This window comes from Lytechinus pictus, chromosome 11, assembly GCF_037042905.1.
Source record: "Lytechinus pictus isolate F3 Inbred chromosome 11, Lp3.0, whole genome shotgun sequence".
In the NCBI taxonomy this organism is placed as follows: Eukaryota; Metazoa; Echinodermata; class Echinoidea; order Temnopleuroida; family Toxopneustidae; genus Lytechinus; species Lytechinus pictus.
In genome coordinates, this window is record NC_087255.1 from 29,539,580 (window position 1) to 29,611,668 (window position 72,089).

The following is a 72,089-nucleotide window of genomic DNA, read 5'->3' on the forward strand; positions in this document are numbered from 1 at the left end:
GATTTAAAATATCCCGTTTTTACGATAATAGACAAAATTCAATGTGCTCGAGTTTGAAGTTTGTTTGGCGAGATAGGTATCCTGTTCAGGGTCAGAAAAGGGGTTAATATCAAATCAGCTGGCGCTACGCGCTCGCAATATTTGATTAGTGAGGTATGTATCCTCTCCATCGATCACACGTACATAAGTCCTTAAAATGTTGGTGTTTTTCAAGTCAATATACATAGGCCGATCCAGGGGGCAAAGTTTTTGCCCCCCCCCCCCCATGGTGGCGCAAAAAAAAGGAAAGAAAAAGAAAAAAAAAGACGAAGAGAAAAAGGAAAATCTTTTAGAATAGGAATTATACCTTAAATGAGTCCTTCTTAAGTCAGTATATAAAAAAATTGAGCTCGCGCTTCACGCTCGCATCACTGTTTAGTTATAAACGCATCCCGACCTCACAGGTTTTTTTTATGCGAACGAGAAGCACAAGCTGAAAATATTTTATATTCTAATCTAACAATTGAAAATGTCCTTTTCATTTCATCATTAAAAAAAATTTCAGCTAGCGCTTTGCGCTCGCATTCATTTCTTAAAGGACAAGTCCACCCCTCAAATAAAATTTGATTTGAATAAAAAGAAAAAAATCAAACAAGCATTATGCTGAAAATTTCATCAAAATCAGATGTAAAATAAGAAAATTATGACATTTTAAAATTTACATTTTTCACAAAACAGTGATATGCACAACTCAGTGACATGCAAATGAGACAGTCGATGATGTCCCTCACTCACTAATTCCTTTGTTTCTTATTGTTAGAATTATACAATATTTCATTTTTTAAAGATTTTACAATATGGACCAACTTGATTAAACCATTTAGTATTAAACAGTGCTTATTGCTCATGTTCAGGGAGAAATTAATCGTTGTTTCACACGACAACGGAGAAAAATGGAATATTTCATATACTAAAATACAAAAAGAAGTAGTGAGTGAGTGATGTCATCAGTCTCCTCATTTGCATACCGACAAGGATGTGAATATAACTGGTTTGTGAAATTAAGCGAAACATTAAAATGTTCTAGGCCTACCTATTATCTTTGTGTATTTCATATAAGATTCTCAAAATATTCCATTTCAGGTGTCTCGATTGTCATGAGCTAGCGCTGTGCGCTCGCATTTTGATTGGTGAGTTCTGTATACCTATACAGTGGCGTAACTACCAGGGGGCATGGGGGGCAAGTGCCCCCCCCCCCCCCAAAAAAAAAAAAAAAAAAAAAAAAAAACGGGGAAAAGGAGAAAAAGAGGGAGAAAGGAAGAGAAACGTAATGGGGAAAGAAGAAATTATTGTTTATTATAATGTTATATTATATCATAATTATGTTACATAAGAAGCATGTTTTCATGACTGTATGAAACAGTTTGCTCAGGGCCTGTCTTCATTGTTCCTGGTGCTCGCATAGACTGTTTAACGAGATGTATAATCCTGTTGTACTAAAACCTCCCGTTTTCAAATCAATATACACCAAATATATTTCCTCGCAATTCGAGTTATCATTGTTTTATGTAGTGACATTTGCTTCTTTTTCATGACTACTTAAAGTGATTGCCCAATTTTAAGGTCTTAATATAAAACATTTCCTGTCCGTGCTAACGTTCGCATTAGTTGATTGGCGAGATTGGCGAGATGTCTGCTCTTCATGAATTCCTAAAATCAGTCCTTAAAATGTCAATTTTTCTGATCTGAATATCCGCGCTCGCATCATTTGGTTAGTGAAATACGTAAGGACTTAGTGAATTCCTACAAACAAGCCTTAGAATGCCCCTCTTCAGGTATGAATTTCATAAATTTTCGCGCTCGCAGTATTTGATTAGTGAGATGCGTATGATAATCATGATTACAATGACTACAAAAAGTGCTTCATGTGTTTAGATGTAATTCTAACAAAATCAGCAAAGGATGCCACTATCATTAGATGACTATGCTGAGATATTTATACTCTTAATGGATACCTTGAATATAGTCCTTAAAATGTCCCTGTTTGGGGTCAATATATACAAAAATTTCAGCTCGCGATTCGCGCTCGCATTGTTTGTTTAGCGAGACAGGTACGTATCACGATTACAAAAAAATTGCTTATAATGTCCCTTTTAGGTCTGAATATCAAAAATTTTCAGCTCGCGCTTCGCGCTCGCATTATTTAATCAGTGAGATACTTACCCGTTTAATGGCATTGCATGTCCTTAAAATTTCTTTATTAGGTCAGCATACCTGGCAACTGAGCGCGCTCCCTAAGTGACACCAAATTTGTGGTGGTGCCCCCCCCCCCATGCCGTGACCCACGGTACGCTACTCTACCTATATATTCTATAACAAACTACTTGAATTCCCCCCCATTTAAAATTTTCGGATCGCGATTTGCGCTCGCATTATTTGCTATAAATGTATCAACCCATGAATGCTGTTCATGATTACAACAAATATAAAATATCCAGTTTTTCAGGCCTCATGCACTGTCAACAAATTTCACGCACTCAATAGGCTTATTAGATTAATAAATATGAATTTTTTTTTTTATGAATTCATAACTAAATTGTCCCTTTTTCAGAAAAAAATATCGACAAGTTTTAGGAAGAGGAATAGAAGATAGGCATCATTTTTATATAATGACAAAATGTCCTTAGGTCTAAAATATATCGATCCTAGTTTAAAATAATAATAAAATATCGCGCTCGCATCATTTATTAAGTGCTTTCCACATCCACTTCACAATTCCCCTATATACACAGTGCTTTAAATATTGCTTAAATTGACCCATTTCATATCGGAATTTCAAATATATTATTTCCAGCTCGCAATCCGCGCTCGCATTTTTGATTTTCATGGTGAAAAATGAAATGTATTCAGAATGCCCAGATTCTGTCTAACTCTAAAACACGTGCACGCATGTTTATTGAGAAAGCATCTTGATCTTATTAAAAACGTGCTAAAATTATCCAGTTTCAGATCAGAATATCAAAAATTTTCTGCTCGCGCTTTGCGCTCGCATTATTGATGTGGGAAGATACCAAAAACTACCCATCATTTTTCATGAGTGACAAAATATGAATCGAGTGTCCCGTTGGGGGTTTGAAATCTAATTTTTTGGTTGGAATATCAAAAATTGTTCAGCTCGAGCTTCGCGCTCGCATTATTTAATCGTTGAAATATGTATCGTCTTAATGGCTAACTGCAAAACTTCCTTAACAGGTCCCTTTTCGACCAGGCCAGAACGCACATTAAAAATTTCTGCTCGCGCTTCGCGCTCGTAGTAATTATCTAGTTACATGCGCATCTTGTTCATGTTCACAAACATTGCCCAGAATGTTCAATTTTCGGGTCAAAATACACGAAATTTAATAATTTTTTTATCTCGCATAGGGCTTATGAGATTATTGCACATTAATGTTGTTTATAAAGTAAAGCTAGGAAATGACTGTTAGGACATGGGCGTTTTGCCCCCCCCCCCCTCCCCCAAAAAAAATCACGACCAAGAAAAACAAGAGAGAAAAGGAAAGGGATTATGGTGAAATATAATATTATTTTTCAAATATTATGTCAAATATATCGCGCTTCGCGTCATCATTATTTATTTAGGCCTTGTGAGATACCTCAATTTGTTTTTAAGAATAAAATTTCGGAATTTCTTTAACTTCTACCCCCCCCCCATTTTATTTTTATTTTTTTATCTTGGTGCCCTCTACAAAAGTTCAACAAGCCCCCCCCCCCCCCCCCGTGCAACCCTGCTGAATAAATCACAGCTTCGCCACTGATGAGGAGATTGAGTCGATTGCTTCGAGATTGCATTATTCCCAAGAGGTTATCATTGATATTATTGAAGGCTATTCTAAACTACGAGTAAAGAAACTACAGCTCCCGTTCACACAATATTCTAGTAGGGCCTACTCTTGTTGGGAAGTTAAACCAAATTGAGACCCCCCAAAATCGCGCTCCCATTGATATTACATTATATATTCATGGATTTTTTTTTCAAGAACACATTAAAAAAGTGGTCTTTAATTGCCTTTTTTTTTAATGTGATTATGTAATAAGATAATTCAAAATACATTTAAGGCATTTAAGTTACATTTAAGTTAGCCTGGCCGGGAGGGAGGGGCGCCATTTTTCGAAAAGTACACATGGGCGCCAAAAATCAGGTCAAATTTGGGCCCCCTCCCCACGAAATCTTGGATCCGCGCCTGCCGTTTTATACGTTCATGACTAGATCTGCTCAAAGTGCATGTCATTGTGACATCACTGCCTTTAACTCAATATCTTTGTGCGAATGGATTCACATGCAGTTTACTTTCAGATTCTCTTCAGATTCTTGTTTAAATATGAGTTGAATTTGCATTGTGTGCCAGAGCTATGACAGCCAACGTAATAACATTGCTCTGTTTTATGCGTCATATTCTCATTTCATTGTCATGGCATTGCAAGTCATATAACTTATTTTATCTTTAACATGTTTAATCTGTAAGGTAAACATTCAAAATGAAAGGCGTTAGTTAGTCTGCACTTCAGAATTGAATTTGTAATTATTTCCGGTGCAAAAGTGGTCGCCCTCTTTTAAATTTACTGGATTTTTAACAGTTATTTGAGTCCTGGTATTTAGAGAAATCATTATTCTCCACTCATTTAAAAAAATTCTTTCTCGATATACATTTTTTTTTCTTCATTCAAATTCTTCAACAGAAAGTTACCATAATATGAAGTATTAGAATAATCATTAATCTCAAGACATATTCTATATTAACTTAACAAAAAACCCAGTGGATTTGCCTGTAGGACTAAAAGGTTTAAAAAAAAACAAGTTCCGAGGGGGAAATAAAATGATTATGATGTTAAGAAGGCAAATTCCCTTTTGCAAGCAATGAACATAACCTTTCTTGAACACACTCACACGCACACATAAGTCATTAACTTTTTTCCACTTTTTAACTACAAAAATACTTTCTACAGTACAAACTACCTACTCTATTCGCTACAATTTAAACAAAAAACAGAGAGGGGGATTCCCTTTAATACACTGTAAAACGCTGTCTAGAATTTCAAGCACGTTGTTTAAGAACTACTGTTTAAAATTTTTAAACAACTGTTTAAACTTGTCAAACAATTGTTTAAACTGTTCAAATAAGTTGTTTAAAAAGTTCAAACAATTACAAAAAAATAAACAACTTTTTAGAGTGACAAGCCAAAACAACGTGATATCTCACAAAATAAAGCAGTCATACAAAAATCGTAATGAAATACATCGAATGGACAAGATTTTACTCTCTGAAATTGAACACACAATGCAACATATCATCGCACACCGACCCCAACCCACTCCTCCCCCCCAACAACAACAAAAAAACACCCACTGGCCTACAAATATATTTTTCTGCTGCTTATACATGCTAGAGGTGTTAGCTTGTCATTAGAGAAACTTTTCTTTGCGTTGACTTCTTTTCTAAATCTGTTTTCCGACTATCGAACCTATATAAAACAAATACCAAGTTACTTCTACAGTGTTCAGAGAATGAGGTAGTAAATAATATCAAATCAATACTCACATTTAGATACACACATGCAGGAAATAAAAAAAGAGTCAATAGAAAGTTAGACAAGAAGGATTTGGTGTTGACATGGCACATCATCCGTACGCGACGATGCAAAAAGTGAAATAACTGGATATCAACATCGGTTGCCTGCATGTACACTATAAAAGAAACTCGGCGACAACTGTTTTGAAACCAATATAATTTCACTGTCTATTGTGTCCATGCTTGAAAAACCTAGGATCATTGCACGATGATAGAGGTAAATACAAAAGGCGACAAATTCATAGTACGATGACAGGTACTCTGGGGCCGATTGCACGAAGGGATCTTTCCAAGGACCGTATTTTGTGTCGGACATCTTTTATGATAAGCTGTAAGCGGGATATTTCTGAAATGTATGATAAACCAATACAATTCGTAAGCTAGCATTTAAATCAATTCGTATACGATTTCATGATATATCACATCATTTTATAAACAAAGATTTTTGTTTACTTTAACGGATGAATAAAATATGTTTGCAGGTAATTTATTTAAAATGCGTTTCACAGGGCGCATCATAATAATTGGGCGACACGAAAGACGGTTCTTGCAAAGACCCTATCGTGCAATCGGTCCCATGTACAGATAGTACACTCGATTCGCATGACTGACCAAACGCACCCCCAATGCAGTTTTCCCTTTCATGGTAAACATTACACGGGACAATTTATGCTTCCACTTTCCGAAATGATTTTCGCGCATTTAGTTCCTCTTTTTATTCATAAGGGTGTTTCCGTAAATAAGGGACTCAATGGCAAAATACCACCTTCAGTGACTTCATCAAACCATAATTAAGAAAGTACAAACCTGATGTCATTTTTAGCTATAATTTTCCAAGTTAAATTGCAATGATAGGATTGAAATATAATTTTCCATAGGAAAAGAATGCATACTTGATGGGGGAAAAGGTAAAATGGTTCATGTTTAGGCAGAAATGTGTGACATTTATTCTTATATATTGTGAACATGCTAGTCTACAGCCTTGAATTTGAGTAGAATAGATTATACAGTCTCATAAATTATACACAAAAAGCTGATTTTGAAAATAAAAATCTGAAATCATTATTGAGATGATTATTAGTTGGCATTAGTGAATCTATGTTTTCACCGTGTATTTGCTATCCCCAAAATCAGTTACACAGGAAACGTTGACCATTTAGTGTAGAATCTATATTACCCTTTCAAAGTGTGAGATTTTAATTCTTTGATAGCCTTTACATAGTTTTTAATATTCCTAAAGAATAATTATAAAAAAATATTATGACATAGTCGTTATTATATTTTGCAGCTGACTTTGATACCCCAAAATGCTACCTAATGACTGTGACATAACAATGCTTCCATTTTATGTTATCATAAGTTATTTCCTAAAAATTATTTTTAATTTATATCTTAATATTAGTTTCTATACATACATTATTAAATAAAAGTGACCACTTCAAAGCACACTTTGAAAAAAAGAAAGAATAAACATATGGCGTCCCCATTTACATGTAAAACACTAAACGTTTTTTTTTTATCAGCATTACATTCTAAAAGGGATTTTTTGTTTTTGTATTGAGAAGTTTTTATTTGTCAAAAACTTCAATTCATGTACAAAATAAAATACATCAAACAGTCATCTCTTTACAAATTAATAGATACATTGAAAACTTATTTACATTTTCTCTTATTTTCCTTGAGCAGTGCTACAATAAAACCTAATAAACTCAACGTAATCAAATCTTTTTTCTAGTGTCAAATATTCACATCATAAAAAAGAGATTTTTTTCCAAATACACAAAAATAAATCATAAATAAAACCGAGTCGAATTGAAGCCATTAACAAATATTTCCATTAAAAAACCCCATCACCTCGACCTCATTACACATAATATTTCATATCCTAACCACATATATAATATCGGCCCCGCGGACCCTACCTACCACCCTCCCGACCTCCTTTTTTTTGGGTTGAGTATCTTAATCGATTGCTGAATTGCATTATGTTTACTCCCATTTTGCAGGGACTTTCTCAATAAGACAATTTCTAATAGTAATTTTCAACAAAAAGATGATTATCTGAATTTTGGGGGGCCAAAATAAGCGTGTCACCAAGTGGATTCCTTATTTACGGAAATACTCACAAACATAAAGTGTGGAATTCTGAAAGCCATGAAACCTGGGTTAACTTATACCGCACTTTTATATTGATAACTGTTTAACTTAATACTATTTTCAAGATCCACAAGATAAAGTTGGTGACCTGTTGCGTAGGCCTACAGCTAGTATACCTCAAAACCCATATGAAGATAGATTTTTAAGACTTCCGAAGTAAACAAGTGAATAAAAAGCTGCGCTTTGACATAACTAGGCTTAATTGTCATGATTGTGGGTAGGTCCTGACATCTTATTTTGTCAGACAATATTTATTTAAAACCGATCATGGTTCGTTTGAAGTTACATACAAAAGAATCCAGCGCATGGTTGGTCCTTATATTAATTCCAAACAAGTATATCCACGTTTTTTTTAATGAGGCGGACGCTATACCACTGAGCCATAAAAAAATTAATATTCTCATACGCTCACCGTGAAAAGTAGGCATTACAGTTATATTGCTATTACTTCGAGTGCAAAATATTTAGCGATTGTAAGAGATAAAACTCTTGTCATTACACCTTTGTGTGCTTTTTCAATCTAACACCCCCATTTAATGTCATTTATGTGTCCATTTTGAATTCACAATACAGTTGTTTTTCTCGTTTCTTATTTGTCTGATCCACAAGACTTATATTTGTCACAATGCCAGTCCCAGTTTTCTTGCTAGACTTTATCTATGCATTTGTAATAAACCAAAATTGTTTTGAACTTTGAATATGATTATTGGTCGCTCTATATATCAAAAGTGATCGGTGCTTTCAAGATGTTTAACATTATCATTCGGTGATGAATTAGATCTGGGCCCAGTTGCATACAAGTTTATATTATGGTAACTTCCCCCCCCCCGGGGGGGGGAGGGGTTGGGGGAGGGCAGTCAAATGTATTGCTGTACACATGAGTGATCAAATTATTTCCAAACACCCGCTAAACGAGTTTTTCTCAGTGTGCAAATAACCCTAAACAAGTTTTTCGTGGGCTTTATTTACACATTTTGGCCCCTCAACAAGTTGTCGCCAAAATATGACCCCGGGGAAGAAGCCTGGGAAAAAACATAACCTAAACGCGTTTGGCTAGTCTTTAAAAAAAACTTTGGAAAAAAACATAACCTAAATACATTTGACCCCACGATTGACCATTGACATGAATGACCAGTCTTTAAAACCACCCCTTTTTGTGAAAATCGGTGTTTTTGATACCCTTGAGTGTACGCGCGGCCCACGTCCAAAACTGAAAAAAACACCACTTTAAACGCGTTTTTTTTTTTTTTTTTGGTCACGCATGTGTACAGCAATATATTTGACTGCCCCACGGGACTTTGCCATCTCCAATGGTAACTGCCATGGCAACGATGCTCATCAACCAGTCACAATCAAGGATTCCATGCAATCAAGTTACCACTGCATGGCAAAGTTATGCAACGGGGCCCTGGGACATATTTCATGTGATATTGACAACTTTGTAATTGTAATTACCATGGAAACTTTGATTTGATTTGATTTAGCCTTACATGGGAGTTACCACAATACCAATTTGTCACACCAGCCCATACCACGACCCGTTTATAAAAACGTCCCGTTTACTTATAGAAAAATAAAAACATTGCTTGCGGGGAAAGTTTGTCCAGATATCGATTCCTTTTAACTGTTCTGACACAATCCTCGTCATGGTCCAATATGCCCACAATCCTGGATATGCCCTTGGAAGAGGCAAAAGATTATTCCTCATCCATATCAAGTGTATGCCGCGCAAATGCGAGCTCGGTTGTCCGTTTTTATAATGGTTGGTTGACGTTATGATAAAAAATGGTTTTAATTGACTTGATGATTGACATGAGTATACGGTAATCTATGGTTACTCAATTAAGGACACGAGGTAGGTGTAAACAGGTAAGCGGGGGATGCGTACAAAATAAGTGGTGTGCTAAGCAGGGGTTTGATGCGTCAAATATTTGCCATTAAAAATGCTCGAGCAAAATAAAAAAAAACTCACAAAAAATTGCAATTTTTTCTTTTATACAATAGGTGACCCCAAATCATTCGGAGTAGCCAAAATGATGATGATGATGATAATAATGACGATAATGATAATAATGACAATAACAATAAGAGTACTAGTAGTAGAGCCTAATAAAAATAATTACTATTATTTTAAGAATAATATTTTGACATAGTGTAGTAGGTTTCACAGTACACCATGTATCTTTCTTGGGCAAGTGTTGGTCCTCAAAAGGACCATCCAATATTCTGACAAGTAGGAAAATCAATTTTTTTAAATGTAATTTTATTTTTTGTTCCAGGGACACTCTGCTCCCTCCTGAGATACGCTAGGCACGAGATCTGTGCTAGAAAGAGGATGGTATCAATCAAACAACTGGCCCAGAATGAATAAGAGTCGTCAAGGTCATGGAATAAAACCTCATAGATTTCTTTTACACTATTGTTTGATTAAAAATTGAATGAAAGATTGAAGCTACCACACATTTTGATGGAAAATGGTAGGCCTATATTTCAAACCTTGTAATAGAATGACTTACTATTAACGTGATTAATAGCTATATATTTCATAGATTATTTAACCTGATTTACTAAGAAGATTAAAATTGCATTTTGATGATACCTTGGTAATTATCGTTCTGGTCAAATTTCGATTTAAGCGTGTGAGTTTAGAAAAATTGGGCAATTTCCAGTCATTCGGAATGTCTTTTGCATAATAAACCTCTCATTTCGTTTCCACACTGACCATTTCACAAACAGGCGGCGCCGTAATATTTTGACAGCAAGAGGTACAAGACGTTCTAAATATGTTATTTTTTTCAATTGAATAACAGAATTATCATAATAATTTGTGCATCTCCTTTTGATATTCTTGCTTCTATGTCTTCCCTTTTCTTCCTTGCATGTTATATTTTCTATAATCTGTCAATTTTACATAGTTGAAAAAATCATAGGGGGATGCCCCTTCACCTATTTTTTATTCCGCCACTGATTCCACTCTGTCATCGCAATTAATACGAAAATATCCTACACATCCGCGTACTATTTCATCTCATTACACAAGATTGATGAGAAAAAAGCACACATCAGTCAATCTGTCAGAAAAAGCAGCGATATTATTGGCTTAATCATTACCGCAGCTGAAATCAGTTAATGGAATGATTATGTCCAAATGAATAGCCCCGATCCTCAGAAAAGGACATTGAAGGGCTAATTTAGCCGAGATTCAAGTAACGTCGAACACAGCCATATTGCATATAGCAGTCCGACTTCCGCTGACAAGAACTACAATTTGTATTTTTTAATATTTGGTAAGATTTTCTCTTTACGTATTTTCATTGTATGTTTGTATTATTATCTAAACTCAATGCAATAAATAAAGCATGGAAACCAAACATACTGGCAATGCAAGCATAATTTCATGTAAAATTTACATTCAATTTAGAATTGGTAGTATGTTAGCTTATCCTATACACGGAAATAATAATAGTTTGAAGTGTTTTTATGTCATTTTATCCTATTTTATAGCATCGACCAATTACCATGGCTACCGAAGGCACCCTAGAAGACCGAGGAGGTGGTGTACCGCAGGGAACGATGTTTGCTCCACTTTCAATCATGCGCACAGTACTTTTCGCCGTCGTCCCGCTCATTATCATTACGATGAACCTCTTCATCGCCGTCGTTTTGGCCGACGATGATTTGGACTTCACCGACGTGGATACCTTTCTATACAAGCTAATCATTTCACTCGACATCGTTTCCTTGATCGTCTATCCTGTCATTGGACCCTTCTTTGGCTTTAATGTCCTCGGATCTCTGGATACCATCCAAATGGTTCAGGTGTGCTTAATATCGTGTTTCACGTATGCCTTTCTTCTCCTCCTAACCACATGGATGTTATCCGCCATCGCAATCAACAAGTACATTTACATTACTTTTCCACTCAAATACCCGATTTACGTTACCATTAGGAGAGTGAAAGTATTCACTATCCTCGCTTTTCTCCTTTCTGTGTTGTGTGCTCTGATATTCCTGCCATTCCGCCACTTTCCGTTTCTCGACACGCATGAATGTTCCCCAGATGGCTTTCAGGCAACACTGCCGACGACTCTCCCATATCTTCTTATGCTGCCGATGTCCTTGTCATTGCCATTGGGTTTGATAATATTCTTCGACTTCGCTATGATACAAAAAGCGGTATCGCAGTCCAAACGCTTTCGCCGTGTAGCGGTTCAACAACACGCCGATGACGAGAACCCAGCGAGGGACAACTTACGCGATGATGTTCAAGGCGTTCGAGAAGGGATACGACATCGGGGACTAAAGAACGTTATTCGCCTTGTGTCGGTAGCGTTGTTTAGCTTTATGACGAATGTTCTGACCATGATAACGCTTTGCTTTATTGTAGACGATTCAGGGGTTGATGCAGTAGTTTTCCTCCTGAACGATGTGTCACAGTATGTTTGGAATAGTAAAATGGTAGTCTTGATGCTTAGCGATGTCAAGTTGAAAAGGGCCACGAGACAGAGAATAAAAAAGATTGCTCGAAGGCTTAAATTCAAAGGACAAGAATACTAATCAAATGCACACTCCCAGGGAAGACATGGAAGTAGGGGCGTGTGTCCCTCTTGCCCCCATCCCGGAGTCACGTTTTTGTCATCTGAGTATGACGTATTCACATTATTTCTGTTATAGCAGAAAAGAAACACAATTTATTTCTAAATTAGTGAAGAATATAGAAATATGTCTTGCTGACTTCTTACAAGCCTTTCTCTATCTGCATTATCTCTTCCTCTCTGTCCAGCAACCGTCTCTCCCACGCATCAGACACATTTTGTTTTTGTCTATTACCTCTTTCATTTCCCTTTTCACTCTCTCAATTTCCTTTTTTTCCTTCCCTTTATGCATCCTCATTCTTTCCTTTTATCACCACCCTCTCTCTTTCTCCATACTCACACTCCCTCCCTCTCACTCATATCCAATCTTTCTATGAATCTGTACCCCTTCCCCTTTTCTCTCTCTCTCTCTAGGTTCATTTACCTCTCAATCTCCTCTCCTTGTTTAATCACCCTTCCCTAAACCCCTCTTTCGCCCCACCCCCTCCTCTCTCTTCCCCTCACTCTCTCTCTCTCCCTGTCAATTACCTCTGATTTTCTTCCATCCCCTCCCATACTTTCCTTGTTTACAAATATTTTTCCAGGCATTGGCTTATATGAAACCTGTATTGTTTTTATTATCATTAACTTCAAACTATAATACACTATGTTCTAATTTTGATGTAAAGGATAGCAAAGAGAACAATTTGACAATAATATTCTAATACAAAAATGAGCCCTCACCTTGATCTTATTGCAAAACTAGAATTACATTGTATTCCAATGAATAATTTTACATCATCTTCTGAGTTGACTGTGAATTGGATTGGGGCGGGGAGGGGAGTGATGACAAAAGTGGTTCACATCATAAGCTACAAATGATAGCTTGATGATGTTACTGGAACCATGCACAAGTGATCATGTGAAATGGTAGGCTAATTACTTTGAGCTACATACATTCATTATAAACAAATACAATAAAAGACCAATCATTACACACTAAAAATTGGCAATGCGATCAAAAGTTAATGATTGTTTAAAATGAAAAAATCGATATGCATATCCATATGGAGTGTTAAGGCTTTGGGATTGTATATTCTTTTTTTTTTGGCTTCTACCCAATAAATAAGGTCACATTGATTGATCTGATAAAGATCTGATTTATCAGATCTTTATCAGATCAATCAATACAATTTAAACTGAGTATACAATATGGACATCCATAATTACAATTGAGGCCAAAAGTTTACATACACCCATGGAATTCAGTGAAAATTGTTCACTTGCCAAACAGCGTAAAATTTACTAATCTTTAGAAATATAAATACTACCATGACAAATTTGGTATCAAATGAAAGAGTGTATTAAGCTCTTTCACATGATTTGGATGCTGTTGGGATTAAAGTATATTTCAGGTGGAATTTTCTTTGAAGAAAAAAAAAAATATTTGTGCCAAATGTATTCTATTGTTATTATTTTCAAGCATTGTTTCATAGAAATATATAAATGTCAAATCTATGATTTATATTACATTTTCTATCATATGTCACCACTGAACAAAAAAGTATACCTAATCTGAAATGTTTGTGTTGAGAACTAGCAAAAATATGAAATGCTTTTGTCAAGTTTTTATTCTTAATTTGTCTAAAATATGAAGATTTTGGGGGAAACAAGTGGAGCGCCTCTGACAGTCTCGCCTGTATTACCTGAATCAATATAGCAGCAGTGCTGACTTTGAAAATGACTATAAAATAATTATTCACAAAACACACCATTCATATAATAATATGCTACTACGTTCATTTACCCTAAATGACATTTGACCTTGATCAAGTGAGCTACAACTTGTGCAAGATGAGCTATAATACTGGATCACCCCTATGTCCACATTTCATTAAATATATCCATAAACTTCTTAAGTTATGATGGCAATAAAACAATTACCTACAACATGGCCAAAGTCCATTGACCCTAAATGGCCTGTGACCTTGGTCATGTGACCTGAAACTTGCACAGGATGTTCAGTGATACTTGATTACTCTTATGTCCAAGTTTTATGAAATAGCTCCATAAATATTTTGAGTAATGATGGTAATTCAACAAATACCCCCAACATGCCCATTGTTCATTGACCCTAAATGACATTTGACCTTGGTCATGTGACCTGAAACTCTGGCAGGTTGTTCAGTAATACTTTATTACCCTTATATGTATGTTTTATGAACTAGGTCCATATACTTTCTAAGTAATGATGACATTTCAAAAACATAACCTTAGGTTAAGATTTGATGTTGATGATGCGGCCGCCCAGGCTGAACTAAGATTTTTTTTTTTTAAATTCAGGAGCAGCAAAGCGATGTATTTTATATCTGTGCGGTCCATTTTGACATGGAGCAGACATCTTTGCCAGCCATTCAATGATGTTTCAACAAGATGAAAAAAAAAATCTTTTAGAGTTTAACCCATTTCCTAATTAACCTTTAACAACCCATTTTATTGTCCATCGCAGACTAATCAATATTCCAAGTCAGAATAGATTCAGAGGAGCTGAGTTATTCAGATCTTCAAGTTCATCCTGACCATTTCATGTGTAAACAGCCGATTCGTCTATTGCCAACTCGTCCATTCATCACATGGTCTACCTTCATTTAGGCTAATGCCATTCCGTCCATCAACATTTCGTCTAACAACCATTTGGTCCAATAATCATTTTGTCTATTCACCAGTTCATCTACGACCATTTTGTCTAATAACCAGTTGGTGTAATACCCATTTTCTTTTCATTCATTTCGCCCAATTAACACTTATCCAATCAGACCAAATGGTTTATGGACTAAATGGTTATTGGACCAACTGCTTATTAGACAAAATGGTGAGTGGACGAAATCGCAATTAGACCATGTGGATAGTGGATGAATTGATGATAGACCAAATGATAGTAGACGAATTGGCATTAGACCAATTGGAAATAAACCGTTTCATGGACCTGTTATAGCCTGGTGGAGGAGTCACCTCCAGGCATGCATTAGAACAGTTCCAAATACGACTGATTCAAACATTTATTTTCTGACTATTTTTTCAGATCAAGCATTCTAAAAATCTTAAATGTGTCTTTACTGTTCTTGCATGGCAGCGCATTTTGAGACAAATTCAAGTATGTGATAGCTAGCTTGATCATTGAAACACTGATAACCAACACAATTTTGATCACTGATTTGATCAATTTATGACCCCTTTTTATTTGGTTTATACTCTTGCAACGTTTTTCATTAATATGAAGGGAACAAAAATAAGGAAAGAATGAGACAACTTTCGATGGGACTGTACATCTTTTGATCATCCCACTTGCTTCTCAGCATACTTGAATTCTACCCCATAATGCATTGCAATCAGAAACTGTAAAGGCACGTACGTACTGACTGTGTACCAGCCACCCATATCTTAACATTGTGTTTCCAAATGGAAGTGCATGTACAAAGTCTCAAGGAATAGTACAACTTGGTAGACAAACGATTATCAATCCATCTTCTACATGAAACCTTTACCATTCCATAAAATGACTGCACATGTAAAGTATCAAGTTTTGAGGTCCAACTTCTCTTTTAGAATCTGGACTGCATTCGATGTAAACTTGGCAACGCTCTTGTGTGATTCCTGCAACACTGTGCGTATCCTCTCTGTGGCATCTGCATTTCCACAATCCGCAAGGCTAAGATATGTGAGAAGAAGAGGAAGAGAAAAGCTTTCTTAGACATGATGTTACAAATCTCGGCCACCCCCCCAAACAAAAGACTTAGCAAGACATAGCCTTCTGACAAGGCTTTGTGACCAAGGTGATTCTTACTTTCCATGACATGCAGGGAATGAGACAAGACTAGCCAGCAATAATATCTGACACAGCAGGCACAAAATTTATTTTCGGGGGCTAATTTTCACAACTTATTGTCTACATCTGCAGCATTGGATAAGCTTTAACACTGCAGTAAAAGGGAATTTTCCAGGACTCCTTTTGGACTTTCCATGGCTCTTTTGAACATTTGGGAGGGAAGATCGCCCCGGGTCCCTGTATAAGTTTTCCCCCGTGGCCCAGTGAATGTACCAAATCTCAACTTCTCTTGGATTCTGGCCCATACGTGAATGCATGAATTATTCATGAGCATGCCAATGAGCTAATCTGCTCTGAAGATGCTAATGACGTCATGCTTCTGGTATGCGTTCACTTCTGTGGGGCAAGGGCTCATAGAATGATATGGTCGCTAATTGGATTCTACATCTGAAGCAGAGCTGCCAACCAAACTTGACAAAAAATCCTATTATTTCCTATTTTTAGACAAAAAATCCTATTCATACCCGTTATGTACTTTCCTACTATACATCTCATTATTTTGTTGTGCTCACTGTAATTTTTTTACATCCGACAGGCAAGGTTCCACATTAACTTTTTTTAGTGGTGGCCCGTTCGGGCCACCAGAACCTTCAAATTATTTTTTTTGATGGCCCGATATTAAATTTTGGTGGCCCCAAAAATATAAAGAAAAACATTAAAAATGAATACAACAAACTTCTGAAATATCAATTCTGCAGCCACTACCACTAAGTCACTTTCACTTTGTACATCTTGTATGTAAATCTTGTTTGCTGTTATTTTACTTTGCTAATTGATTTTTGTGGTAAAATATAAATTTTTCTATCATTGTAAATATGAAATGATTGAAACAGAGTAAAATGTATTGTTCCCAGGATGTGTAGACACACACTCATAATAGTAAAAACAAATAGTGCAAAGCTAACTCATATAAATGTACAAAACAATGATTTTTCCTTTCTTCCTCTTTGAATCCTAAAACCTAGATTATACAGGCTCCAAATCCCATTTATTTTTGTTTTCTCTTTTGCAGCATATTATAGCAGGAGAAAATCACAGAAAAATATGCTGCAAAATTAGAACAATGCATAAAAGTGGGAAACAAGCAAAAAAATTAAAAGAATATTACAAAAAGAAAACAAAAATAATAAAATATAAGTGAAATAAAACAAAAGAAAGAAAATGAATAAAAACAGAACAGGAAAAAAAAAGTAAAAAAGAAAAAAAATTAAAGAAAAAAGAAACAAAAGAAAATGAAAAAAAAACTTAATAAAACAAAATTAATAAAAAATGGGGAAGGGGGAAAAAATGAGAAGCCATTACAAATATTTATAACAGCTGTACGTAGCAACAGTTTAAGCCAATTGAGCAAATAATTTTCACTCACCTTTTGGGGATGGCCCATTTCAATTTTTATAACCTTAATTTCGTTTGTATTATTTTTTCAGTAGAAACATATTCTTTAATCAGGCATATTCAATGGGAAGGGGTATATGGTTTAACCACTGTCAAAAAAAAAAGAAAAAAATAAGAAAACGGCAAAAGTTATATCTGGAAAAAAAGTGTGAGAAGTCCTTTACTTTGTTTGCCAAAATATTTGAAAAATTCACATTTCATATCAATGAAATGCCTTCCCAAAGTATTTTCTTTCTGAAGAGTGGTTTAAGAAGTCATTTATTATTTTTTGCTAGAAAAGACACAGCTTCGAAAGAAACCAAGTATCAACATACATACAAATGCATATATGGGACTGTGATGTACTCACCTATGTGTTTTTATGTGTATTAATACATTTGGAAATCGGTCTTTCTGAGTCAAAAGAGAGGTCATAATTCCTGTTTTTAATGCTTGCAAATAATCAGTTTACACCAGATTTGAGTAATATGGACTGTAGAAGGGCATTTCATTGTTGTAAAATGTGACTTTGACATAGATTTTTAAAGTTCTGTGGAAGAGTTCTTAGCAGCAACATTTCGTATCGTAGCTCCCTGAGTCTGAATAGGCTGATAGCGCACAGATAGCAACATGTAGCTGCAGTGGTTTCATGCAAAGCTCACGCACGCCAGCCGGCCGCCCGGCCGGATAATAGCTACTGTATGCTATAGCGGTAAGCCTATGTACTGTCATGTGTGTGTGTATTTGTGTGTAGATCAACAAAAAGGGCGCATGACGAATTGGTTGCAATTTGAACTGTAAAAAGTTGATAAATGCGTGCAAAATCGGGAGAAAAATTGCGCTGTGAAAATTATTGGTTGCCCGATTCGGGCCACCAAAACTTAACATTTTTCAATAATGATTGCCCGAGGTGGATTTCTGTAATGTCGATCTTGCCATAGCTATATTTACAAAAAATCATATTTTATTTGTAAAAATCCTAGTGTCGTATTTTAAGTGAAAAATCGTACGGAATACGACAAAATCGTACTATTTGGCAGCTCTGCTGAAGGAATGGGTACAATCCAGGAAGTTAACACAAGAAATCCAAATCAGTTTCCTTAAGGCTCTGTGGTTGGCACGTTTACCAAGGTTTGAGCAGTTAGTCTCTTTTTACTAGTCTTTCAGTTTCTGTTATACACATCATGGCCCTGTCTAAAGGCTAGGCAAGAGATCTCAGCAACATGTGTTTTTTCTTCAAAGAGGATAGTAGTCAAAAACGTTGCAGGGGTTTGTATAAACAAATGACATGATCAATTTACAGTCATCCCAAAAGACCACTAGTTCCTCCCGACATTCTAGATATAAACCTTTCTAATATATAAATTCCTATTCAATTACTATCCCATTACATCACTCTTGTATCTGATCATTTTACTTGTATGGATACGCACCAGTCAGGAGGCCTGATAAACTAGGGATGTGTTTCATAAAGATCTAATTGCAACTTAAGTCGCACTTGACGTGCATTAAAATTCGCATAATCACATTTTACATATCATGCTCATAAGATGTGTGCTACACTGCTACTGATTCAATGAGATTACGTGTTACATATTGAGTGCGTGTCAAAACTTCAGCACGATTCGCATCACTCTGACTCTTTGGGGTGTTTCACAAAGATTCAAATATGACGTAGAATTGCACTTGAATGTCTAGTTGCATGAGGTATAAAAGGCTTGACCACATTGTCAGATCATGCGCGTTACATATCACATACACGTCGGCATTTTAGTGTGACTCTAAGTCATACTTACATCTTTGTGAAACACCCCTCTGGACAGCATTCCCAGGCCAGACTTGGTGAAAACACAGATTAAATTATATCAAACATACCTGACCAAGACTAAGGCCCCTCTATTTATCCTGAGCCAAGATTTGATGTTTTCATCTGATAACTCCTCTAGCAGACAACTCGATAGTGAGCTTTGCACATCTATAACAAAACACATCATAAAGCAAGATATTACTAGCTATTATTAAACACATTTATCAATTATCAGACAGATTCAAAAGGAAACTCTAAAACAGATCATAAAGCAGATCATTGATGGCTATTCATCTAAATATTTCAGACATATTGTGAAAGAAGCTCTAACCAATTGAAATGTAGTTATTTCATCCTGAAAAAAATTAATGCTCGGTATTAATTGCTTACCTCCTTTTTCTCTCTCTGTTTTCTCATAAGCCAACAACCTTTTGAAGAGAAGATGCCCAGATGGATGCTCAACAATGTGCATCTGAGAAGATGGAGGAGGAAAATGAAATTCAATTCATTCTTTTTTTCAATTATATCAATCTGATTCAAATAACATAAAATGAAATTAGATATCAAATGAATCAATGAATTCAATACTAAGGACCTTACAAAATAATGTGGTTGAAACAAACATGAACAATATTTAGCAAAATAAGGGATAGTTTATAATCAAATTCTTTGGCAAGAAAAAGAAAGGTCTTTGGCAAAAATCCTGAACAAATTGAAATGACCACACTTAACATCAAGGTTAGTGTGCAAGGGTGTTAAATTTCTCTGTTTTCCCTTCTTTTTAAGCCCTCCCATCATGCATTGCAGATAAGAAAGTTCGACCCAGGGGGAAGTAAAGGTCAACTTTAGAAAGTAGGCCATTCAATTCCAAACCAGAAGAAGGTCGTTATAAATGAATGAATGAGTTCTCTGTTGCATTCAATAAACTCTCAATATATGTATGTTCTAGAATTGCCTTTCAAACTATATCTCATTCACCATTTCATGTCATAATTTGCATCCTTAACCCTTTAAATCCAAAAAGCCGGAATACCGGCTTCAAGTCATGTGATTAAAAAAGCAAGGGTTTTAGATATCAGGTAACCTGTGAAATGTAAAAATATACCGAAATATAATACTCTCCCAAGGAGGTTTGTGCGATGATACACGGCGACTCGTGTACGGCCTATGCATAAGCTATTGCTGAATTCTACTTCCGTCAAAGCAGTTATTTTGAGACAAATTTGAGAATACCGTTAGTACAGGAAGCTAAACAACATCAGCCAGGCGAGGCCGGGTACCAACGGAGTGAGGCGCCGCTGACATGGCTGAACTCAAATCATGAGATCATTTATTTCAAACATTATGTAAAAAATGAAGACTTTCAATTAAACATGAAAAAAAATAAAACTTTGCATTACACTATTTTTCATTTTTCTTTAAATGTTAAAGGTTTTTTATGTGAGAACCTGCCATAACATGTTAAGAGAACATTGCTCCCTACATGTAGTCTGCACGCACAGACCCTTATTGAAATTTTGATCCACAAGTGGGTCTTCACACAAGACAAGCAAGAATACAACTTTCTGTTGAACAATAGGACCTTCTGTACACACAGGTCATTGGCAGAAACCTTAGGCTGCATATTCAGACCACTTTCCTCAAGGAAGGGTTTGCACTTGTCTGCTGTGCATAGCCTTCACTCGAGTTACGGGTCTTGATGTGCAGCCTACTCATGCCTTGTGTACTGAAGGCCCTCTCGCTCGGAAACAGCAAGATTTTATGTGCTAGTCTTTGCGTGGAGACCCACTTGTTGATCGAAATTTAAATCAGGGTCTGTGTCTGTAGACTAGATTTGCACAGCAGACTAATCCCACCAGCAGCTATGGCACTGGCTTGAGTCTTTAAATGGTCCAGGAACAAAAAATGTTAAATTAACGCTGCGAACAGCACCAAGTTCTCACGTCTGCTATAGATGCAGAAATAAATGAGAAATAAAGTAATGATAATAAAAATAGTAATAATAATAATGATGCTAATAAAAACAATAATGTTATAATTATTATAAATAATGATTATCATCATCTGCAAAAAGATCAGAATATCCAATAGTCGTCATTCCATGAAAAATGTATATCCCTTGTGTAAAGCATTTGCAGTGTACATGTACTGCCATCGCATGGTCATGTACCATTCAGCCACTTATACAGTAAATCAACTTTTACATGAAATTCATTGAAATTCTGTCTTGTCTGACTGTCTTAGCATATTTGGCTTGAAACTTGCTGCCAAAGCACAATCAAGTATCATCTGCCAGGGTAATCCTTTCAATTCCTGTATATAAATATCAGAAAATGAAAATCCCAACATTTCTTGAAAATTCCCGAAAATTCCCAATAAATTCCAGTTTATTCCCATGGAAAGTTTCCCCCGCGAAAATTCCCGGGAATTTTGCAACCCTAGGCCACAAATGATGAAAAAGCATTAAAAAATAAACAAAACTGATGCAACAGAATATTGTTAAAAAAGCTTCTTTTTTTTTACTTACATCATCCATCTTACTAGGATCATTAACCAGGATTGGAATGAGCTCCTCAGCTGCCAGTGTGGCTAACATGCTGTATACTGCATTCTTATCACCTGTGATATAGAGAGGGATCAACACATGTAGATAAAAAAAAGTTGGGAATCAGAGGTGTTTGAGGAAGCAATTAAACACTCAATAACATACTTCAAAATCAAGTTTGATGCAGGCCTGCTGACATTCGAAAATGAAAAAAAAAGGAGTCCTAATCGCACAGAACAATTATTTCTGCTCAATGAAAGGTGTGTCTCCCTCTTTTTTTTTGGTAATTAAGACAAGTTTAGCATTTTTATATTCAAACATTGAGAAATTATGACTGTTGAAAAACAATATTACTCTTACATCACTACCCCACATCACAAATACACTGTACATATATGGGCTGATTTATTTTTTATCTTAAATAAATGGAAAAACGGAGTGCTCCTCTTTTTGGTCGATAAAAAATCTTTAAAAGGGGGATAACTCCTGGAAAATAAATGGTAGTTGGCAGGCCCGTTGATGCCTATGTATTTCTGCCCATAGGTCAAAATCAACATAAACTAAGCACATATTTTCATCATTCTTTTCTATTCAGTCTTTAAGAGTATAACACAGTGTTTTTGTTTAGTTTGAGGGCTGTGTTTAATTGCAAAACATCTGATGTTTGTTATTTATTTTAACAATATCTTTGCGCATGTGATCTACATGTGAGACGAGCATGAACAATTTTGTGTCCTTTTGCACACACATGCAAAATTGTCCTATGTTCTCAAAAGGATATTTTCATACAAATTTCATGTGGTTGTATATTAGTTTGGAAAAATATATGTTATAATCGTGGGTTTGTGTAGAAATGTTGATTTTTTTGTTGAAATCACATTTGCCCACATATTTATTAAATTTAATATAAAAAAATCTGCATGTGCATGAGAGGATAATAGAAAGACCGGAATAAAGGGAGGCTGGATAAGAGAGGTCAGACTTTAATATTATAGAGAGACTGTAAAATCTGCATTACATAAAGAACAATATATTCACCATGTATATGTTGAAGCATAGCCAGTGCTAGTTGACTATTTGATTTACTGTAAGCCATCTCCTTGGTGTGGGTGATGAGAAGCTTCAGTAGAGCAGGAGATACAGCTTCCAACAGCTCCTTTCTTCTCATGCCACTGTCCTTTTTACTGTAATAACAGCATGGGGAAAAACATATCATCATGATCAAGCCAGATGTAGTGCTCAAGATTTAGGTACAAACATACTGTATACTGCCAACATGTAGATCTATAAAAGGATGGTTGTGGTGGAGGTTGAGATAGTGGTTGTGGTCATGGGGATGATGATGGTGACGGTGGTGATGATGGTGATGATGATGATGGTGATAATAGGATGATAATAATGATGTTGATTATGATAATGAAGATAACAAATTTGATGATGAAAGTGATGATTATACATGTAATGTTGTTGTTGAAGGTGAACATAGTGATATGTGATTTTGAGGTGTAAAGTTTTTTTTCTGATACACCTGCATTAAGGTAACAATATAATATTTATTTTCTTGCAATTCAGCATCTTCATTACCATATTCAAATAAAGCATGATGAAAAAACCTTCATACCTAATTCGACATAACCTTTTTCATGTTGGCCCAAATTACAGCACATGAATACCAAATCACTCCACATAAAATTAGTGTAATTGGCCAAGTCCACAACTCAATTTACACTCATTTCAATGGGGCTAAATAAATATTCAGGTAGCCACATTAATCCCCATGGCATACAAAATACTGAAATGCAAAAAAAGATGGCCCTTTGAAGACTAGAAGCAAATAAAAATTGAATTACCTGATTTGGTTACCATCCCCTTTCTGTAGTTGCTTTACAAGATCTGGATGGAAGTGAGAAGCATCTCTTGGAGCTAACAGGTATAGCAAGACTTTCCGTCCGTACTGATCCGTCGCTACTTCATATGCATTCTTCATCATTTCCTACGCAATTGGAATTGAACATACCATTGCATTACACATTAGAGCTATGTAATTCAGATGTGAGCCAGCGGTATTGAGAAATTTGCATTAACCAACCTCATCATTCTTTGGCAAGTGGATTCTGTTAATTCCAATGGCTTTGTACAGGAACCACTGTTCCAGCTTCAAACAGGTCAATAAAACTACTATGTAACACAATGTCATTATTGGGGCAGTCAACCTAAACCTCAACAAATTCAAATATACATGTTTCAGATTAAGCCAGGGAGATGAAAAAAAATAAATGAAAGGGCATTCGGTCCTCCATGATATCAAAGTCATGTAATCATGCATAATAATAGGCATTGATATAACGCCATTTATCTAGAAATTTTCTATCCGAGGCGCGATGTTATTATTATTATTACCCGGCTTTAGCTCAAGCTGCCTTTCAGCGCTCATGCATTCAAGGAATTAATCCTGCCGGGTACCCATTCACCTCACCTGGGTTGAGTGCAGCACAATGTGGATAAATTTCTTGCCGAGGGAAATTACGCCATGGCTGGGATAGAGTATGTGTTTCTTTCATGACTACAATGTGAAGCATTGTTTTTCCCAAATTGAATATCAGGGAGCCTTAGAATGGTGATGTAACATCTGTAACATTGGCAAAAAGTGTTGATATACACATGCGTGAGGCAGATGCTCTTGATCCATATCACATCGCTTCATTTCTCAAAAGAGTTCTCGGTCTATTTATCATCCTTTCAAATCGGCCAAGTATTCCTATGAGCTGCACATGCTGGATGATTTCTTACCTCATTAAAAATATGTACATCATGAAAACAATGGGCAGATGTTCCATAAAGCTTACTATAAGTTACAAACAACTCTATGTATGACAAATGACCCTTTCCTTTTGTAAATGACATATATCCCAGTTTATCTCAGTGGGGTACCGGTCTCCAGATACTCTCTGGCATGTCGGGAGTGGGTGGGTTAATTTGTGCCCGTTTCTATTTCTATTACTGCTCTTGTATTGTACATATGTTTATTATCATCATGTTTGATTCTTGTTACCTTGGTATTTTTTTCTTATGCCTATTATTGCCATTGTTGTAAGTTGTTATATTTCTTCTATGCCCCCAGGAGGGGCCGTCAAAGAAATAAAATCATTGTCATTGTCATTGTCATAAAGTAATTTGCAACTTAAAGAACTTTATGAAATGCCCACTAGTCAAATGACGCATGAGACTATATAGTGCACACATGCCTGAAAATCATGGTTATTTATTGATTACTGCACTATTTGAACTTATAGTAGCTGAAGGACCTTACCTCAATGATGACTTTGCTAACAATCTTGGTATCATCTACACAATCAAAGAGTGCAAAAAGTACTTTGTGTCCAAACTCTTCCTTGCAGATCTTCAGAACAAAGGTTTTGAAGGACTTGATGAGCACTTTGCGATCCTGTTAAAGAAGAAATGATATACTTGTTTAAAAATCTGTGCTTTGCTGTTCATTAATTATTAAGTATGACAATGATAATGATGATGATGATAATGGAAGTGGTTGTGGTAGTGGTGGTGGTGGTGGTAATGATGATGATGATGATGTTAAAAGTGGCGGTGGTGATGATTGTGATGATGGTGATGATGTTGATGAAGATGATGGCAACAGTGATGATGATGGTGGTGATGATATAAAACACAGCTACAGATCTGAAAAATGTGTATTTGGTTAAAATCTGATGATTGTGTCTTTTGGGATTATGTTCTAATGAACAGATAAATAACCAGGAAAACCAATTTACATTATTATCAAGATATTCATAGCAGTAAATGATAACTTTCATGAAATGGTTTTATCATACCATTATATAACAAGAAAAATCATACGGCAAATATTGCATACTTGCACATTAATACATTGGAAACTCTTGACCTGGAATTTTTAAAAGTTCATTTTCACACTATACACCATGCTTCAATAATATCTAGGATCACTGCTGCTCATATTTACTTGATTACTTAATCACTCTAGTTCTATAAAGGAAACCTCCAACTATCATTAGCAATACAAATTTTATGACCTCATCATTTGTGTGTTTCATTACACATGTGTGTGTCTGTGTGAGTGGCATCCATTTTGTGATGTCACTCATAAGCGTTGATTTTGACAGAATGGTTGATTACATTATACTCAACACCATGCACTAAACACAGTGTTTCTCAATATGGAAACAAACCCCATTTAAACCCATCAGGTTTCCTAGGATTTCACATCTGCACTACTACTGATTAATCCTTAACCTTCCCTGCACTTGGAATTCATTGTTCAGTTAAATTTTTTCTTTGATTTGTCAGTCCTAACTTGTGGCTTATCAGGGCCCTGGGAACGATTTTTTTACAGGGGGTGCCGATTTGACAAGCAAAAAAAAAAAAGGGTTACGCAACAAAATGAAGGTCACTTTGGTCCCGAGAAATTTGATATGCAAAAAAAAAGATAAAAAAGGGTTCCTTTTTAAAATGTACATAATTTTTCTTTTATTTACAAGTTTTGCTACATCCTACCAGAATTCCAGGGGGTGCTGCCTATGGAAAATAACACATGCAGTAGGCCTGGGACGAATACCCTTTTTGCCATTTGATTGTTCGCCAGAGTAAATAATCGATTAGTTCGATTAATCGAGATTCCTGGAATATCAGAAATCACACACACAAAAGTTGACCTACTTCCATGACCTACCGGTAGCTGCTCTAACTGGTATGATGGGAGTGGAACTTGGAATAAATGCATTGTATGTACATACAAGGAACATGTACTTGCTCTGTTTTGTCATTTATCCCGCCCTCACTGCACACAATGAACGAATAGCAAAGGAGATTGAGAACTGTGCGTGACCGCTATATGGTGCATGGATGTGTTGTATGTATTAGCTATGCTTGCACTTGCTCTGGTATGTCATAAATCCTGCCCACGAGTGCACACAATGGACGAAAAACAAGGAGTTTGAGAACTATGTGCGTGACCTCTAGAATGCATGGATGTATTGTATGTATGTATTGCGTATGTTAGTACTTGCGCTGATATGAACATACATGTAGGTCCCTCTCATGAGCCCATTCCAAGAACGAATAGCAAAGGAGATTGAGAACTGTGCGTGACTGTGAATGGACGTGTTGTATGTATTGCGCTGATGCGAACGTAGATCCCGCCCACAAGCCCATTCAAAGAACGAATAGCGAAGGAGATTGAGAACTGCGCGTGACTGGGAATGGATGTGTTGTATGTCTTACGTATGTTAGTACTTGTGCTGGTGCGAACGTAGATCCCGCCCACGGTCCCACTCAAAGAACGAATAGCAAAGGATATTGAGAACTGCGCGTGACTGATTAATGCATGTGTTGTATGTATACTATTACGTATGTTAGACTTGCGCTGATACGAACTTAGATCCCGCCCACAAGCCCACTCAAAGGACGAATAGCAAAGGAGATTGAGAACTGCACGTGTCTGGGAATGGATGTCCTGTGCATGTACATGTATCGTATTGCGTACGTAATCTACATAATAATTATGTTCATGATTGCGCTGACTTTTATCATAAATCCCACCCATAAGCCCAATCAAAGAACCAATAGGAAAGGAAAATGAGAGATATGCCCGTGCCTAGAAAATAGTAGAAATGGATGTGCTGTGTATTGCATTTCGTACTTGTGCTGACATCCCGCCCATAGGGTGGGAATTAGTGGGAATGGATGTGCAGTATTTGTAGTGCTTTTGCACCGAATTTGTCATTGGGAAACCCCCTCACTAGGCCCTACCCATCATAATATAGCAAGTTTGATACTGAGGTGTGGCTTCTCAGGACTGATTCAGAGGATTCGCGTACAAGTTAACTATTATGACAATATGGGCGTATTTGTTAGCGCTTTTGGAATGATTATTGGGCGTGGCTGTAATCACATACAATGTATAATGAGCAAACTGAGCTCACCCGACTCAGTGCGTCCAGCACAGCGCCTATAGAGACGTACGTGCACATCAGCCCAACACATCTGAATTGTGCGCGGTCGCCGCGGCTTAGTCGTCATTGCGTGTCATGAAAGAGATACGATCTTTGGAATTCGTTAATTTTAGCATAATTTTCATTTGATATCTTGCACTTTGTTTTCAAAAATCTAAGTTTACAGTCATGTACTTTTGATCGAATGTTTCAAATCAGTAATCATCATCTGGCGAACATTCGATTAGTGTAAAAAGTAACATTCGAGTGCCGATTGTTGGCAAACTGATCGAATGCTTCGATGGAAAATTTATTTTCCATAGGCAGCACCCAAGCTTTCCAGGACCACATGGTCTATGCTATTTTGTATTAGAAAAAGTGGTTGGCCAAAAATCCTCTCATGACTATGTAAAGAAATACAAGAATTGATCTATTACCTTTGCTGTGCCAAACCAGAGACAATGCATAGCTGCCCGTGCCCCATCCTGGGTGTGAAGAATCTGAACTACAACATCCCTCATAGCTTCAATTAGCTCCTGTTCAAATTAGAGAGAAAATGTATGAAAACATCTGACTTTATAACAATAATAATAATAACGGCATATGTACCCAGGGTAGCCACTTCAGTTCTGAAAACTGTTCTCGCAGTGGGCCCTGCTATTATTGTTACCCCGGCTTTAAATAGCTAGGCTGCCTAGGCGCTCAAGCATTCAATTAATTTCTTCCTACTGGGTATCCATTCACCTCACCTGGGTTGAGTGCAGAAGAATGTGGGTAAACTTCTTGCTGAACGAAAACACCTCATGGCTTGGAATCAAACCCACGTCTCTCAGATTGAAAGAAGAGAGTTTTAACCACTAGACCACAACGCACCCATAAACAAACCAAAAAAAAAACTGAAAAGACTCCAGAGTTGTGGTTCATCAAGCTGTTCATATTTTAAGCATGACTTGATACAAGACTGGTTACACTTTATTGGGCATTATCAGATTCTCATTCATTTTGATTCAGACTCATCAGCAAAAGGAAATTCCAATCTTTCTTGCTTTTCCTAGTAAGCATATGGATGCCTTGTTTATTATTTGTCATTGTTTGATAAGGGATTTGGGAAATTCAGTTTTTGTAGAAAAACCAGCAATATGGGGCATCCTCTAATGATAAGGATCACCAGTTGTGCATTAAGCTGTGCTTTTCTATACATTTTACCCACTTTACAAAAACTTGGAAAAAGTGGTATCTGCACCTGTTGTCTTCAACATCATTTACTAGTAATTCGGTCATGCGTGGCACAAATGGTAAAAAAGGGTATCAATTGAAAGCTGATGAGTTTATCTTTCACTTTCATTCAGAATAATTTCACGAAATAAAATATAATTCGAATACCAACCCTCTAGATTTGGATTACCTTTTTTCTGAAACGTACTGTACATGTATATCTTAAAAAAAGAGCCTTAAGAAAAGACTCCTAAAAAATTACCAGCTCCTAATTCCAAAGGAAATGAATATTATGACAGCACTATTACTGTTATGAAAAAAAAACACACATACACAAACATTATTTTTGTATTTCTCTTAAATTTTGAATACATCAAGGATTAACAGGGGCAAATTATATATTAACAAGGGAATTATGGGAAGTGTCTTTTTAGAAATATTCATGGCACCTTATGGAATTCAAAGAAATGTAAGGTGAAAAGACTTAAAGGCCTGAATTCACAAAGGTGGTTTTGAAAACCCAGTTTATGGTTTATGCAGATTTCCTGTATAAATTACTCTTAATTTAGTGCGTATCGGGCGCGTGTATAAAAATGTCCAACGCTGATGCGCGCGTTTGTCAGTGCCAGAAATTGACGCCTGTTACCATGGTTAGATACACTATTTTATTCATGAGTCCACTTATTGAAGAGTGGACTCATTAACCCTTTCCACGCGTACTTCGCACCAATGCACACTCGGTGCCGTGCGAACTTCGCATTTCACACTCAACAACAATGCATTGTTTCCCTCCCTGAAAATAATTCAGTACAGATGGGTTCATGGTCCAGCGCACAAAGAGTTAATTAAAAAAAGTGGACTCATGAATAAAATAATGTGGATAACCACAGCAACAGGCGTTAATTTGGCGCACTGTGACAAAAGCGCGCATCAGCATTGGACATTTTGTAATATATGCGGTAAAATAAGCATAATTTATACAGGATATCTGCATAAACCATGGACTCAACCGTGGGTTTTCAAAACCATTTTTGTGAATTCGGGCCCATGTGTTTGATTCTCTGAAAACAATTAATTTCAATCTAGTTAAGTCAAAATTAGAAAAAAATATAGTTAAGGATATTTAAGCCATCAAAAATTAATCCATCACCATGCTGGCAGAAAAAAAAAATATCATAGCAATGTTGCCCAATCAAACAAGAGAGGGGGAACACATTTTATAAAATCCCCTAAGATTCTAATGAATTATCATTATACAGGCTACTAAAAAAGTCATTCTTTTGAGTGAATATTCGTTCATATCAATACCTTTTTTTCCAAAAATTAAAGGTTTGAAGAAAAGAAACAATACTTACTGCTCTCATTTTATCTGGGGCATGAAGCAAGAAGTCATATATGGCTTTGTGTACGATAGTGTGCTTGATAACAGTCCTAGAATGGAAAAAAAAGAACAGCAATGAGTAACAATAATACAACACATCTGATAAAAGCTGTAAACATATTGAATGTGATTTTTGTTTCAATTTTTCAATTAAATAATGTGAATCTCTGATGTATACACATTTATTAATATTTGAAAAAGATTTCCTTAACCCTTATTTGACCCCCCCCCCCTAGATCTCGGCCGCTGATTGTGCTATCAGGAAATTTGCACACGCGTAGAGCCAGATTGAAACTACAAGACTGTATAGTAAAATTTTCACAAAATTAATCAGACTTATTTTTTAATTAACTATGCAAATAAGCGGATGAAATTTGCTGTAAAGATGGTTTGTGTATGTTTTTGCCTTTAACTCACTTTATATTTTTGGTGAAAGTAGCAATTACCACATTTCTAACAAATATCTAAAAAAAATTGCCAAAACATAATAAATTTTCCTTGTATTTTATCTATTTTTTTTAATGAATTTCTTTGTTTTTTTTAAACCTCTGTTTCTATTGTTTCTTTCAGTGGAATTTTTCAGGAACCGTTTTGCAATCATAAATAGCATGAAATGAATCCATTTATATCGAACAAATGTAAAAATAGTCATACATTAATGATTTTTGGGTTGAAAACACAATTTGCATTGACTTTATACACGGGATCACGTTTTGATTAATTTTGGGTCTTTCAAAATGTGGCGTAATTTCGGAATCATGTACTTGGGTGCCACAAATTGAAAGTAAAAAGTCAACAAGCAGCGTAGTAAAAAAATTGTGTGCAGCGGCGTAGTGACAAAATTTGTCAAGGGGAGGGGGTCAAATTTAATCCCCCCCAGTTAAGGGTTAAATTATAATTCATTTAAGAACTCTTTATCTATTTGAAATAACTAGTGTTGCTATAATGTGACAACATGGTCCCTAAACATAACCCAGATTTTACTAGCTAAAATTCACTTTTACATTTCTTTATAAAATTTAACTAGGTTAAATGAATGTAAAGAAGATAATAATTAGGGAATACTTTCAAGAAATGTAAATCTTTATTGTTGATTCTTCCAACATTGGGAAAAGCAGCTCTTCCTACTTCTGATTTGCAGCTAAGACAAGAAATTTTCCCTCCAACACGAATTACATGACAAGGCTTCGGGGTGGGGAAGGGGAAGGCTGGATTTGGGATGAAATATATGTATAATATATGATAGCATATTGTCTACAAGTGGGGTGGGGGATGGGGGGAAAGGGGGAGGTTGGTTTACGGGTCTCATTTGAAGATAGAATTACTTACTTATCAAGCAGAGGAGTGAGTGTTTTAAGCATATGATCCATGATGCCTTGTCTGAGGGTTGGGTCTTTCTCAAGGATTTCCTCAAGGCTGTGTACATCTGAGGACTGAGGAGAGAAAATGATTACACAAAGAGATCATTAAAGTATTCCATCTACAGTTGTAGAAGAAAAGACAATGGGATTATCATTTCAGTTAGTTTTGTGGTGTTTTTCTCTTTGGTAATGACCTTCATAACACTTACCACAAATAACAGTAAGACAGTCTGTCGAAATATTGAAATGTCACAGTTCTGATCGTTTTAAAACAAAGTTTGTAGCTTTTAATCCCACATCAAACAGTGATATGTAAGAGCAGTAATATAGGTATGACCTACTTATACCTTCGACGCTGCAAACCTAGCTCTATACAAGTGACATAGATTTGATCATTTTAAAACAAAGCATGTAGCTTTTGGTCCCCCTTTATTGTGTGATATGTGGGAGCAGTTAAAGATATGACCTATTTTACCTTGAAGACAGCAAATCTTGCTCCATAGAATTCCTCCAAGAGAGCTGACCTATCCTTGGCATTGGCGTGGTTGTTGTAGGCTTCCTCCAGCACTTCTGCAGCTTCCTTGTGCCTCACCAGTTGACAGACCTTGCCATGGAATGACTGCATGATGGCCTGTCGCTGCTCCTTCGACCCATAGCGGAACATCTTCAGCACGTAGAACTTGGCGTACTTGCATTTGACGAGCTCCACAACGTGATCTGGAGGGAAAATGAAAATTGGAAGAAATTCATATTGTACATGAAATTGATTGTCTGATTCTTAGCTGTTAACAGTTATGTTTCAAGAAGGACAATTCACAATTTGCAAAGCTTTATGGATAAATCACAGCATCCTACAGATAAAAATGTGGGTACTCATGTCAGAACTCTAAAACAGAGCTATTTCTGAACTGTCTCAAGTCTTTTGAATTTGAAAAAAAAAACTCAAGTTTTTTATTTGTGTCAACAGAATGAAACTGCTGCAATAAATGCAATTTCAGAAGTGACCAAGTATGTTCATTGTGTGCATATTTGTAAGAGTAAATACCTTTAACTTCTCCAAAGATCTTTGTCCTCTGCTCAGGTGTCCCAAACTGAACACAACATTGGATCACTCGAACTGTGTCGTGTGCCTTCACCAACTGTGTAAATACAGAAAACAATCAAGTAAATAAGAATTGTGGCTCTGCGTGTATCAGGGTTAAAACACAAAAATTCAAGATTAATTTTATTGCATTTTCATTACTTTCTAATAGATATATAAGCAATTTATTTTGTGTGTGGTTTTTGTGAATTAATAAAACCACCACTATACTAGCATAATCATTGTACAGAGTATATTTAAAACTCATGCGGAAATATGATTAACCATTATCACATAATTTGTCTAGTATTTTAAGTACAGTCCGACCTCTCTTATCTGGCCTCCCCTTATCCGGATCTCTCTATTATCCGGACGCACACTTGCCGAGATTTTTTTTTTTCAATTCAATCTAGTACGTGAGGAAATGAGATTGCAATCTAAACTCAATCCTATACCCAAACTCACTTTGATTACATATATTTTTTAATATAGTCTACCTAAAACAACATTATTTTTCATGAAAATATCTCACCCAAATCACCGAAAGAACTTAGGCAGGATAATAATCGGGGCGCAGTTCAAACATTTCATTACGTTCTCTTTTTGTTTCCCGGGAATAACAACACATGTCTCACTAGCTAACGCTAGGCCTAATACGGACAGCGCCATCTATCATGTTTGAGCCTACAGTCAGTATAACAACGGCTGACATTGCGAAGCTGCGATAGCCGCCGCGATGATCTAATTGTAAAACTTAGTTTCATCAAGTCATTCATTCTCTTTCTTTCGAGGTATGCTCGATTTATACCTCAATCATTTTAGCATGTAAATTATCCAACAGTTTAGGCCATCGTTAATTTCATTTCCGTAAATATACCGCCTATAATTTGCACTGACACTGCAGAAAATACTGTCTGTACACCCACTACCATAGATAACGTGTAGCTACCGCCGTTGCCGGGATCGAGGCAGCAGCTGCGTGTATTTAATATTTGGTTTCCCCGATCCGGATAAATCCCTTATCCGGATTGGTGCTGGTCCCAACGTGTCAGGATAAGAGAGGTCGGACTGTACTTCATAAAAAGCATAACTTACATCCAATACTCGCCCATCAAGAAGTTCACATAACTCTGTTATGTGCTTGGTTCTAGTTTCTGGTTTGCAATTATGTCTGAAATAAAGACCAAATAACAAATGAAGACTATAACAGTCAAACCATGACAACACAAATGATTTGAAATTTAAAAAAAAACTGAAATAAAAAGCTATCCAGAAGAAAACAGGAAATTTGATCAAATCAGATGCTAAATTAAAAAAAAGTTGTTTGACATACTGTTATTTTCAGAAAATAATGATACACACATCATGGACATGGACAGTATGCAAATGAAGTGAGAGGCAGACATCACACAATCGCTATTTCCCCTGTCTGGAAGTATTATATTATTGAAATTTGAAATATTCTAAGTTTCCTAGTATAATTTTGGGTTTGATTCCTCATGTAACATGATTGAATGTTAACTGTTGATGACATAACATGACAACATCCAAATTTCAATTGGAGACAATAATTGGATATTGTGTCCAAGAAATCTATTGTGGTTTTAATGTGTCTCAGGCAGGAAACAAAATGCTTTGAAATTCTATAAACCCCATAAATTATCCCTACTGCGGCACTGCCCATATTTAATCCATCAAGTTCCCAAAGAAAGGGTAAGAAATTTTATCTGTCATCTCTACAATGCAAATAGGATGGAGGGATAGCCCATAGCATGATAATGCTTCGTGCTTGAACACGTACATGTACAGAGGATGGAGGCTTCAAAGAACTAATACATGTACTTACTTTCTCACAACCTCCCAAGCATTTTTGGCTTTCTGTGCTAGTTCAAAGTTGCTCTTCACTTGCTTCCTGACTTGCTTTCTCTCCTTCTTCTTCAACTCCTCCAATTTTGGCCGTTTACTCTTTTCTGGGAGGAAAATAATAAAGGTGAAAAGAAAAATAAGGAAACAATAAATGCTTAATTCTGATTTTTTTTTTCTACTTCAATATCGCTTCATATCAACATGATAATGAAGGAAAAGTCAAGGAGAACAGCAATAAATGAAACATTCAAAATATTTATGCTATGCATAATGTGACTCGAATGGAATATCAAAAATTATCATAAGTTTGTGAGCTTTCAAAGGGCGATTCCATACGTGTCGTACGGGACATTTTGTCAACAATTTCTAGTCTCTTAGCTGATTGCTTGAGCAATTAAAAATTATTTTTGGTCAATAATAAAGTTATATTGGGTAGTCAATGTGAAAAAGTGACTACCGGTACCAACAAAAAATATTTGATTATGGCTGAATTGGGGCGAAAATGTTGTGTGTCATACGGGACTTAGAAATGTCCCGTACAACACGCAACATTTTCACCTCTAATTCACCCATGGACAGCATATTTTTGTTGGTTGTCATTTTTTCATGTGTCTACCCAGTAGTACTCTATAATTACCACAAAACAAATTGAAGTTCTTCGTTTGTTTGGACAATAGGTTGACAAATGTTGCGGAAATAGCTGATTTTTCTAGCATGGAATCGCCCAAAAGGAGAATGAAACCCTTGGAACATGTTAGCTTGTATGAAAACAGAAAAATTTAAGAAAAAGATGCATGAAAATTTGATAGTTTTACAAGTGTGACATCACACATTTTGGTTGCATTGCAAATGGGAAGATGCTCACATCATTACTTCTCTCAAAATTCAAACACTCATGACTTTCTAATAATTTGTTCAATATTTATCGAACCTTCAAAATTTTTGTTTAAATGAACACATAAATAAATAAAGCAATATAAATTGAATGAAAATACATTGAGAACGGATATGAAAATATATAATAAAATTGATTCCTATACAGTATGAAAGAATAGTTAATCAATAGATGAACAAGATATAAAATACAAATATTTAATGAATGAATACAAATATTTTAAAAAGTATATGAACATGTCAGACAAATCTTACATTTTTTGTTCAAAAAATTGGAAATTTATCCAGGAACAAAAGAAAAATAAGGTAACTATTTATATTGGTATCATCTATCAAGAAGTCAAGAATGTTTTATTGCAAAGGCATGGTTGTATTCTAAATGTCAAAATCAATCTGACATTTTAAATTAGGTTTCAAATCAACGCAAATTATGAAATGGTTACCTATATCATCATTGCCTCCTTTGTGCTTCTGTCCTCCTTTCCAGGGTTTATCCTTATCTTTCTTGAAGTTCCCCTTCTTTGGGAATGACTTGCCTCCCTTCTGACCTGGCTTACCAACGGAATTCTCCTTTGACTTGGGAACTGGTTTCTTGGCACTTGGCCTCCTCTTGTCTGAAAACTTGGATAGCTTATCCTTTCCATCTGGTGTCTGGGTTGCTTTTTTAATCTCTGCTGTCCTTTGAGCTGGCGATTCTGTCTCCCGCCTGATCTTTTTTATTTTCCTATCCTTCTTAGCACTATCAGTGGAACTGTCCATGTCCGAATGCTTTCTCTTTGGGGATCCCTTTCCATCCTTGGTATGACCTTTGAATGTCATTTTCTACTAGGACAAAAAACAAACAAAAAGTTTATGTTGGCATTATTACGGTCTGTTTGTTAACCTGTTTGTAGGCAGTGTTTAAAGTCACACATGCATCTTAACCAAAATAGCCCGCACAGCCACTCATGTGTGGTTGTATCCAATTCACATCAGAGGCGATAAAGCAGCACGCCAATGTTAAGAACACCAAATAGCAGATTCCTCGTGAAAAATTACACTTTTCACCATCTACTTTAAAAATTCAGTCTACTTTTGTTTTCATAAGGATTTTTTGCTATCATCCAAGACAATATGGGCTTCTGACCTCAGGAGACAAAATTTGGGTGGAAAAAAATCTTCTTGTTGGTGTGTTTCCTTTTGCAAATCAGGGGCCCGTTTCATAAAGAGTTACAACTGTTGTAACTTTGCCATTATGGCAAACTACCATGGAAACCTTGATTCTGATTGGCTGCTGAGCCCTGTTACCATAGTAGTTGCCATTATTATGGCAAAGTTACAACAATTGCAAGTCCTTTATGAAACAGGCCCCAGATCTCCAACATGGGAGATTGTCTTCCATATTGGAGAGTCTCTCATATTGGCCGCAAACCTCTATGGAACCACTCATCCAATGCACAAGGTTATGATATGAGTATTTTTATGATAGTGGAGAGATTTTCCAACAGAGTTTTGAACATGTCATATTTCAAATATTTTAAGGTCAAATGTGTTGATTTTTTAAAGGGATTCTTATCTCATGATGTAGAGTTAGTACAGATAAAATCAGGTCCAAAGACAAAATCTTTTTTATTTTACAAGGCTTTTTATGGGAATATTCAATTTGAGGACACCAAAATGTGACATGACCAAACAGGGTATACATGTGATGTAACTTATCTACTACATATTTCCTATGTACATGTATTTTGCTTGCATTTGTTGTAATTATGTTGGTACCATGTCAGGTATGCAGTGAATAGCAAAAAAATGCACATACACTGTAATTAAAGGGTTCAAATTGTTGATTTTCAAAAAAGTGGAACACACATTACTCTTGTATTTTGGTAACAAACAGTCCACAGCACAGCTAGAACATGGACTAGCAAATGAAATACATGTACCTTTAGTATAACTTCTTCAATATAAAGAACTCCCTGAATAATGGATAACGATAAACAATGAGAAATTGCTTTCTGGGTACTTGAAATTAGTGGAAGTATTTGGTGTCCATCGTAACATGTGTTCCGTATGCAGTTTGCAGGGGCCACAGTTCTGTTAATTTTATATAATCTGCAATCAAATACTCACATACAGAAATCTACAGCACAAAGATCTAAAAAACAGATGAATAAAATAAATCCAAAAATAGATTTCTAAAAATGTGGCAACCATTTTCATTTGGTGTCCACATTTGGAAACTATGTAACAAATGTTCCGTGCATTTTCAGAGGTAGGCAAAATATGCAAAGAAATGAACACAGCCATGTTTAACAGGCAAGATATGATTATATATTATGTAACCACAAACTAAAAACTTGGAGTTGTTGAACTTAAGCATGAAGAAAATAAGCTCATTCTCCAACTCATGTAACATTTGTTATGGAGGACACCAAGCATAATTCATAAAATAGAAACCCATATGAAAGAAAAATAATCAAATAAGGTTGATATCGTTGGAGACTGCTTGAACTGTCTCCCCTGGTTATATGGATATCTTATGAATGTTTTATTGATTAATCAGTGTGTTCAGAGCATTTTATGACGGAATTTTTATTTTCAGTCTCATGTCACACTTTCCCTCCACAGTATTGTAATGTAGCGGCACAGCATTGCACGACTGCCGGTGGCCTCCCACCGTCTTGCGCTGCCCACGTACAAAGAAAGACGGAGTCAAGAAATGACAAGTTCGAACGAAGTCAGAGATAAAGTAAAGTTGTACATAATTAATGTGTTTATTTCAAATCGGTGTCAAATCAATAAGCTGGTATACATGTAGTATAATAACGTCGCATCTCTGGGCTAGACGACCAACAATAGGGTATAACTAAACCAACATGGCCTACAGCAGCAAAACAAATCGTGAACGAAAAGAACAACCCCGCCCGACTTAGCACATACCCTTTTTATACTTCTTGGCTCTAACACCACGTGGCGAGAAAACCCTTCCCCAAATTGGTCCTATCACTTTTGGTGCAATGCGCCAAATTAATCCGCCTGTAAAATTAGTGTTTAAAATGGAACTAATTAATGTGCGTACTCTGATTCCAAATTCAAGTTCTTTGGCTTTCCATTATTCTTCCCTCTTACATAACTCTCTTCACCACTCCCCAACTGCTCTCTTGATCAACTTTTCCCTGTCTGCGACTCTCAACACTTTAACCACTCCCACTACAGCTCTCTCATCCACTCTCTCACTCCATTCTCTCGTTCTACGCCTCTCGTATCTTACAACTTGATTATCTCTCTCACCTGTTCATTCTCTCTCTCTCTCTGGCCGCTGAAGAATGCAAGCGAGCCGGACAACAGGAAATCAGAAGCAGAATAGAAAACTATTAAAGTTCTGCTGGACTGTCCACAAATTCTTAATTCAGTATTCAATTTCACTCTTCCAAATCCATTGAGCCCCGGAAAATACTAATTCTTAATACCGGACAGCCCAAACGCCTAGCAACCATTCAATTTGAATTCCTTCACTACCACATTCCAATTAACACAGCCGACCTGCCCAGAAAAAACGGCAACTAAAACTAACACATTATGGAATGTAAACAGTGCAAGAAGGCAAACAAACTTTTTACAAAACAAACAAATCTCTATTTTCCGCCCTGCTATAATGAAATTACTCAAACTTTGTCCTCAGAACCGCCTGTAGGCGGTGCTACACCAGTCTGACTTTGCTCAATTTTGAAATTCTAGCCTGATCAGCCCTCTCCATGATTAATCTTAATTTTGAAGAAACTCCCATCTCCACCAGCACAAGAGCGATTTGTGCTCTAACGAGGCATCAGGCCCAATATTTCGAGCATGCACACTTTCCGATCTTTTTTAACAGTGCACGCTTTTGAATAACTTACCGCGATTAAACTCCTCATCACTTCACTCAATTGTCCTTGCAATCCTCTCAGCTCAGCGAGTTAGTCTGTCAGTGATGCATTTTTTACACGTATGTGGTCCTAACCTTAGCATAGGTACCAATATTTAAGCCCTAATCAGGTCGACTAATGTGCTTACATTTCAGAAGATGAAGGCGGAAGTAAAACACAAATTGTCTGACACATCGTGGTCTGATGTCATGAATTATCCTGAGTCGAGTCCCGTCTGCACTTGCACCTGCAAATTTGCGGGATAATTTGTAAAATTTTGCAAATAATCCTAAGTTGACTTAAGATTGCAATCTCAGGATTAATCCAGCGAACTATCATGATTGCGTCTCCATTTCTATTGAAAAATAAATCATGAGATTGATCTGATTGGGATACGTTGCCATCTTGACTAGTTTGTCTTTTGCCAAGGCTACAGCACGCATAACGCGATATGCATGCTGTCACCTTGGCGAAAGACAAAGAAATCAGGATGGCGATGTTAACACCGTGGCAACTTTTCCTTGTCTTTTCATAATATTTTTCTTGTTTTTTAATGAATTATTGTTTAAAAAACGGCCGATAAATATAATAAATCGTATATTTATTGGCCGATGCGAGTATTTTACGATTCATGATATTTATCGGCCGATGCAAGTAATTAATTTTTTATCTAAGCTGGCACTGCTCATGATATTGTCGCCCTCTATACGCGTGTTAGGTTACGGTAACAAAGACAGCAAGATGGCGAAATAACAGACTGTAAGTAAAAGCTTAATTATTTATACACAAACCATTAGTACGTGCGGGGAGCAAATAGACTTTTAGCCCATTTACATTAGTCTGGGCTCAAAACCTTAAAGAAAACAAGTATTTTGGAGCAACATTGTTGTCTCCAAAATACTTGGTGTGCGTAGAGCAATGGCATCCCGTCCCAGGCTCCGTGAAGAGTAAGCCTACGTAGACTGATTTTTACTCTCCAGGAGCCTCCAGGCTACCCCCCCGGGGGAAAGTACTCAACCAAAAAGTGGTAAGTATGTGCCGCAGGCGAGACAAAAATCGGGGGCTTTGGAGCGGGCTTATTGTAAAAAGGTGGGTACTCGGAACAGGCTTCGGAACTACAAATGTTTGTGAAAACAGGGGTCCTTGGAACGGTTCGCCTGCGTGCGAGTGCATCCCTATGGAACGGGCATACATGCATGCAGCTAGCCTGGCGGCATGGGCGCCGGGTACGCTCGCGCGGAGGAAATGGTCCGACATCGCTCTGCGGCCGCTTTTCGCCAAAATTGCAGCTCATTGTAGCGGATCAATGCGACCGGAACAACGTAACGAAAAATATGCAAAGATTTGGAACGGATTTCTTTCTTCCTTTTTCTCGATAAGAAGAAAATGCAATGCTTTGGAGTGACTTTCTTTGTTCTTTTTCTCAATAAGATAAAATGCTATGCCTTGGAATGGAAATTTAAGTGTAACAAGTGGAATGCCTCTGGCCGTCTCACCTGCATCACGCGATTCAATATAGCAGCAGTGCTGATTTTGAAAACTACTATAACTTGCACAAGATGTTCAGTGATACTTGGTTACTCTTATTTCCACGTTTTATGAACTAGACCAATACACTTATAGAGATATGATGGCAATTCAACAAATACCCCCAATGTGGCCAAAGTTCTTTGACCTTACATGACCTTTGACCTTGATCATGTGACCTGAAACTCGCACAGGATGTTCAGTGATACTTGATTACTATTATGTCCAAGTTTTATGAACTAGACCAACACACTTTCAAATTTATGGCTGTAATTCAACAAATACCCCAATTTGGCCAAAGTTCATTGACCCTAAATGACCTTTGACCTTGATCATGTGACCTGAAACTTGCACAGGATCTTCAGTAATACTTGATTACTATTATGTCCAAGTTTCATGAATCAGATCCATAAACTTTCAAAGTTATGATGGTAATTCAACAGATACCCCCAATTCGGCCAAAGTTCATTGACCCTAAATGACCTTTGACCTTGGTCATGTGACGTGAAACTCATGCAGGATGTTCAGTGATACTTGATTAACCTTATGTATAAGTTTCATGAACTAGGTCCATATATTTTCTAAGTTATGATGACATTTCAAAAACTTAACCTTAGGTTAAGATTTTGATGTTGATTCCCCCAACATGGTCTAAGTTCGTTGACCCTAAATGACCTTTGACCTTGGTCATGTGACATGAAACTCAGGCAGGATGTTCAGTAATACTTGATTAACCTTATGGCCAAGTTTCATGAACTAGGTCCATATACTTTCTAAGTTATGCTGTCATTTCAAAAACTTAACCTCAGGTTAAGATTTGGTGTTGACGCCGCCGTCGCCGCCGCCGCCGCCGCCGCCGTCGCCGTCGGAAAAGCGGCGCCTATAGTCTCACTCTGCTATGCAGGTGAGACAAAAATAGGGGTCCCCTCCGCGGCACATACCCACCACACATTATTTATCAGGTTTCAATGCATTTCTTAGATTTGTATACATACATTGTATTACAAAGGCCCTGTTTGAGCGCTTTTTTTTTAAGAAAAATAAATAAATTCAGATTCTAGAGTGAAATCACTGCACATAAATGTACACAATATTTTTACACATACTTCCATACTATTATGAAACAAAACAACAAAATTAGCAAGATTTTGTGGAAAAGAACTTCATAATACAAACTAACCAATCTCCCAGGGATAGATTTGAAAGGCACCGAGTTATTAGTTGAAGACAAAAGAAAATGAAAAGAGTGGTCTATTTCTTTCAAAACAAAACAAAAAACAGCCAGGAAAAACAGATATAAAAGCTCTAAACAACAACAAAAACAGACATCAAAGTTCCAAACACTCAAAACAAGAGAAACAAAAGTGACACAAAAACTTGTACCAATCCCATCCTCATTTTCCAGTTTAAAACACAACCCCCACCTGCACCCCTAATGGAAAAAAAGGAAATAAAAAAATAATAATAAAATCAATAAAATAGAAAAAAAAAATCATAAATACAGGACTTAGACCCATCTGGAAATTAAATATTCTTTCCTCTGAGTTTTCAAGTATTTTCTTACAAGAGTGAAAAAAAATGAATAAATAACAACAACAACAGAAATAAACAACATAGTTCTTGCATTTTAATAAAAAAGTCAACATTTAAGATATTCCCCTTTCAAAAACAAATCCAGTCTCCAAATAATGAAACATGATTGAAAAAAATAAAAAAATAAACAATAAAAATATTAAAAGAAACAATAAAAAAATAAAATTAAAATTAAAAAATAAACAATTAAAATAATAAACATAATTTTTGCATTTTATTTAAAAAGTCTACATTTATGATATTCCCCTTTCAAAAGCAAATCCAGTCTCAAAATAATGAAACATGATTGAAAAGTTTCCAAATATATATTTTTTTGAATTCGTTTGGTTTATTGAAAAAATATCAAACAGGCAGCTCGTAGGCTGAAAATATTCAATTTACAAGCAAAAAATCAACAGAGATAGTATAATTATACAATGGTGAGAGAGAAAACATAAATTGAATTAACATTGAAAAAATTTCAAATGCAATTGATAGAAATGACAATAAATTGATTTTCTACTATTGTGTTTGAAAAATATTTTTGTCCACAAAAGAAAAAAAAACACTATACAGTGCGTCCCAGAAAAAACGAAACCGAGATTTAGCGATGATTTATCATAACTTAATCACACATAAAATAGACAAATGACCTATCAATGTAAAGCTTAGAATCTCCTCTTTCATCTGATATTACTTAGATTATTTTTCCTTCACGCATGAGTGAGCAAAAACAATTTGAAGAGGGGATACCAAAAAGTCATTTGGCGGGTTGTATCTGGCTTTCAAAAGGAAAACCACATTTTTAAAAAGTTCAATATCTGCTCTTTAATTTGATACCTCAATTACAGAAAATGGTCAAGAAATAACAAAGTTCTGGTTATTTGAAAAAAGGCTTGAATTTCAATAATTTCATAAAATGAAGAGGTTTTACAGGCTAGCGCTGTTTACGATCAGCCATGCATTAAGTCTTTTGTTAACCATGCGATAGTTTCTGTGGGAAACCGGTGAAAACAGTTTATTTAATGAAATTATGACAATTCAAGCCTTATTTCAAATAACCAGAACTTTGTTATTTCTTGACCATTTTCTGTGATTGAGGTTTCAAATTAAAGAGCAGATATTGAACTTTTAAGACATGTGATTTTCTTTTTGAAATTCAGATACCCCCGCCAAATGAGTTTTTGGTATCCTTTCTTCAAATTGTTTTTGCTCACTCATGCGTGAATGAGGAATAATCTAAGTAATATCACATGAAAGAGGAGATTCTAAGCTTTACATTGGTAGGTCATTTGTCTATTGTATTTGTGATTAAGTTATGATAAATCATCGCTAAATCTCGGTTTCGTTTTTTCTGGGACGCACTGTACATTTTGCATTTTAATTTATAAAGTCAACATTTATATTCCACTTCCAAAAGAAATTCCAGTTTCCAGTTTCTTTACTCTTGAGTCACATAACCTTGGGAGGAAAAATATTTTTGTGACGAAATGTATGTATTAAAATCAATATCAAAATAATAATCTACGGGACAGAAATTTTCTGAAAAAGGCACAATATTATCAAGTAACGAACAATTCAGATCCAGTTCAATCCAGCATGAACGACTCACTATCCACCGCTCCCATCACCCAGCCCACTGCATCGGGAAGCTCAACTGCCGAGAGACCGGCGGTAGCCCACCGCATCGGGCAGCTTGACTGCCGAGAGACCAGCGGTGACAAGGGTAGCTTGTGACTCTTATATCTGGCCTGCGTTTTAAAAGCTCGGACCCTCGCGCATGCTATGTTTTGAAATTGGCAGCGAATTATTTATACGTGTGAGGAACTCTATGTTGGCTCTAAATCACCAATTTTGAGGCTAACCAGAGGATCCATATGGAGTGAAATTAGGGTGTAAAGTAAGAAATTAAGCTTTTATTCTTTTTTTTATGCCATTTTGACGTATAATTTTTACAATAAAAAAACATTTTTATTTTTGGACCTTGATGTTCGGGTAGTGAAGTGGAGTGGAGCCTGCACGAACATCACTTGAGGTAGGTTCATGAGTGCACATGACATGCACTAACCAAGGGAGCTCCGGCCCGCTTTGCGAGCCGGAGCTCCCTGGGTTAGACATGCACATGCGAAGCACTCACACGTATTGCGAGGTTAGTATCCTATACAAACCTCGCACCACGTACGTGTTTACGCTATGGATTTTAGAGTTGTCGGTTAACATCGCTTTATTACGCGAATAATGTTAGCCGAAACTTATTCCGCTACTCACCAGGGCTTTTTCTGGTGAAAAGCGTTCCATTTTCAATTTTACAAAGTTTTTTAATGTAAAAAGCATATAAAAAAAAGAGCAAAGTCGCTTTCCTCGGCCTGGAAGTTGCTTCGCTGCTGTCTTTTTGACAGAAATAAAAGGAAGGTCGTTGGTGGCGCTAATACAATTCACAACCTTAATACAGCTTGTCGGTATTTTTTAAACTAGATTTTTATTCATTGTATGCGCAAGTCCAATGATTGTTGGATAAAATAGAGACACCAATAAGTGCAATAACTTAAAAAACATAGTTTTTATATTATTTTTGCTGACGATACTTTTTGGAAAATATTCAAAGCGATGACAAATTAAACAGAAAATAGAAAAATTCTATGTACCTTGAACAAAGCCCCGCGAGTGCTACCATTCGTTTGTCAATTAACGTTCCACCAAAGTCTTTACAGTAAAAAGATTGGACACTGACACTGTCATTGCCGACTTCGCGTAACACTTTGCATCGATTTACGTGTAAAATAGATTTTGTGCCTAGTCTTTCCCTTGTAGTGTCTTTGATATGAAGATAAATCGCGCGCCCTCTTTAACTCATTAGAGCAGAGTCCGTATTTTGTCAACGAGAAGAAAAATCAACGCTAAGTTAAATGACGCTATTGAGGGATATTCATCATTAGGGGGAATTGACTTCATATCGTTCGGTAAGTTTCTTAAAAGTACTTAGTTTTACAATTTTTTGTGAAATTCGCGGGAGTTTGTTGCAATTTTGCATGCACCGTGCCTTCAATTTTCCTGTACACGGCGGCAGTAATGCACCTGTGCATGCGAAGCGAAGAGGGGTGCAGTTGCGATTGAAAGCTGATAATGATATTGTAAAATGATTTCAGCAAAAATCTTACAATTACAGTTACACATTTATATTTTGGTATTTGGGCTTCCGGTATTTGTGTATTTGTGGTTAAAGTTTGATGAATTTTAGGAAAATATCGTTTTTGATTTGAATGAATTCACGAAAAGTGTTCGGTAATTATACAATTTAGTCCACTACTAGTATAGTCACGTATTGTATTACCGGACACTATTATGATTCCGGACGCGCATATTACTGCGTTCTAAAACAAATTCGTACCGTAAGACTTCCGCAATTCAATTTCACAGAGCAATACATAGAACAAGATTGCAAAAACAAGGCAAAAAATCAAACTTTTACCTAATTATCTCTAAAAATGACAGAAAATGCTTAAAATATCATATAACATAGTTTTGTATTAACAATTGATATATTTTCCAACGGAAATATGGGCCTGATTTGCCGAATTTCAATCTCGTCCACTCCTTCGATCGAATGATGAGGTGTGGTGTATTGTGGGTGATCGTCGATGGCTAGTTCTCAAGGTACCCGTGCGCGAGGTTTACCGTGAGTAGAGCCGTCGATCGGCAGCGCATCGATAGAACTTGATGAGCGTCACGATACGAACGCGAGCATATTATTATTGGAAAGTGCCATGGAACATGCAGCTAACAAGACAAAATATAATAAGTTATCAAACACAAATTTATTACCAACATCTGCTCAGATTCGATATAAAAAAAACAACTAATACTTAGAATTTACTCATGATATGATATAAGAAGAAAAAAGTCACACAAATTTGCTCTTACATCATTATAATCAAGGATATCTTTACCCGTCCGGCACGCGTCCGGAATCATGATGTAATTTGTCGCGCACGAAAATAATTGTTTTTCGTGGAGGGGTATGCGGCACTCTAGGCGACATCCCAATACTTACCCGCGTTAATAAACTGGGACTCCACTCACGCGCATTTGGGCCGCCCTAGCTTAGAACTAAGCAATATTATCTAGAAATTGTTAAACTCTAGTCATAAAATATGTTCTATTAAATAAATTGATAATGTTTAATCGGTACTCACCGGTTCTTTTGTTGCATTTTCAGACCATTTCTCACAATTCTTCGTAAATATTTGCGGCAAATTTTGTCGCCATAGACAGCTATACGTCCATCTTTATTAATAAATGAAGCGCCCTTTACGATAGTTGTTAATGCCGCGGAGAAATCGTTAGGCATTTTGGCCTGTGTTCAAGGCGTTCTTTCTGTTTTATTTTTTATATTGAAGATTGTGCATTTGTTGAATAGCGCCGTCTACGTCAGGTATGAGATCGAGTGTATAAATACACTCTTCCAAAATAATTATGATTCCGACCTGGCGCTGTTTAACTTCAATCTCTTTCACCTAAATTAGCGATGAATGCTAGCATTATAAAATATATATTATTAACATCTGACAAAAAGAATAATCAACCGATCAGCTGACGAGAACGCGAATCACGTGATCTTCATATCGGCTTCGATCGCGAGTAAGAAGTGAAGAGCAACTGCCCAGAAAATCAGGAAAAAGCCGTGAAAATGTAAGTTCCCCTTCATTTCTTTCATTTTTTTGTTGTTGCTAACGATGCATTTACACTATAAAATTATAATTTAAATAAGAGAAAGGAATATAGCTTGTACTTGTGATATAATATAGAAATATCCTGTTCTCAGAGATTTCTAACCAAAAATACTAGTGATGTCGCCTATGAGGTCCATACATGTAATGTTTGGACCTCATTGGTACCACTCTAGGCGACACCCCAATACTTACCCGTGCTAATAAACTGGGACTCCACTCACGCGCATTTGGGCCGCCCTAGCTTAGAACTAAGCAATATTATCTAGAAATTGTTAAATTATAGTCATGAAATATGTTCTATTAAATAAATTGATAATGTTTAATCGGTACTCACCGGTTCTTTTGTTGCATTTTCAGACCATTTCTCACAATTCTTCGTAAATATTTGCGGCAAATCTTGTCGCCATAGACAGCTTAACATCCATCTTTATTGATAAATGGAGCGCCCTTTACGATAGTTGTTAATGCCGCGGAGAAATCGTTAGGCATTTTGGCCTGTGTTCAAGGCGTAGCTGTTCTTTTTTTTTATAGGTATGAGATCGAAATCACAGCGAGTATTTACACTCTTCCATAATGATTCCAAAAGGGAGGCGCAACACCCCCCACCCACATGGGCGCAAATTCCAGGGGGACATGTCCCCCTCACCTAAAATAGTAGGAAGGCACATTATGAAATGTCCCCCTACTATTTTTGGTCTTTTCATTAAAAATCGAAATAAAATATGTATTTTGGAAGAGACGATCTTACTTTTGGGGTGCCCTTTTTTTTTGCTTGTTTGCTTATCAAATTTCTTTTGGTCAAGATGACCTTCTTTTTGGGGTGATAAACCTTCTTTTTTGTTTTTGTTTGTTTGTTTTTTGCTTGTCAAATTTTCCAGCCCCTGGTCCCGGCTACCTTGGGGAGAGATTTCCGCCCTTGCCTAACAGTGCACTTGATATTGTTTGCGAATCTGCGTGGGCGTCGGGGGCTGAGGAAAAGCGGTGGGACGAGAAAAAAAAATAGAAGGAAAAAGAGGACAGAAAAAAGTGAACGAAAGAAAAATTAATGGAAAATAAAAGGGAGGAGAAAATAGTGAGAAAAGTGATGGGTATATAGGTCGAGATTTTATGTGTCCGTGCAAAAAGAAATGAGCAGAGGTTGAGATGTTGTCTGTTTGGGCAAATGTCTGTCTGTTTGTTGGACTGGCGCCTGTTGCAAAAATTATTAAGCTGATGTAATCAGAAAGTTCCAACTGCTTAATGTCATACCGACAGTGACAGGATTAAGCGGTTGTAGGTATAAATCACGCTCTAACGCTCTAAAACTGTGTTCTTTATTAAAAAGTTGTCCTTCATATTCATTTTCGCAAAAGAATATCAAGTTTTCAATTAATTGTCTATTATAGTTATCATGTTTATGATAAAAATACTTAGAAATTGGGTTAGGTTAGGGTTATCAAATTATCAGGGCAGAAAATATATTTTTTCAGTTCGCGCGTCGAGCTGGCATTAGTGATCAGTGAGATTATGTTTTTAATGACATTCATTCTATTCACAGCAATATATTAATATTATTAAACATTGCCGCACGCACTGCGCGCCGCATGAATTAGGGGCCTATAGATAGGTCTATAGTTATCAGGTGAATAATTTACCGCTACACACTGATCATGCGGATACTGTTTTGTAAAGGGGAATTTCACCTTGATTAAAAATTTTGAAAATATAGGCCAAAGAAAAATAATTTCAAAATATCGGTAAAGGTGTTATTTAAAAAAAATGGAGTTAATAGAATTTCGAATGCTTGATTTGTGACGTCATAAACGAGCAGTTGCTCTATATTCTATGTAATATAAAATGCCAAAATTTTCCATTTTTTAATGGTCCGTAATGACCCACTATTTTCTTTTTGGAGAGAGTATGAAGTTATCTATTGATATACTTAATGTACAATAAAAGTCATTATCACGTATTTCTTGACATTCCATTTACTTTTTAACATAATTATATCCGACATAGCTGCTCGCAAAGGCCTACGCCGTCACAAATAATTATTTAAAAAATCTCACCTTTAATTTTTTTTTTGTGGGGGATGGATTTTTCTAGAACGCATACAAATTTTTCAAATTGTTTTTTCTGATATTTTCATAATTAGCTTTAAATAAATTCACCTATGCACTACTTAATTTTTTCAAAGACAAAATAACAAAATTACATCATCACCATCATCACCAACTTCATTCTCATCATCATCACCACTATACCACCAACATTATCATCATCATCATCATCACCGCCACCATCACCACCACCATCATCATCACCAAGACAATTTTCATCATCATCATCTTTCTTTTTTATTTTTTCCCCTTCCCTTCTTCTTTTTTTTCCTTCCTATTTCCCTCCCTTTTTAGAGGGGGACACCACCAAATAAATATGTTTGTTATTAAGTTGGCGGATGCCTCATGAAATGAAATAAAAGAGAAAATAAGGAAAGGGAAAAAGTAAGAAGAAGGGTAAGAAGAAAAAAAGAAAGCCAAACAAACAAGACAAAATAATATCAAAATTTCGTAATAAAGTCAGTCAGTTTAATAATTATGTTTTCAATGAAATGAGACATAAAAGAATTGAAACAAGTAAAAAGGGCTATATCTTAGTTAAAAGAAATAGAGGGAAGCTCCGAGACAATAACAAGTGTAAAAAAAAAACAGAAAAGACTTTGAAACACTCTGAACACGAGCATAATAAAAAAAATGGGAATAAGCGAGGACAATTAGCTGAGGGACCCCCCTCTCTCTATAGTAATTTATCTATCTATCAAACTCGCATATACATTGAGAAGAAATTCTTACTAATCAAAATATTGCGAGCAAAAAGCATGAGCTGACATTTTTTTAAATATTCAAAACTGATAGAGAGACACATTTTGAACAATTCATGAAACATAATAATAATTCATTATAGCTACCAATCGGATTGCGACAAGATCTGAGAATTAGAAATTCATTAAAAGCATAAAATTGTATAACATTAAAATAAGACGGGCGCAACGCATGAGCTAAAGCTTTATATACCAATAAAAAAATTGGAAATTTTTAGCGTTTTCGGTAGTCATGAAAAAGATTGATATTTCATGAAAGCTCAAATTCCGAGGAGGAATATTTTTTATTAATTGACTTAATTAAAAAAAGGCTGTTCTAATTAAGCCCCATTTAATATTTGATTATAAGTCTCGTTAAACAGTAAAAGAGGAAAAAATAAAGCATATTGTGTTCCTCAATTCTCTTTCTCTTTAACCCTATTTTATTTTTATTTATTTATTTATTTTTTTTTTTTGGGGGGGGGGGAGGTATTTTGGTTTAAAAAATGAGAAAAAACAATAATTGCTGGCTAGTGGGTGTAGTGGTAGGGACACCCCGCCCCCCCCCCCCCCCCCCCCCCGTAGTTACGCAAACATGGGACCAAATTATCCTACTTGTCCAAGGCGAATCTTGTGCAATCAATTAAATGTTATTTTTGAGAAAATTAAAGCTTGCGCTGTTTAAATTCAATCTCTTTCACCTAAATTTGCGATGAATGCTAGCATTATGAAATATATAATTATCAACGTCTGGCGAAAAGAATAACCAACCGATCAGCTGACGAGAACGCGTATCACGTGATCTGCATATCAGCTTCGATCGCGAGTCAGAAGTGAAGAGCAACTGGCAATAAAATCTGGAAAAATTCGTCAAAATGTAAGTTCCCCTTCATTTCTTTCAATTTTTTTTATTGCTAACATTAACAATGTATTCAATTAGTGAAATCGAAATGTAATGATTAGACAGTACGATAGCTTGTAGTTTTGATAAAATACAAAAATAATCATCTTCACAAAGATTTCTGACACAAAATACTACTGATGTCGCCTATGAGGTCCATACATGTAATGTTTGGACCTCATTGCCTTGCCCTTGGTACTAGGAGTGATTGGTACTAGTAGGGATCCCAAAACGAAAATCTAATTTTTTTAATCTATGTTTAAAAGCATTGAAAAGTACCTCACCTGAATCAGCATATTAAAAAACCTCAAGTGAATGACTTTTAGTGTTCCAAAGAGATCTAAATATCTGTTAATCTGAGGCTAAAGTTGGTCCGAATTGTGACAGATTTGTGTACAAATTTAATTTTGAAATTTCGTCGACACGTATTCACAGAGCTCGGCACTGAACGAGGGATTGTGGGCGTGTCCTTTCTCGCCTCGGCGTATTGTTACGTAAATACACAACTCGAACGAAAGTGCGTTCACCGTCCCAGTTAGTCTCGGATCCGAGCTTATCCAAATAAACAATGATTAAATAACAACAAAAAATAGAAAGAAGAGAAAAGAGAAAATAAATGGCTCAAATGCAGTCGTTTGGTGACGGATAGTATGCTGTGACCTCTTGCTGATATAAGGATTAGATATGACAAGTTTTATGCCATGATAACTAAAGCATGGGGGGCGGGGGCACTCTGACTTTCAAAATAATTAATTCTTTAAACATCTATATCTAGGCAAGGGAGGGTCCAGGATTTTCCAAAGGGGGGGGGGCACTATTAGCGGCGGCAGTCAAAAAATTTAGGGGGGCACCAAAATCTTTGACAAAAAAAGGTTTTCAAAGGGGGGGGGGACCGAAAAAAAAAATTAGCAAAAAAAAGGGTAACAACGTCCCCCCATAGGCAGCGGGGGGGGGGTCGTGTCCCCCCTAAATTTGAGGTGGGGGGACAATCGCCCCCCCCCCCCTAATTTTTTTGTTGATAACCTTTTTTTTTTGCTTGACAATTTTTTTTCCTGCGTGCCCCCTAAATTCCAGTGGACCCCCCCCCCCCTAAAAATTTCATGTGGTCTCCCCTAAAATTTGGGTTGATAAACTTTTTTTTGGTGGGGGGCCTATGGAGGGCATATTTTCCCGATGCAAATTTGATAAGCATTACAAAATGTTTTTACAAAAAATTCAAAGTCATTTCGTCCCTAAAAATTTACAAGCAAAAAAATTGGGCCTATATATATCCTCACTTTCAAGGGGGCATGCTTGGGTAAAAAGGGCATGCTAATGTTACAAATTACAATTTTGGCTCTCGATAATTATGCCCCTTGGATCCACCAGTAATCTAAGGGGAATTTTTTGTTTTTAGTTTTGATATGGCTACCTTCTCGGAGGGCGTCCTCGCCGCGGTAGCTGGATAGTGCTGCAAAAGAGTAGGCCTTATACATCTTTTGCAGCATTAACTGACACTCCGAGACTTATAATTTAACCTTATACTTAAAAATGAATAATACAAAATAAAACATAACACTTGTTTTTAGAGAAAGTTGATGTCAAAATATATTCAGTCTGGGGCATGAAGACTTGGAACTCTGCCCCATATCATTGTACTTGCCTCGCTCGATTTGTATCATAATTTTTTTTTTAAATGTTTCCACAATAAAATATAGATCTAAGTACAATGGCCAGAAATAATAGTACGAATAAACTAGCAGAATTTGTATCATATCACCCATATTATTGAACGCCAATAAAGGCAGTTTCTAAAACTTGTTTGCTTTATCCCACTTTTCCACTAAGATCTATCCCTTTTGCGTGTCATATAAAAGCAATTTTGTGCGCAGATCTAGCGTAACGGTGGGACCACATGCAGTCATTAATAGGTCTCTTAAATTTGTTTTCAACATATGATGTCTCATGCTTTCTTTAAAATTAATAAATTAGAATCCTTGTATATGGCCCTGAGAAGTGGGGTGCTCGGGTTGTTACCCCCAAGATTTTTTTTTTTTTTGCTGGTGGTGCGTTTTTTGTACACGTACGGCAGGGGGAGTGGAGCGAAGTTGGGGGAATAGAAAAGGGGCACTTTTTAGTGCTTTTAGAAGTGGATCATTGAGCCCCCGCCTATCCCCTGGATCGCCGCCCCTGCACCAGAGGCAGCACCCCCCTGGAAATCAGTTTAGTATGATATTCGACCAAAATCAACTTATCTTTAGAGAGATAATCTCTTTCTTTTGGCTTTTTTTTTCAAAGCCAGCAACCCCTCTTTAAAAGATTTCTTTTCGGGCAATCCTCATGATTATCTCAAAAATTTGAACATTTTTTCTTCAAAGCATCTTTATAGTGACGGATGGTATAATCATATTACTAGCAGTGGCGGTATGGCCAACCCCCCCCCCCCCTCCCAGTTTTTTTTTCAAGTAGTTTAAAACAGGAAGAAGAATTACATAGATTTTTGTACCAAATTATTTTCATTAATGATTTTATTGGTAAAAATACCCCCCAAAAAAAAAAAAAAAAAAAAATCAATTTTTCATGTTTATCCCCACTTTCAAAACTATTCCTCGGTTCCTGGAAGAATGGAGAGATGGATGGAAAGAGAGAAATAAATAGGATGAAGGGTGGATCCAGCTTTCGCCAAGGGGGGGGGGGTTCTTTCACCCATATTTTTCCCCAATCGGCCGCGCGAAGATGATTTATGTTTGTTTCTTTGAATAAAATGTCACTTCTTAGCTTTTGTCTTATAAATCAACATAAATATATAATATCATAACTCTTTTTTATATAATGCGAGCGCAAAGCGCGAGCTAATTTATCATTAAAAAATATGTGTTTTTTCCCCAAAGTTTGAAATTTCTGGGCAATGTTTATCATGAAAAAGATGTGTATGCAACTAAATAATTACTAAGAACGCGAAGCGCGAGCAGAATTGAAATAATAGGCACTTTTTGTAACTTAAACAGGATAGGTATATAACTTAGCAATTGATGCGAAGCGCGAGCACAAAATTGGAAGACCTAAAAACAAGACATGTCTATTCATGTATTTTAAATCATGCATGGAAAGGATATCAAATTTCCGATCTTTGTTAAAGCGCGAGCATAAGATTTTTGTTTACGTTTTCAACTGATCAAAAAGGTACCTGTTAAGGACTGCTTATTTCACTTAGCCATGGGGAGACGTTACATATTTCAACAATAAAATCATGCAAGCGCGAGCCGATTTTTTGGGGGGGACTGTGGAGCCGTGATATGTGCAAACGCCGGGATATGTGCAAACAACGGTATTTGTGCAAACAACGGAATTTGTGCAAACCCCACGCCGGGAAATGTGCAAATCTGTCAAAATTTATCAACGGCATCTGTGCAAACGTGACGACGGGATATGTGCAAATGAACAATTTTCACGGGAAAAGTGCAAACCTCCGGGATATGTGCAAATCACTGCATTTATCCATATTAAGGCTATTTCTCATGAAATGTCTCATAAAATTACTGTTAAAAATGAGAAACATGCCTGCATAAGGGAGAAGCTACAGTGACATCGGCAATTAAACGCTTTTCAGAGAGGCAGGGGGGGGGGGCACCAACCTTAAATTGAAGATCCACTATCGTTTGGAATGACATGGATGTAGAGTGTAGTCTTTTAATGCTCCAGACCCGGTCATTTAATAATTTGAAGATCCTTCTGAACTAAGATGCTGTACTAAAGCATACATAAGGAGCATAGCCATTCAAAAGTAATAAAAAAAACTGCAACACCTCACCGTCTACCAAATTAAGACCTTGTAGAAATGAGTACAGAATGTAGTCTTTACCCTAGACCTTGTTGTATCAATAACACAAAATCAAATTTAATACCTCACCGTTTAGTTCCTATGGAATAAGTTGTTGTAGTTGTTGTTTTAGCTTATACGGCGCGTGTCATTCAGTAGTGAATATTTGCGCCAAAAAAAACCACATCCAAAAGACCACATCCACCGAGCCGGATTCGAACCAGCGACAAAAGGTTAACAGTTGTCAATCATCTACAGTCCTCCGCTCTACCAACTGAGCTATCGGTGGTTACTGGATTTAAAGTGTAGTCTTTACTCCAGACCGGGTGATGAAACAAATTCAAAACTATTTAAGCCCCGCCATCTTCCACTACTAAGACTCTGTTATAAAGAACGTGTATATAACGTATTCTCAATTCTCCAGACCCGTTTATTTACACAAATTTTCAAGACCCCACAGTCCCATTCCTGTTTAAAAAAGATGGATATAAAGCGTTGTCTTTTCTCCAGACCTTTGATTAAAAAACCTTCAGAATTAAGACCCAAGACTAAGACTCCGTTATAACGCAAGGGTACATATCGTAGTCTTTACTCCAGACCCGTTTACAAAATTATGTTATAATCTTCAAAAATAAGACCCTGTAAGAAAGCATGGATATAAGAGCACAGTCTTTACCCCAGACGCTGTTATTAAAAAAAATTAGGAGATCTTCAATTTGACGACCCCACCGTCTCATCTCTGTGGGAAAAAATGGATATAGAGTGTAGTCTTTACTCCAAACCTGGTGATTAAAAAAACTTAAATACTAAGACCCCATCATCTTCCAAACTAATAGTCTATAACAAAGCACGGGTACCTATAGCATAGCCTTTAATCCATACCCATTTATAAAAAAAACTACACTGTACACTGTACACCCACTGTATAATTACGCTGTATACCCATGTGCTACATTACTGGGTCTTAGTATTGAAGATGACGGGATTGAAGTTTCGAAGATTCTTGATTTTTTTTTCAAATGACTGGGTCTGGAGAAAATAATAACTCTATATCCATATTCATGCTTGATTACATGGCAATGGTTTAGAAGATGGTGAGGTCTAAGTTTTAAAGTTTATTTATCTTTTGTAACCACCGGGATTTGAGTAAAGACTACGTTTAGCTGGTCCAGGTATAGCGTTAATCCTGTTGTTTGGAAGAATATATGGCCAAGACTGAGTATTAAAAAGTAGACTAATAACCTTCATCTTGTAGGGTAAGCTCGCATTGGGTCTGGAAAAGGAGACTACCAGCATGGGTCGGCAGATCAAAATTGATAGGGGGAGGGGAGGGCACAGCGAAAAGGGGCACTTCCTCTTTTGAAAAGGGCACTTGAAACAAAAAACCTTTTTTAAAAACAAAATAGCATATGTACCCTATTAGGGTAATGAGCAAAATGATTGAGGGGGGCAAACATGGCGTATCGGGCAAAATTTCTTTAAAGCTGCGAGCGAGCAAAATTTTGAAACTTTTAATGAAAAAAAACCATTTGTGATAGATTTTAACATAGAGAACACTATCATATTTCACCACTTTTCTTTCCTTTTCTTCTTTTCTTTTTCTTGGTCTTGAAAACTTTTTGGGTCCACGGAACGAGGTCCATTTCTTAAGGGGGCAAGTGCCCCCCCCCCCTCCCTCGGCTCAGATGCCCCTGCATAAAAGAAAGGACGCTGATTGCAAATACATATACCTTATATTAGCAAATTAGACATTTGAACAAACCAGAAGAGAAGGGGCATTTATCAGAATATTCATATGGGGCACTTGATCAAAGGTGAAAATGTACACACTACAGAAGAAGAATTTCACTCTGAAAATGGGCAACTTAACCCTATCTAGGCCGGGGTATTTTTGGAGTTCATATGGCCGGGGGGCCTCTCAGCCCCCCCCCCCCCCTTGAGATCTCGGCCGTCGACCGCGCGATCGCACCGACAATTGGCACGCATGTTGTCTGATATATATTATCTACAAAATTGTATAGTAATTTATTTCATGCAAATCGTTATTACGTAATTATGCTAATTTATGCGTAATTGGTATGCAAAATCATACTTTTTCCTCTAACTCCATAAATAAAGCTCCAAATGTTCTAATGTTGATGATGTTCTTAGCAAGTGTACATGAAAAAATGTGATATCAGATCAATTTCTTATGTATTATATTGTTTTTTGCAATTTCTTATGTATTTCTTTGTTTTTTGGACCTTTTGTTTTTCATTGTTTTTTCAATGAAATTCGTTGGGGACTCTTCTAAGATAAACAGCATAAACAGCATAACATTTAGGCCAGCAAAGCTAAAAATAATCATACATTTATGATTTTTGGTTGAAAACACAATTTACATTGACTTTGTACACGAAATCACGTTTTTGAGCAATTTTTGGTCTGACATGCACTTACATAACATTGCATAACTTTGGAACCGCGTACCCGGGTGACGCAAAATTGGTCTCAGAAGTTGTGGAAGACTTAAAAGTAAAAAGTCAGCGAGCAGCACGGTCAAAAAATTGTGTGCGACGAAAATATCGCGCGAATCGTTTAGGGGGAGGGGGGCCTCCGAGCCCCCCCCCCCCCCCGGCCTAGATAGGGTTAAAGGGGCGAGAGGAACATTTTAAAAGGATTTTTATTATTTAAATATGCACTTTTATTAAGGATAAGAACGCGAAATAAGGAAAACGGGCAATGATAGGGCATGAAAAGAGCGGTTTAAAGGAATGGAAACTTATCTGATACCAGAATGGGCACTTATATTTATTAAAAGGTAAAGGGGTACACTTTAACACATAAAACGGGTCCTTCTAAGATGAAAGGGGCAAAGTTCTTGGGTTAAAGGGGAAAACTGTTTAGTGCTTCAAAAAGTGGGGGCACTGTGAACCCCCTGCCCCCCCCCGGATTGCAGCCCCTGCATTCATATCATATGGAACATTCGTTGTAAAATCGAGGAGGTGTATGAATTGCAACCTAAAAATATTGCATTTAGAGAGTAAAGTGCATCGCATTTGTGGGTATATAGTTCAAAATTAATGCCTCTTGTTGGTAAAGTGCGCTAGTATGACATGATTGTGTGTGAAATATTTTTATATACGTTAGTGGGTACAGTGTTTTTACACATGTGGCTAATATTACACAAGCTGGCGTCGGTACATCACTTTGGGTGTGTTAAAAGAGATAGGAAACAATGTCTTGTTTGAATGTTCATAGATTCATAAAAATTAATATCAAATGCCATAGTAATCAAAACATTTTGGGTTCATAATTAAATTTTAAAGAAATTCGACAACTTCTGATGAAATCTGGAAATGAAATCAACAGATCAAGTTCAATGTGTGTATCAGTGGAAATCATGCTTGCCTCTCCCACCCCTTTTAATTAGTTGTCCCATGCAGTGTTCGAAACAGTACTAAATGTCCCTTTAAGGTGACACGACATTTACTCCTGCGACAATTAATTGCGACAATTAATATCTCGGAGGGCATAGGATTAGTGTTAGGATTGTGATAGAGTTTTAAATTGGTTCAGAATATTGTCATGATTACGATTAGGGTGTATTTAGTTGTGGAGGTTAGCTTTTATGTTTCGATTTTCCATCGGAGCAATTGTCGCTGGAGCAAATGTCCACTAAGCCTGGTGCCCTCCCCCCCCCCCCCCCACCGCCTCTCTGAAAAGCGTTTAATTGCCGATGACACTAGCTGTAGCTTCTCCTTTATGCAGCCATGTTTCTCATTTTAACAGTAATGTTATGAAACATTTTTCATGAGAAATATCCTTAATATGGATAAAAACAGTGATTTGCACATATCCCGGAGGTTTGCACTTTTCCCGTGAAAATTGTTCATTTGCACATATCCCGTCGTCACGTTTGCTCAGATGCCGTTGATAAATTTTGACAGATTTGCACATTTCCCGGCGTGGCGTTTGCACAAATTCCGTTGTTTGCACAAATCCCGGCGAAATTTTGCACATATACCGTTGTTTGCACATATCCCGGCGTTTGCACATATCACGGCTCCACAGGGACACTTCTACATAAAGAATGGAAAATTTAAATCAATTGTAACCATGAACAGGATCGTCGCTATAAAACAATTAATGCGAGCGCGAAGAGCGAGCGGAAAAAAAAAATCGAGATTTAGACCTAAAAATGGGACACTCTATTCATGTTTTATATATCATGAAAAGGATGAGATAAGAAAGAAGTAGTAGTGCATGGGCGGTATCGCCAATGGGGGGGGGGGGGTGCCAATTCGTCTACGGCAAACTCGTCCACTCACTACATGGTCTATTTTCATTAAGTCTAATGCCAATCTGTCCATCAACATTTCGTCTAACAGCCATTGGTCCATTAACCATTTGGTCCAATCATCACTTCTTCTAATAACCATCTCGTCTATGACCATTTAGTCACATAACCGGTTGGTCTAATAGCCATTTTATTTTCATAACATTTATAGTCCAATTAGATGAAATGGTATATGGACCAAATGGCTTTTGGGTCCACTGGTCATTAGACGAAATGGCATTATACTAAATGAAAAAAAAGACTATGTGGTGAGTTGACGAACTGATGGACCAAACGATAGTAGACGAGTTGGCAATTAAACAAATTAGAAATAAACCGGGGAAGGGGCCGAAAAATATTTGCTCTGCTCAAAGTTAATAAGGGTAGTCCTAACAGTCACTTCTTTATTCTCATTAAACAGCATACACAAAACACAATATATAATAATCTCATAGCCCCTATAGTGCGAGTGAGAAGCGCGAGCTAAAATATCTTTGAAATTTCATGTTTTTTATCCTCAAAATTGAACATTCTGGGCAATGTTTGTGAACTTGAACAATATGCGTATTTTAATAAAATTTCTGCGAGCGCGAAGGAGGAGCAAAAAAAGAAAGAAAAGAGAGAAATATACATTCTGGTCTGATCGAAAAGGGACTTGCTAATGGCGGTTTACAGTTCAATCAAAATAATGCAAGCGCAAAGCGAGCTAAAAATTTTTGAAATTCTGACCATAAAAATGGACATTCCAAGCACTTTGTGTATGAACAGAACAGAATAGGGCCTAAGTAATATTTTAGGTACAAAGTAGGAGCACGAAGCGTGAGCGGATAAAAATTGAGATATATAGACCTAAAAAAGGAACACTATTTTATATTCATGTTTTCTAAATCGTGAAAAGGATGGGTACTTGGTTACACCTTTACTTGTATAATGCAAGCGCGAGAAGAAAATTTTTGATATTCTAATCTGAAGCGAGATAATTTAAGCATGCTGTTTTCAATACAGGATAAGCAGCCCGTCTCAATAAACATGCATGTTCTAGAATTTGCGCATTCTTAATACACTTTTTATCACGGAAATCAATAATGCGAGCGCGAAGCGCGAACTGAAAATATTGGATATTCCGATGTGAAAAGGTCAAATTAAGCACTGCACTGTGTAGGAAAATAACCGTGAAGTGGACATGGATTGCTCTTAAAAATGAGGCGAATGCAAAGCATGTCGAGCTGAAGTTATTCTGGACCGTAGGACCGGGACATTCTAAGGACATTTTTTCATCATTATGAATGACTGTCTTCCGATTCCTCTTCCCAAGCGCAAAAAGAAACATGTCGATCTTCCATTCTGAAAAAAGTGACAACTTAATTACGGTATTAGGAATTAATGAAATGTTATCAATATCTTATTTACTAATCTAATAAGCCTAATGAGAGCGCTAAATTTGTTGATTTTAAAGTGTTAACCTCGGAGATTATAAGCACTTTTGTCATTATGAATAGGATGCATTAATTAACGTACTTAACGAAATTAATGCGAACGGCAATTGCGAGCAAATTTTTAATTTAATAAACTTATTATTAACTAAAAAAACTGTAATGAAAAGGGGAATGTGAGTACTTTGATTTATATATATTAGGTATACATGACTCACCAATTCTAGCACGTGCGCGCAATATAGCTGATAAGATATGACAATCAGACCTTAAAAGTTATATTTTGAGAAATTTATGGAATAGGGCCTACACGAAGAGGAGGTACTCCACAAATCAAATAATGCTATAGGGCACAGCGTGAGCTAAAAATGTTGATACTCGGATCATAAAACAAATATTTTACAAAGCACTTTTTTATTGATTCGTTATACCTCAGTCACATTTTTTCTACGGCGGCCGTACGGCGAGTCGAAAACAGTCGTTTTAACATTTTTTTTGTACCAGCTTAATATAGGTGGTTTGAATAAAAATGAATAAAACGGCTGTTTTCGACTCTCCGTACGGCCGCCGTAGAGCAAATGTGACCGAGGTATAAATAAAAAAGAATAATGAAATATCCTAGCTGACCGTACAGTATATGTTTTGTATTTTGACTGCAAAGCTTGAAATGTCAAGCTCATATATATCAGCCTATTGAGCAATATGTATAGCTCATCGAAAATGAGCAATGTGATGTTTTTTTTTTAATCATCAAAGTCTCCCCTCCCTAGTTTTATTCACTTTTCTCCCTCCCTTCCCCCCTCTTCCTTTTCCCCTCTCTTTTCCTTCTGTTTCTTCTTCCTTCTCCATTTTTTTGTCTTTAATCCGCCAACAGAGGGGGGGGGGGGGGTGACCGGCCCCTCTGGATCCTTCTATGGTAGCGATGGTGAAAGCATTTGAATTATTCACCTCACAGTGTTAAACTGGGAAAATAGGAAATGGCTAAATTTTGAAAATCATCAATGTGGAGCCCTATTCAAGTTTAGTTTAGTTTAATCTATATACACCTTCGACAGGGGCTGATCCAGGATTTTCCAAAGTGGGGCATTCAATACAAAAAATAAACAAGACCTAGTATACTAGAAATTTTGCTAGGAAAAAAATCATTCCATACACAAAATTCCTGGGAAAAGTTGAAAAATAAGTCCTCATCTGAGAATGAACGACAAAATCCACTAACAAATATTTGATATATTACGGGAGGGGACACCTTTATCTTTCTCCCCTTTCCTTATTCCTCATCCATTCCATAGGCAGATCCAGGTGCCGGACCCAATTATGGGCGGCGGCACCCCCTCTTACTGGCGGTGCGAAAATTAAAAAGAAAAGTTAGATCGTGCCGTTTTGTTAAAGAAAAAAAAATCGGCTTTTAACGGCGCCGATCGGGGAAAAAAATTGTTGTCCCCCCCCCCATTGGAAAAAAATTGATCTACAACGGGTATTTGTCTGTCGTACCTCCCAGCATTGGCGGCGGAAGCCAAGGGGGGGGGGGTCTACCTGAAATTTTGTGATGGACACAGGTAAAAAATTATTTGACAAGCAAAAAAAAAAAAAAAGGTTATCAACCTCAATTTTAGGGGGGGGCCGTCCCCCCCCCACCGCAGGGGGACCTGTCCCCCCACTTCCGCCGCCTATGCCTCCCAGTAAATGAAACAACAAAATCAACAAATCACCGTTGCACTAGTACTAAAAATTTTGCGAGTCTTTATTTGTTTAATATTTTTGTTTATAATGGTATTCATTAATTATATAGTGGAGGTTCGCATCCCGAGAATGTGAAATGAAAAAAAAATGCACTGAACAGGAAACACTAAATGTTCTTTTCAATTCCAAATTTACTCAGTCATTCAAATAAAAAAATAAGCATCATTTTTTGATACCTTAACTTGTTCATCACGAATACAATGAAGCCGACAATTATTTGCTTTGTTTTGGATTAATCTTTATAATATTATTAATTCACTTCAAATAAAATTCATACATAAACAGGAAAATATCACAGAAAATAATGTAACAAATTAACAGTGCAGTTGTATAAAACATCATAGAAAATAACATGACAGATAAATTTTATGTCTATAGGCACACTGTTCATTCGATCATAAAACAATCGTGCTGTTTCACTCCTTGTACACGCACAACTCTATCAGTATTGTTTCATCTTCATCTGTCCTCAATGGCAAGGACACCAGCATAATTCATTCACTTCAAATAAAATTCATACAGAAAAATATCAAAGAAAATAAAATAAAAAATCAACTTGCAGTTGCATAAAACATGATAGAAAAAACATGGCAGATGAATTTTATCTCGACAGGCACACTGTTTCATTCGATCATGAAACGATCGCGCTTTTCCACTCGAAGAATTGTTTCATCTGTCCTCAATGCGGCAAACACCAGAAGTGATGATAAGTGCACAAGTTGCAGTTGCACGTGCGCGGAGAATGAATTAAATTCGGCGGCTGAGTAAAGTCTAGCGAGAGAGACAAGTCACCAACGAACTTCACGATAGACCACGCCTACTTGCCGAGGTACCCAACGTTGATTGACGGCCCATTTAGTTTTTTGAGTAGTATGAAAAAGTACAGGCATGTATAAACATCATTTTAGTGTGAATTCATTCCAAAAACACATTTTTCTTCTAATATAGATGTTTCAAACATATTCCATGTGGAAAACATTATTTTTAAAACATTTATTGCTATATTTTTATCATGAAAAAAGGGTTTCTTACGCAACAGTCAGTATGATATGTGTGGGCACGAGATCTGCCGTTTAAGCCATAAAGCATATTTTTTATGATTTTATTGTGAGCCTACTCAAAGGATTTTTGCTTATTTTTATGAATTTCCAGACCAAGTTCAACAGCGCCGTCTCGAGCTTGCAATAACGCATGCGATCGCACGCATTTTTCTCCATAGCGAATACACGCGACGAAACTCTGTGGATTTCTCGTGGATTTAACCTCCAAACGTCACTTTCGATACCACATGAAGGTAAGACACTTCATCCCACATAAGTTAATTTAAATGTAGAAAACACAGGGCCTAATTTTTTTCACTAAGATGAACTAATTTGCTGAGGAAAAGCATTTCAATGCTCATTTTTGCCGTCGAGAACAGACGATGGTGGCAATGCACACTGTTTACGCACTTGCAATTGGCTTTTCATTTGCCCATAGCAATTTTGCTCAGTGGATCGGCCGACCTTTTGGTAACTCTAGTACTAGGAGTGGTATGCAGCAAGCCACATAGAACTTTCCCCATAGGCACACAGTAGACGGATTCCCTGCACGCTGATTGGCTGATCGCGCGACCCTCTTCCCTTCCTCGCCCAGCGCTGTGTGTGAGAATCTTTACACCGCGCGATCGGCTGACTCACGGAGCACTACACTCTGTCGGGTAAAGATGCCAGCGTGTAGATTTCGGGCACATGTTCGGATGATATCTGCACTTCGGCAGGCAGGGTCCGAAGTCTAAGCAAAACATGTGGTTTTCATCGGGTTACGCAAGGCCGAAGGCCGCTTGCATAAATTGTATTTGCATAGAGTACAGTGCACAGCGTATATATAATGTACATGTATACTTGTCTGTACTGAATTCTGCGTTGCCTCCGCGATAAATGAATTTCCTGATAGACTGCCTTTTGATTAGATGCTCGGCGCAGACTTCATGCATGTATATTAATGTCCTACAAATTAACTTTGTTTTTTAATAGAATCATTTGATGTTCAAAAAGGGTGTAATTGTAGGATGTTTGAACTATAAAAGGCAGTACATTCTATAAGAGCATATATTTTGTATTTTTTGTGTGCTCACGAGAATTCATGTGACACTTTGTCTGGAGTGTGGGAGTGCTTCTAGACTAGCATGAGTCTACCCTGTGTATGTCTGGACAGGTTGTGTGTCCGGACGATCACTTTTAGAAAGTCATATAGAAAAATTTACAAGCGAAGTTTCTTCAATTTTTAGTACAAGATATTAGGAAATATTATAGAGAACAAGATGAGTACAACCATTGAATTCATACTTACAGTGTAATGCAAAGACGAAAAAGAAGCCTTAAAAAATAGTGTCCGGACGCCCAACCCCCCCCCCCCCCCCACAACTACGAGAGTGAGAACGAATGTGACCTGATTGTGTGTTATAATGTTCATATTTTATTTGACTTAATTGTTGGTTTATAATTCAATCATTTTTCATTAACTATTTGACAATTTTCTTTTTGCTGGACAATGTCATGAGTATTCAATATATTTGTATTATGCACTTTTACTTGAGCTAGGCTGTGTCATCATTTTTCAGACAGGAATCTTAGCAATCAATTTTAACAGAAAATATTTTTTATCTAAAATGTATTTTACAGGATATATCAAAGTGATTGTTTTCAGGAAGGTGGTTTAATCAACGATCTAAATGATTATTCAAAATTCACTATAGTCATATAAAATATATTTCTGTATTAAAAACTTATTTTCATTGTCAATATATTGAGATTGATGAAACACATGTAAACATTGACTGAAAGGTTTTCAACATTATTACAGCTAGTATTATTGTTCTACTGAACAATTCTATAAAAATATTGAGCTTTTAACTTTTTGTTTATTTCGTTCATGTTCATGAAAATATTCTACTTTTGTATTTTATTGGAAAATGAAATACTCTCGATCTCTCCCAATACCCTCAGTCCTAAATTTACAATAATTGGTTATCATTAATACCAATATTGTATAGGGTCTCAACGTGATGTCATTGTTTTGGTGTTTTTTTCCTCACTTCGATGTGCTGAAAAAATAGAAATTCCAAAAAAGGGTAGACTCCGATCTCCCTGCTCTAATCATGGACTAATAATCTGAATGCTGATGGTAATGTAATTTTCTTACACATTTTGAAACACGTTGCATAATATGGAATGTATATATTAGTTGACAAGAATATCTGACCTCTATAATATATCAAAGTGCACAAAATATTTTATGTAATAGCTTTCAGGCTTTAACATGTCACAGCCACGGCAATGGTGACATTTCATGAAATAATTGTGAATGTATTTATGAAGATGTCGTCAGTACCTAACAATGTAAATAAGATACCACATGGGTTATGTAATGTTATCTGTGGTGATTGGGAAACCTCTACCTTGTATCGGGAGGGGTACGTGATTCAATAGATCCCAAAAGAATTCATATTCAACAGTATGACAATTAGACTCCATGAAGCATATGATGGAATTGAACAATTCATCGAATGATATGGATTTCAAGTTAATTGATTTGTCTAAACGTTAAAGCTTGTATTTCGTCTGTTCATCCCTATAGATCTACACAAGTTGATATTTTTATTTGAATATCGTTGGGAATTTCGATGAATTATTTTTCAATTTCAATTGTCATTTTATATTTGAATAACGCTTCAAATAGTTATCTTTACAACGGCATCGGCCTAATTTGTAAGAGTACCTATTTATGAAATGAAAGTTTAAATGTGAACGAGAACACTCGGCCCTAAAGCCGATGGCACGTGATCGAATTAGTATTGCTTGAAAATGATGTTTCCCGAATTCCCGTCATAGGGTGAAATTCTCTTCTGTAACTTTAAAACTGAACTTCTATTGAAATTTACTGAATCACTCACCTCTCCACACCCATGGTATAAGAAAACATTTCCCAAATCGCCAAAATTAAGATGTGAAGATTTATCAACCATCATCGTGATCAGCAGTGACAACATTCGCCTCGAACACCCCCCCCCCCCAACACACACACATGATCTCAACATCCCCTCTTCATTTCTGGACCCCTTCCTCTTTCGCTCGATCGCTCTTTGCGACCCTAGCTCCTACCCCCCCCCCCCTTCTCTCTCTCGTACACTACACGCTGATGTAGAGTAGCAACAATAGCTCCATAAGTGTGGTATGCAAAAAGAATTAGGCCTGTCAAACTACTTACAAGACATTTATAATCGTATATTTTAAAAATTATGTATGCATTATTAAAACATTCGTGATCATGGGTGAACAAAGAACAATAAAAATCACCGGTGGATCGGGGGGGGGGGGGGGCACAGCCGGCCCGTGCGCACCCCCCCCCCCACCATTCAGAGGCACAAGTAAAATTTGTAATGTAAAAATAGTGGTAAACAGAAGCGTGCGCCCCCCCCCTCCGATAGTGAAGACCAAAATCCCCTTAATTATTTTTGGTTGAAACCCTTTTCTATTTTTTTTGTTTTGCTTGTCAATTTTTTCCTCGGGGGAAACGTGCCCTCCCCCCTTCGAAAAATCCTGGATCCGCTCCTGATACGAATGTAAATACTTTTAATTCATATTAAAAAGAAAATAATTGGATACGAATCATAAACTTTAACAGGAAGCTATTAATTATGAAAGTTATATTTTATCCGAAATTGAAAAACATTTAATGTATTACAGAGAAGTTTGGGACCCCGTCTAATGAATGCAGATGTCCATTAATTATTTGAAGGCCTGCAAACAATTCATCTTGGGATTTCACGGACCGAGGGGCTATGGTCCTTACACCTCGGTCACATTTGCTCTACGGCGGCCGTACGGCGAGTCGAAACAGTCGTTTTAATATTGTTTTTGTACCAGCTACATTATACATGTAAGATTTAATTTGTACATGTAAGATTATGTACAATATAAAAATGAATAAAAATACTGTTTTCGACTAGCCGTGCGGCAAATGTGACCGAGGTACGAGTCTGTCATCGACATGAAAAACAATGGTTGACAGAACCAAACACGCATTCAGAAAATTAAATCACAATTTCAAAAGATGTAGAAAGTATGGGGTAAATTTATTGATCAATTTGAGAATAAATCTGGCTTTAAGTAATTTCGTTGGACTTAATATCAATCCTTTCCAGTTTTCTATTAAAATATGTTCTATAAAATTTGACGTCCTTAGTAGTCACATTTGCTCTACGGCGGTCGTACAGCGAGTCGAAAACAGCCGTTTTATTCATTTCTTTCAAACTATGTATACAACACTGGTACAAAATAATGTTAAACTGCCGTTTTCGACTTGCCGTACGGCCGCCGTATAGGGGAAATGTGACTGGTGTAATAAACTGACATTAAAATAGTAAAGTTGATGCAGTTGCAAATTGTTAAAATCTTTATTAAAAGAAATCATGATATAGGGTTTGCTTACACTTTACAGTTTGGCTTTGATTTATCTTGATGATTTTCATTATTCTTTTCATGATAATTTTTAGTTAAAACAGCGTTTTACTATATTCCGTGAAAGTGAATGTCCTTCCAGAATTCCATGTTTTTAATAATTCATACTGAACTGGAAACTCTTATTAAAGGCAAATTTAATGCATAAGAATTTATTGAGCATATGATAATAATTCAAACAATGCTGTTTACTACATGAATCCCATAGTAGTTTAAACAGTTTAATAAAGTGTTTAAAATCTGAAACAATCATGCTTTATTTATTGATAATTAAATATTAGAGTTTATAAAACTTTGTTGTTTATAAAGTTGTTAACCACTTAAAATGTTTAAACAACTACTATGCAATTCACATATTAAACAACGTTGTTTGAATTATATTTTAACAATGAAACAACATAATACATAAATTAATTACAAATAAATCACAAGAATATTATGACCATACATATAAATAGCATTTTACAGTGCATCATTTTTAACAGAAACTGTTTTTCGACCCTTCTCAGCATCATATTCATAACTTTTTTAAATTATTCACTTATTCAATTTTAAGTAAAAATAAAGTTGAAAGATTATCTCATAAGACAATAAAATTGTTTTTATATCGTCTTGATTTAGTGATCCCCAATCCTTCACCTTCTTGAGCAGTTGTAAAATGCGATATGAACTTGTAGCTCTCGACCTTTGCTCCGTTTGGGTCTTGTGAACAACAGTCTTTCAAGCAGTGTCAGTCAGTCATCTTCGGATTATATGCTGTAAATTATACAATGAAAATAGACCATAGTTTTAACTTTTGAGTTTGATTTATTGCTAATGTCATAATTGGTCATTCAAAGATTTAAAAAGAAAATAGATAAGAAAAAGAACAGGGCAGGAAAATATTTATGATTTTTGCAAAACAAATACTGAAGGAAACAAAATCAAAATCAATCTCCATCCATATCAATTTGGTACACTTCTGCACTTCAGTGATTATAATTTGCATTATTTTTCAATTCAATTTCCTGTATTTTAGGGTCTAATTATTGATATCATCATGTCTCAAAAATTCCATTGACGATTGACTGTCCCTGGCCTTACCGAAAAAAATAAAAACAGTGTCCAGTTTTAGAAGTTAAATCAGTATCGCGAAAGTTCCAACAAATAAAATGCCCAAACTTATATTCCTAAAATACTACGAGTATGATATTCGCCATTCCATTAATACAAGCAGAGCTTCAATTTCAGAGCCATACACAACAACAGGTGCAGCTGCCATTCATTACATACACGCCCCAAGGCCGCATGGCCGAGCTCACACACATTCCACAGCCATTCACGAACCATGCACGAACAACCGAGCGAAGCCCGATCACAACACAACGTACGCCATGCTTTATATACACCATTGCGGACTAAGCACAAACACCACCGCAAAACAGTTCACAAAATAAACCTCGGTGTAGACGGTTTTCCGTATGTCGCTCTGTACCAATACATGTCGCTCACATACACTTTGCACACATTGACACACAGTAAACAACGAACACAGTCGTGCGATTTTCACTTCTCGACGGTAAATATCTTCAAAAATATGACTTACCAAATGACGAGAAGTCCGCAAAATATCATCAGATTTTCCGAGGTAATGTAGCTACACCGTATGAAGAAAATGAGATTTTCAACTCGAAATCTTGAAGGAAATACGTCGTGTTTAGTATGAGGTTGATCGCACTCTAGGCGACACCCCAATACTTACCCGTGCTAATAAACTGGGACTCCACTCACGCGCGTTTGGGCCTCCCTAGCTTAGAACTAAGCACTAATTTCACCTTAAAAACTAAATCTACAAGGTATGTATAATCTATTTATAAATTTAATAATGTTTAATCGGTACTCACCGGTTCTTTTGTTGCATTTTCAGACCATTTCTCACAATTCTTCGTAAATATTTGCGGCAAATTTTGTCGCCATAGACAGCTTAGCGTCCATCTTTATTGATAAATGGAGCGCCCTTTACGATAGTTGTTAATGCCGCGGAGAAATCGTTAGGCATTTTGGCCTGTGTTCAAGGCGTTCTTTCTGTTTTATTTTTATATTGAAGATTGTGCATTTGTTGAATAGCGCCGTCTACGTCAGGTATGAGATCGAGTGTATAAATACACTCTTCCAAAATAATTATGATTCCGACCTGGTGCTGTTTAACTTCAATCTCTTTCACCTAAATTAGCGATGAATGCTAGCATTATAAAATATATATTATTAACGTCTGACGAAAAGAATAACCAACCGATCAGCTGACGAGAACGCGAATCACGTGATCTTCATATCAGCTTCGATCGCGAGTCAGAAGAGAGGAGTAGTTGCCCAGAAAATCAGGAAAAAGCCGTGAAAATGTAAGTTCCCCTTCATTTCTTTCAATTTTTTTTATTGCTAACAATGTATTCAATTAGTGAGATCGAAATGTAATGATTAGACAGTACGATAGCTTGTAGTTTTGATAAAATACAAAAGTAATCATCTTCACAAAGATTTCTGACACAAAATACTACTGATGTCGCCTATGAGGTCCATACATATAATGTTGGACCTCATTGGTACTAGGAGTGGTTGATCGGTGGTTCGCAGAGAAAATTCTCGCACTACATAGGTTTTGTATTATGGGAAAATATGCAAATGAGAGCCAAAACACCCAATGAGATCACAGCTCAAGATTTGTGAATGAAACATGACGTCACGCACTACGCTGGCGATCGAACGAGCGTACTGCGCATGCGCGGGTTTCCTGTACAATTCTTCTTTGTGCAAGCATGGCAAGTGCGATGCAAAGAAAATGGTTGGTAAATATAAAATAATTTTATCATATTCATAATTTTCATAATATTTGGAATAGCAAGTGTGAAATTTTCTTGATTGTATTTCCTCTAGTTGTCATTTTTAAACTTAAAGCACTGAAATAAAGGTGTCCGGCAATAGGATACACTGCCATACGTAGTACCATCTCATCTGACCATACACAATTTTTAGTTGCCGGGACTGAGCATGCATTGTACTTGTAGTGTGAGTGTGAGTCACTGTCACAGACTCTTCTGGCAAACAAGTTTAAACATTAATGGAACCTGTAATTTCAATGATTATTACGCACTTTATAAAACGTATAAATTAATATTCAGATAATCAAATCATACTTACCAATCTATTCTGTCACAATGATAATAGTAAAATACTTTGTCGAAATGCAGCAGTTCCAAGTCAGAGCAAGCTGAGATCCACGTGAGTGTATGTATGGTAGCTTCAAGAAAAGTTTGTTGAAAAAAATATTAGAAAAAAATATAGGTGAAAGTTCGAGATAAATAAGAAAGTTATTAATTTCTTTAATTAAATTTTTTTAATTGTGACGTCATACACGAACAGCTCTCCCATATTTTATGGAATACAAAATGCAAATACTTCATTTTTTTAATGTTAATGAATGATGACTAAACTATTCTGGTTTTTTTTTTCTCTCTCTCAGGAGCGGGTGTGAAATAACTTACCTATAAATCATGTGAATAGTATATTATACTGAAGGTACAATAAAAAAAGTTTTTAGAATTTTTTTTTAGAAAATGGTATTTCCTTTACCTTTTATCATACGATATGTGGAAAGGTTGCTCTTATATGAATCTACAAATTATTAAGAAAATGAATAACTTTTTCAATCCTTTTTTTTTCTGCTATTTTTACATTAATTTTTATCAGGGTGAACTTACCGGCCTTAAGGACATTACACATCTTGCTAACAAGAACCTTATCTGAAGCTCATTCAAAAACCGTACACCACTGACATTAACAATCTCGCCCATGACCCTAAAAGTCTAAAATATATATAAATATTGACTGTAAAATAAATTGTGCAAAAATTCCTACCAAAACATCTCAAATGTCTTAAACTGGTAGCAATGTTTACAATTATAAAAGAAAATGTTCATGTCAAGTGAATGAAGCTTTGTACAGGTTCAAATTCAAACTTGACTGTCCTCACTGGTGTGCAATTGGGGGTATAGGTGCATGTGCGCTCCCTAGCTCATGACCAAGAAAATAAACAGAGAAAAAAAAGAACAGGAAATAGAAATAGTGAAACATTATA

General features: G+C 36.4%; 2 protein-coding genes and 1 non-coding gene across 3 annotated transcripts; 1 reads left to right on the top strand and 2 right to left on the bottom strand.

Moving 5' to 3' along the window:
* Nucleotides 1-11,282: 11,282 nt before the first annotated feature.
* Nucleotides 11,283-12,320, top strand: LOC129271659 (beta-3 adrenergic receptor-like). The gene has a single exon (XM_054908951.2). It carries the CDS (start codon nt 11,283-11,285, stop codon nt 12,318-12,320), a length of 1,038 nt encoding a protein of 345 aa, XP_054764926.2.
* Nucleotides 12,321-12,950: 630 nt separating this feature from the next.
* Nucleotides 12,951-36,569, bottom strand: LOC129271143 (pumilio homolog 3-like). Its single transcript, XM_064106293.1, has 15 exons — nt 36,175-36,569; nt 34,818-34,941; nt 34,067-34,142; nt 32,936-33,029; nt 32,366-32,607; nt 31,859-31,962; nt 30,504-30,579; nt 28,371-28,469; nt 25,260-25,394; nt 23,800-23,942; nt 22,988-23,133; nt 21,932-22,023; nt 19,795-19,876; nt 19,473-19,572; nt 12,951-16,046 (listed from the first exon to the last, which is right to left on the bottom strand). The coding sequence occupies exons 1-15, from the start codon at nt 36,548-36,550 to the stop codon at nt 15,914-15,916; spliced, it is 2,022 nt and encodes a 673-aa protein (XP_063962363.1). The 5' UTR covers nt 36,551-36,569; the 3' UTR covers nt 12,951-15,913.
* Nucleotides 36,570-55,183: 18,614 nt separating this feature from the next.
* On the bottom strand, nt 55,184-55,272 carry TRNAY-GUA (transfer RNA tyrosine (anticodon GUA)). The gene is given in 2 exon segments: nt 55,184-55,219; nt 55,236-55,272. It is a non-coding gene; the product is annotated as a tRNA-Tyr (tRNA).
* Between the last annotated feature and the right edge of the window lie 16,817 nt (nt 55,273-72,089).

Coding starts and splice junctions, on each gene's coding strand:
- LOC129271659 (XM_054908951.2), top strand. CDS start 11,283: ATGGCTACCGAAGGCACCCTAGAAGACCGAGGAGGTGGTGTACCGCAG.
- LOC129271143 (XM_064106293.1), bottom strand. CDS start 36,550: ATGACATTCAAAGGTCATACCAAGGATGGAAAGGGATCCCCAAAGAGA. Junction 28,470..30,503: donor CCCCAGATAAAATGAGAGCA/GTAAGTATTGTT, acceptor TAATTTGAACAG/GAGCTAATTGAAGCTATGAG. Junction 25,395..28,370: donor TCTGGTTTGGCACAGCAAAG/GTAATAGATCAA, acceptor CTTCTTTAACAG/GATCGCAAAGTGCTCATCAA.